Raw genomic sequence first — 72,089 nt, 5'->3', positions numbered from 1 at the left:
CAGCGTATCAGACCTGTTGGTAGAAATACATGAACTGAAGCCAGCCACATCAGAGTCAAAGGAAATGGGAAGAGAATTTGACCTGATGGTAAATAGTTCCTGTTTTCACCCTCAATTTCCAAATAATCCTTGTTGCAATATTTCCGATAATTTCTCCAGTGAATCTTCCCCTGAAGTGGACTTGATTTGAGGAAATGATATTATATCTACAAGGCACAGATCCATTTCTCTTCATATCCTGTGAACTTTTTCCCCAGGGGCAGAACCTCCTGAGTTGTTGTTTTTTTAATGCTCATCCAAGGATATGTTTTTATTGATTTTAGAGAGGGGGGAGGGAGGGAAGAGAGAGAGAGGGAGAGAGACAAAGAGAAAGAGAGAGAGAGAGAGATGTGAGAGAGAAACACTAATTGGTTCCCTCCCGTACTCGCCCTGACTGGGGATTGAACCCACAACCTTTTGGTGTACAGGAAAAATGCTCCAACCAACTGAGCCACCTGGCAAGGTCCTCCTGAGGTTTTTTAAGAGAGCCGGGCAGAAGGCAGGGCAAGGATTGCAAGTGGGGGGATGGAATGAAGTAAAGAAAAATAAGCAACTTTAGTTGATATGATTTAAATTTCCTTGCAAAGACAGAAAAAGAAATAACTACTGCTATTTTTTCCCTTCATGTTAGTAACAAAACTTCCAACTACTGCACTCTGCCATGAGGTCCTAATCAAACCAGAGGGAGAAAGAATGTTTTCATTTCTCTCTTCAAGGAATCTTGTCTAAGACTCCAGGTTTTCCCTGGGATGAGCCAATTGGGTACTGTCATAATAACACAAATGCTACTTGGTGTCTCTTGTTTTGTTCTATCATTTTATTTTTGCCTTGCTCAAAAAAAAAAAAAAAAAAAGATGCTAGATGGAGCCCAGTTCTAAGCATGACCCTTTGGAAGAAAAGAATAAGAAACCATAAAAATTTACTTTTGAAGCATGAGATGTAGAATTCATCAAGAGACCTCACTTAGACTTCATCTAGCCATGTTTAGTATTAATGCCCATCTTATCGTGAGATTCAGAACTCACACTATCTGGGGACACTGGCTTAAACTCAGTAAGGACATTGGTCTGTGCCTGAGCTCCTCCAAACTGCTCAGAGGGATTATTCTCCTGAGAGTCAGACCACAGTCTCCACCCAGGGAGTAATGATGTCATGTTTGCAGAGCACTTTGCACCTCCTCAGCAGAGGAGTGTGCAAACCCAAGACATTCCTCTCATACTACATGATACATAGCCATCATTACTTTTTGGTTTCACATATTAAAACTGTCCTTCTAGCTAGGCAAGCTCCATGGAGCCACTAGAAAGGAAAGAGATCTTCCATAAATGACCTTCGTAGATTTTTCTGTGGAATATTTTGAATAGTCTTTGTGCCAGCTAACGCTCTCTCCCTCACCTCTTTGTTCTTTCTTTTTTAAAATATGTTTTTATTTTTATTTTTTTTAGAGATACAGGAATGGAGAGGAAGAGAGAATGAGAGCGAGAGCAAGAGCGAGAGCGAGAGGGAGAGCGAGAGAGAGAGAGAGAGAGAGAGAGAGAGAGAGAGAGAGAGAGAGAGATGGATTGATCAACTGCCTCTTGCACGCCCTGGACCAGGGATTGAGCCCGCAACCTGGGCATGTGCCCTGACTGAGAATTAAACCTGCAACCTCTCAGTGCACAAGATGACACCCAACCAACTGAGCCACACTGGCCAAGCCCTCATTGTTCCTTCCTGGAGTGACTGCCAAAGGGGAGGAAGAGAGAAATGAAGGATTATAAAGAGAAAACTAAACAATGATCCATCCTCTTTGCAGTCACGTATTCCCAGAGGGTGCCTTTCCCATGTTTACCAAAAGAACCTGATTAAAATATCTGTCCATATATTCCAATTCAATTTTATATATAGGGCAGGCCATCATCACTTTTCCCCTCAAAGTGCTTACATCTTATAGTGGGGGGTGAGGGGAGAATAAATTTTGATTTCAAAGGATATTGGTAAAGTTAGGGTGTTGCAGATAAGAAGGTAAAAGGCAAGTATTAGATTTAGTAGAAGTCTCAGGTATGTCTCATTTCTCAAACTCCCTCATCTTAATCCCAATCCTTCCCCACCTCTTCATCTCTATCTATGTAAAACCTCTAATCTGTGATTCCAAATGGCCTTCCATTACCTTCTTCCAAAAGCAAATCCTAAATCCTAAATAATTTAGGAACAAGGTCTGATTTGGGTCGTTAAGCATCAATCGTCCTTCACTTTGGGGTCAATAACCATGAACAATCATTCAACTCTAGAAGGAAACCTCACCCAAAGGGTGAAGCCTTTTATTTCCCTCACATGCAAGAACCGCCCATTCATAAAAACAATCAGACATAGAAAACTACTGTGATAAACATACTTTCTGAGAGAGTTCGATTTTTCCTGGCGTAGGGAAAATAATCCTTAAGATCCCAAAACAGAATTCCAGTTTCTACCAGGCGTTAAGTCTGTTGCCACCATGGTTTAGCAGCAAAAGCACAACCCGCACACTTTGTTATCCTATCAGATGATCAGCTAACATCACTATCCCTTTATATTAAAAAACACACTCTGTCCCCCACACAACTGATTCAAGGGCTCCTTTAAGGTTTCAGTGGGAGACCCAGCTCCTGCTAAAAGTGCTTCTCCCATTACAGTGAAACCCCCTTAACTCTTTGATCTGTCTATCCATTTATTCCAGACTTCTGACTCTAGAAATCATTAAGTGGTCTTTCCTCTTTCATATGGCAAACTCTGTCATGCCTCATAATTGAGTGGGCACTCGCTAAATGAATGCTATAGTGCTCTGAGGAATAATACACTTCCTATTGGCAGCAAATCCAAGAGAAAACTTCGAAGAAAGGACTGTCAATGACCACTTAACAAGCCTGATTTTGGCTCCTATAGAAAAAGCAAACAAAGCAGTAGCAGCTCACTCTCCAGCAGCAACCATTTAGCTATCTAGTTGTTGCCCTCCAGTCACCTGGCAGGCGGCTGGGCCCACTGAAGGTACTCCAGCAGCCCGTGTTGGTAGATCGATTTGTAAAGTCATGAGATTGGTGATCTGTAATCCATCACGGATAGGCAGAGGCCAGCTGGGTTCCTGACAGTCTGGCTGTGCAGAGCCTCTGACCACCCACAGTCCTTGGCTCTCTGACAGCTGAGCAATCTAGCTGGACTTGGGATGCCGGGCCAGGAGCGGGATCCACAGCGTGAGGAAGGGGAGAGCATTCTGTGACGCTGGCAGGGGCTTTGTTCTTGCTTCTTCTGCAGCAGCCACCACAACCGCCCTGTCTCACTAAGGGTGACGTCCATTTCACCTTCACCACACAGCTTTCCTTCTGCACTGCCCTGGCCCAGAGCTTCAGGCATGACACTAAGCGGGTCACAGTTAGAAGGTAGGTCACCTGGGAAGCTTAAAGATGCTCACCCCAAGCCCCATTTGCAGACATTGTCATTGACTTGATCAGAGAAGCATTCCAGTGTTGACAGTCTTAAAAGCTCTCCTAGGAATTTTAATTTGCAGGCAGAGTGCAGAACCATTGCCTTCCAGTTTTCTAATCCTGGGCCCATACCTGTAACTCCTTTGCTTACCTTTATAGGGTGCCTGCTGATAATAACAAACAATAATAAATGTCATTATGATTAACAATAGGAGCTAACAATTCCTGAGCATTTATTACATGCACTTCTGATCATTTTTCAGGTGAAAAACCTGAGGCATAGAGAGAGGTTAAATAACGTGCCTAAAATATCAGTTAGTAAGTAAGGGAACCAGGCTTTGAATCCAGGAGGACAGGCTCCAGCACCTTCTCTCTCTTTTCTTTGTTTAATTTTGTGTTTCTATTACAGGTTACATTTAATATTGTTTTGTATTAGCGTCAGTGTATGGCATAGTGGTTTTTAGACAACCATATACTTTACAAAGTGTTCCCCCAATATTTCCAGTACCCACCTGTCACCATAGATAGTTACCACAATATCACTTATGCTGTACTTTACATCCCCGGGATTATTTTGTAACTACTCATTTGTACTTCTTATCCCCTTCTCATTTTTCACCCAGTCCCCCCAACCCCTCTCCTCTCTGGCAGCCATCGGTCTGTTCTCTGTATCTATGAGTCTGCTTTAATTTTGTTTGTTCATTTATTTTGTTCTTTAGACTCCACACATAAGTGAAATCATATGGTACTTGTCTTTTTCTGACCGACTTATTTCACTTATCATAATACCCTCTAGGTCCAGTCATGCTGTTAAAAATGGTAAGATTTCATTCTCTTTTTAGGAGTCATATTCATATATATCCACTCATCTACTGGTGAGCCCCTGGGTTGTTTCCATATCTTGGCTCTTGTAAATAACATTGCACTGAACATGAGGGCAGCACCTTCTCTCCTAACCACTAACTTACACTGGCTCTCTGCGTTCATTCAGTGCATGAAGGCTTGCAGGTACCACCTGGGTGCCTTCCAGATCCTGTACAAACATAATGACCTTCTCAGATAGTCATCCTTGTAAATACACACATCTGATCTCACTGTCTCTTGATCAAAAACTTTCGGTGGCTCAGTAACTGTTTGTTGGATAAAAATCCAAACCATATTCAAATACCTTACACACTTGTCCTCCCACCTTACGCCAACCTACCCTCCAACAACTCTGAATTACTTGCACCTCCTTCACCCCACCATAGGACCCTAAAGGCAGGCTTGAGCATTATTAGGACTCTCCTCCCCACTCCAGATATGGCTGTTATCAGCATTGCAGCACCTCATTAATGTGTTTCTACGCATATTCATTCAGAAACTCAGCCCTTCAAGGAGTGTGAGCAGTAGCCTAATATAAATGTAAACCATACAGTAAGTAAGAAAGCATTAGATACATCAACTATCTACTCCCACAAAACTAAACATTTGAAAATGGAAAGTTCATAGTTAAATGATACCTACCGCATCACTCATAACTTGCAAATTCAAGTTCTTGTGCCCAAAAATGCACCTATACTTAGCTAGCCCAGTAGGGGCCACAAAGCCTCCATTTCCATAGAAGCTCCTATTATAAGAGTGTTTTAAACGCTATAGCTTTCCATTCCAAAACCTCTGTAAATCACATTTATGACAAATGAGAACAATCAAATTTTGGGCCATGATCAGAGTTTCTGGAAAGTAAAAGAGAATTGGTCCGGTGCTTTCATTCCTCATAGAAAAGCCAAACACAAGGCAACACTTTGCAAAACTAAAGGACGCCAGTGAGTTCACAAGGCAACCAGAATGTGGGTGTCATCTATGGGTCTACTTCCGTTTAAATGTAAACTACTTGTGGTTTGCTGCACATCTCCCAGGTCTGTGAATGGACCCACCACCCTGATGCTGTCATTATTCAGAAAGAGACCATCTTTTTACTGGGCCATCTGAGTTCCAAACAATGTACCCCTACCCAGACAGAAAGCTCACACAGTACAAAAATCATCTGACTTCTCATAAGTCCAGACCAGGATGTCTCAATTGTGGCAGCACTGACACTTTGGACCAAATAACTCTTCGTTGTGGGGACTGCCCTGTGCACTGTGGGATGTTCAGCAGCAGCCCTGGCCTCTACTCCCTAAATGCCAGGAATACCTCTCCCCAAGGCACAGACACTAACAATGTCTCAAGACGTTGCTACATGTTCCCTGGGGACAGAACTGCTCCAGCTGGGAACCACTGGACTAACCTCATACTCAACCCATTTTGAGGTTTTACTCCAGCCGTAAACTCTTTACCATATTTGACCATATTTTTCTTTCTTAAACTGCTCAAAAACAGTCTGCAAAATAGTTTTGGACTTGGGGGTTTCAAAAAACATATTCTGATTAGATCAGACCCTCAATAAGGGTTCATTCGTAGTAAATCCTCATTGAGCGTTTGAGTTGGGGTAGAAGTAGGAGTGAGTGTTGACCCTGTCAGGATGCAGAAGAAAGCAATTGTTTAAGACAGTCCTTACTAAAACCTACATGCCTTTTCTGAATACTCTCCACGAGGGGTCAGGCATGTTATTCCCACTGGATAGCCCCATGTGTTTTGCTCAATGCCTACAGTAAGCATACTATATCCCTCAAGAGGGCACCTGTGTCAATTAGGTAGCAGATAACAGAAAACTCAAACCAAACTGGCTTAAGCAACAAAAGGAAGTTACTGGCTCAGGTAACTGAGAAGCTCTGCAGAATAGCAGCTTTCAGGAGAAGCTAACCTGGGCTCAGTTTGGATGTCATTTCTCTGATTCTCTCGGCCTCCTCTTCTCCATGAGTGAGTCAGTCTTCAAATTGGCTTCCTTCCTGGGGGTACAATGGCTACAACACTTCTGGCCTAATATCCATACACCACATGGCTTAGAAGTGCCTTTCTAATCAAGCCAAAGCCCTGAGCTTCACTGTAACTGGACTGACTTGTATAATGTGCTAAGGGCTGAAATATCCAATCAGTGTACCCAGAAGCCCACAGGCAGACTGGTTGAGGCCCTTGAGTCAATCACAGTGGCTGAGGGGGGAAGTTATACTGATGGGTTCAGAAGAGTGGTTCTCAAAGTGTATTCCCTGACCAATGACATCAACATCACCTGGGAACTTGTTAGAAATACAAATTCTTGGGCCCCCTTCTGGACCTGGTGAATCAAACTCTTGGGGTAGGGCCCAACAATCTGTGTTTTCACAAGCCTTCCAGGTGATTCCTATGAAAGCTGAAGTGTGTGATCCAATGGTTAGAGCATCAGGCCCTCCATATGGAATCCAAAGTGGGAAAAATCCCACTCATTTCACTGGGTTGCCACACAATTAGAAAATGATGCCATGGAGGCCTGGGACGTTGCCAGCAACTACCTCAGAAGGGGACATCTTCAGAAGGGGACAGTTCATTTCACTTCTTAGCTCCTATGGCGAGGCTGTGGCATAGAAAACACATTAATCAGTGCTTCAAACTAACAAATTGGCTTGAAGATTACTTCTGCTGCCCATGTTTATTAGTTTATAGAACTTAAGAAGAAAAAAGCCCAACATTAACCTTAGCATTTTTTATGGAGAAATTGGACAATATACACATATTTGAGAGAAGAAAGCTACATGGAAGTTAAAAGTGCATTAAAGAAGAATTCTCTAAGAAAGTTTCTTAAACATGGCTAATCCTAAGACTCATCTGTGGTAAGGTCACACACACAGCTTCTTGGGCACTGCCCTAGACCTACGGAATCAGGATCTCCGAGGGAGAACCTGGGAATCTGTGCTCTCAGCAGACGTGACCAGAGATTCTTATGGAGTGTGCATGTTTGGAAAACACTGTTCTAAGAGATATACCCATAGGACTGGGGAGAAAGGCTCATGAAGGAGTTACATGAACGTTTCTGGTTGCCAATAATAGCTTCTTCCCCTCCTTTCTTTTAGGTGTTCCCTTACCACCAGGGTCTCTATCTGTCCTTCTTCCAGCCTATTCTACACTGCTTCCCAAAGAAATCACCCTTCATACCACTGACAGAGTAGAACTTTATAAAACACACTGGAGGTCTGGCCTCTGGTCGAAATCCATCACAATAGCGGTTTCCTCGGGGGCGATGGCTAGGAGATGCCTATGTGGAGAAGCACCTCGGTGGATGCCTTACTGTGAATATTCTACTTCTTGGGCTCTACTGGTGGGCACATGGACGTATTTTTTTTTTTTAATTTACAAAAGTAAATTAACAAATAATTAAATAAGTAAAGAGAGCCATAACTGGACCAATTATAATAATGTCAATACAATTCTGTGACTTGAGGACAAAGTTAAATACATTTTTAGAAGGAAAGAAATAAAATATGTTACTATCTCTGGGTATTGAAAGTATGCTTTTAAAATTTTATGTTTCTCTGTATTTTATAATAGTTTTTTTTTTTATAATTAAGAAAAAATGATCACAAGTCCCCACCATGACCCATGGGATGAAGTCCAAAGTGTTAGCGTGACATTCAGATATCCATATCATCTAGTCCTTGCCTGTCTTCTGCCTTACTTCCCACCATTGAACAATCCTGAATACCTTGCATTTTCTTGAATATTTGATGCTCTTTTGCTTCCCTTCCATCTTCACCCCCTACATCAGTCAGGTTAATGCTAGGTCATGCTAAGGTAACAAAAACTCAGTAGATGAAAAAAAAAAAAAAAAGGCTTATTTCTCACTCACTCTGTGTTAAGGATCAGTGAGTTTTTTTTTTCTCTGAGACAAAGATGGTAAATATGTTAGAATTTGTGAGCAACATACGGTTCCTGTTGCATAGTCTCTCTCTCTCTCTCTCTCTCTCTCTCTCTCTCTCTCTCTCTCTCTCTCGGTACAACTTAATACACACACACACACACACACACACACACACACAGAGTAGCCAGATTATTATGATCTCTGAACACATAATAATCTGGCCACTCAGTGTATATCCCATATAATAAAAGGCTGATATGCAAACTGTCCCCTCAACCAGGAGTTCGACCATCAGGCAGGCCAGCCAACCGCCCATGTCCCCTCCCCCCGGCCAGGCTGGCCAGACCCCACCCATGCACGAATTCATGCACTGGGCCTCCAATATATATATACGCATACACACTGAGTGGCCAGATTATTATGCATTCAGGGATCATAATAATCTGGCCACTCAGTGTATATGTACCATATATAAACTATTCTTATTGATAGATCATTCAAAATAGGCCAGTGACCACTTGCTAATCTCTCCTTTCTGTGATCATTGCCAGAGACAGGCAGAAAGTGGAGAACTACTCTAGTCATTTAGATATCAGGCTAATGGAGCAGCCACCTCCATAGAACATTTCTTGTCATCATGTAGACAAAAAGAGTGACTCATGCAAGTAGTTAAATGCTCCAGTCTGCAAGTGGCACCCTGTAACTTCTGCTCATAAATAATTGGTCAAAATTAATCTTTCAGTCCCACCCAGCCATGAGGAGGCCAGGAAGTACAATCCTATCATGTGTCCAGCAGTAAGAGGAATTGAAATTGCTTGGTAAAAATGACGAATCTACTCAGCTTGAAGACAAGTGCTCTAGAAAGCCTTTTCTGATACCCTTGCCCCCAGCCAGATTAGATGCTTTCCCCTGTAATCTTATAGCACTTGGAGCATCCTTGTGCTGTGCATAGGGTAGTGTAATTGCCACTTCTCTGCCTCCCCCACCAGATCCTGACTGAACTTCCTGGGGTTAGCATCTCCATATGCCCACTGCCTAGCACAGTGCCTGCCTGCCCTCCAGGGATGCTCAATGTATGTTCCTCCAACAAATAAATAAATGTGGCAGACTGTGGGAAGAATGGGATTGCCTATGTACTTATCTGGAGGCTTCTGAATCTCTCTAACTCTAGTTAGTTCGACCACACTAGACTCCACTCAAAAAGATACATTTATCTTTTTGGTCATTCAGTTATTTTCTGTATTAATCAAATGCATTCCTTCTTATAAACTATTCTTCTATAAACCAGCACTTTACAGAGAGCTGATACTTTGAGGCCACAGAGAACTTGGATACTTTGTGGGTTTCTTTTCACTTTATAGGTCCAAGGCAGGCACATAGATGCACAATGATTTTCCCAGTTACACAGCCAATCAGAGTCAGAGCCAAAAGTTATGCTTCCCTTTGATTCAACAAAAAAAGCTATGGGACTGAGCATAGAGCAGCAGCTAAATTCTCCAACAGTTTATATCCCTTGGAGAGATAGAAAGCATAATATACGTTTGTCAAAGATGCCTTGTTATACCATATCAATGTTTAACTTGTCATGCACATTTGTCTCTGAGTAAAATATTAAAAACAAGCCACATGACTGTGTATTAACACTGTGTCTATTCATATTAAGGCCACAGTTCATTATCAGATGGTCTTTCAGAACCCCGAGAATACTGAAGGTGCTATGCACCTAAGGTTTTACCATCACACTGTAATGCCCAGTAAGTGAACAGCACCTCCATGCATTTTCACTACTAAATGGCATAAAACAAGTTTGAAGTCAGTTTCACATGCAGCATGTGTGTGGCTGCTGTGGGTCTGGCTCAAACATGTAAGCGTGGGGTGGGCAAAACAGCATTCAAAAGGAGCTGCCGTGCCAGACTCCACCAATACATACACAGACTTAAGCCCTTTCGTGGGCATTAGTCACTATCTGGATAACCTCTGGTCCTACCAAAGTGTATCCTTCTGGAGTTTTCCTACCCTCTTTGTCTCCTGGACACAGTAAGTTGCTAATAAGCATCCCGCCTGACAACTAGCCTTGACAAGTGCCGGGGAGAACCAGAACAAGGAGAAGAGGTAGTGCCTACCACTTCATCTCAACAACAGAATACAGCCAGAGCACGGTCCTATGGAAATCGGCCGAGTGTGAGCATTCGTGATAAAAAACAACTTTTTAAAAAGCATAAACCCTTTATTTAAGAAGGCAACATAGCTCGGTGTGCCCGCTGTGTCTTGTTATGTCTAACAGATCACAGCAAGGGAAACTGTGTAAGAAAACTCAAGTGCCCCAAAAGCATCTTATGTGGGCTCAGTACTGCCAGGCACAAAACAAGAATCGATCCTTTATAGAAGTCATGCCTTTACTCCCCTTTTCCTTCCTTGGGCCATGTAATTGATGATTACAAACTACATCAAGAAGGATACACGTGTGTGTTTCCCCTCCCCCAAACAAGAAAAAGTTAAGCTTTTAATTACAGGCCCTCAAACGATCATTTTGTGCAATTAGCAATTAACTCTAACGTTGATGAGAGAATGCAGAGCCGCCGTGACAATTTCCCTGGGTTATTTTGGTCCGGTTCTATACAGAGGACAAGCCACAAGGTGCATGCTCTCACCGACACTCGCACACACTTAAAGACACATTTAATTTATTATTATTATTATTATTATTTTTTTTTTTTAGCAAAAATGGCATCTCCGCGTGCAATTGAGACAGACACCCCGAACCCCACATCAGGGCAGCCCAAACGTTTGGACCCCCTTCTCTTTACCACTTTCACTCACGTGGGAAGCAGAGGCCAGAGGAAGATGCTACCTACCAGCCTCACATTACCAGTCTCTCTCTGGGGCGCGGGAGAGGGTGGCAGAGAGATGACTGCTGCCCCTGGAAGCTGCAAGCCGCCTTAGTGGAAAGGCGGTGGCAATAGCAGCTATAGTTGCATCAGCGTCAACTGCTGCTGCGGCCCCAGCTGCTGCCGCCGCGGCTGCATTTACTGCTGGCGGCTGCTGGGAGGGTACAGTAAGGAACGACTGTAGGGAGCGCACAGCTGCTGCGGCGGCAGGTTCCCTGGATCAGGAAATTAGGACAGGCATCTAGGATTGGAGGCGCGGGCGGCCGGAGAACCAACCAGCAGCCGCTCCGGGCCCCCGTGAGCTCTGGGGGACGTGCGGAGCAGCCGGCCCCAGGAGCAGTCCTGGTGGCGGCCACGGCCAAGGCTACTGCTACGGCCACGCACGCCCGCCCGCATGCTCACACTCGCACACACACTCACACCCCCCCGGGCACAGGCACCTTAGGAGACCAGCGCATCCATGAGAAAGGAGGGCTGAACACCTCTCTCCCCCCGCCCCGCCGCCCCGCTGACCACTCCCCTCCTGACCCCTCCTCGCTCCTCACCCCTATAGCTCCAGCAGTGGGTGCTCGGCTGCGGGCTCCTCTCTCTCCGGTCTTCTCCTCGGTTCTCGACTCCCCACCCCCTCTCTCTCCCTCCCCTTCTCTCCTGCACCCTCCCCTCCTCTGCCCTCCCCTCTCCTGCAGCGCCTGCATTATTTTCTGCCCACAGGCTCGGCTTGCACTGCTGCTGCAGCCCTGGGAGGGAGGTGGGTGGGTGGGTGGGAGGGAGGGTGGGTGGGCTGGCAGGTGGGGAGGAAATTGTGCAAGTTGTAGGAGAGGGGGTGTCCTCTACTCCCCGGCTCCCTTTCCCCCCACCCCCTTCTAACTCCTTCCCCTCCTCCTTTCCCCTCCTCTCTCCCTGCCCCCAACTCCTTCCTCCTTTCCGAAAGGCTGGTAACTTGTTGTGCGGAGCAAACGGCGGCAGCGGCGGCGGCACCATCCAGGCGGGCACCATGGGCACGTCCGCGCTCTGGGCGCTCGCGCTGCTGCTCGCGCTGTGCTGGGCGCCCGGGGACAGCGACGCCACCGGAGCAGGTAAGGGAGGATGCACCCCTCCACGGGCCGCCCGGACCCAGCCGCGCCCAGGGTCCCCCAAGGCTCGGGTCTCCTCCTGCCCACCCCCCCTCCTCGGAGGCACCTCTCCACTCTCCTCGCCTTTCCCCCCCTCCCCACCCTGGTGGCGCCTCTGAGCTGTCAGCGTAGCAGCCGCGGAGAAGCCGGGCTTGGGGGAGAGTGGGGTTTGGGGTGTCCTGAAGCCTTGCCTGAACTAGTCTTCATTCCCTTACACTCCCTCCCAACGGCCTCGCCTCCTTTTCCAGCCCCGCTTGGCGGGGGCGAGGGAAGTGTGGGCTCCGGAGCCACCGGAACAATGGTTCTGTCTCCCCTGCCAGGCGGAGCGTTCAGCGGGGAGGCAGCGGGCCCGGGGACGTGCGCGGCCGCCCCGGCGCGCTCCTTGGACTTCAGGGAGGGGGCGGGGGAGGGGGGGGCGTCTCTGGGGACCCGGCACCCGGCCGAGGGGCCCGGGTGTCAGCCGGGGCTGTGAGTCCCCCGTGGCGCTGAGCCGGCGCACGGTCGGTGAGCTGCAGCCCGTGGTCGCCCCGGAGCTGCTGTTAAGTGTGCAAACCTGCGCGCCGGGACTGGGGACTCCCCCGGCGCCGGGCTGTCTCTCCGGAGTGCAGGTGAGAGGACGAGTGAGGCTTGCAGTTGGACGCCTCTCTAGGTGTTGCTCCCCGATCCCCTGGCCCACCCCTCCCGTGGCGGCGTTTGCACACCTCGTGGGTCCTCCGTGTAGCTGAACGGGGGAGGGGAGGGGAACAAAGACTTAATCAGGTTAGTTTGCTGATCCTTATTGCGCGGCGAGATTTCCTCCAGAGGAACTGAGTCCTAATCTAGTGACTGTAATTAGCCTTCATCGTAAACAATAGATCAAAGGCAATAGCGGGAGAGCCGGGGTGTGGGGCTGGGGCTGGTTGGGAGGGCAGCGGTGCCTGCTGTCGGGTCCCGGGGTCTGCCTCACGGGGCCTGGGAGCCCGGACTCAGCCACTCTCCCGACTGGGGACGCACAACTTTCCCAGGCAAGAGACGGGAAGGCCCTCTAAGGGGACACGACCAGAGCCCTGAAGTGATCTGGACGGGACCCCAGGGGGCTTGCTCGCCAGCTCTGGGGGGGGGGGGGGGGGGGGGGGGTAGGACATAACGCTGCCCTGTCCTCAGTACCCATCTCAGAGTCCCTGGCCCGGGTTGCCTGGGGGCTTAGGAGACCCGCCTGCCTGCAGTCACGTGTCTCCTGAAGTGAGAGCGAACTTTCAAATGTGTGGTCAGACAGCCTCTCCCGGGCAATACCTGGTGGTTTTAAAGTCTCCGAATGCCCCCTGCCCTTTGGTTCCGTTTGTCCCCGAGCTTGTGTGAAGCTGGGACGGACTTGTCTGCGCGCTGCGATTGGCTGGCCGCAGGGTCACGTTTAGGTTGGTCACATGGCTCTGCGGACTCGCCGTGGAGCAGCCCGAGAAGTGTTATCTTTAAGGGAATGTAGAAACCCCACGGGCTGAGACCCGCTGTTCTCGCGAATGCTTTCCCCGGCCTGGCCTCCTCGGAAAGTGAGCATGGCCTCTGAGGTGTATCAAACCCGAGAGCCTGAAAAGCCCTGCTCACAAGTTTGCAGATTCCAACATTAATCATTAATGGATGAGCAGCACTAACTTATTAAACCATTTTTCAGAATAGTGCCATGACTTGCATTATACTTTTCACACCACTTCCAAGACTAAAAAAATATACTAGAGCTTACTGATAACTGTCCAGGAAGGTAGGAGAAAGGATTCATTTTTACTCCATGTTCTCTTTGCTGCATGGACTTCTCTTATAATTTAACACATTGGAGGTTAACTTGATCCTATAAAATGATAGGAATGCACTTACATTGTTGAAAACAGTTACTGGAAGCCATATGCTCACCTGTATTAGGTAGGTGAGGACCCTTTGCTCCCCTAGGTCACATATGAAACATGTGACATGAAACATGTGACATGTGACATGCCATGAACAGTGGAGAAGCCCATGCAAGACTTAAATTCTTCAAAGGAAAGGAGGCACATCCTTCTGACCTGGTGGGAATTGGGAGTCTGCTGATGTAGGTACTGACCCCAAGCCAACCCCGACTGGTCCTGTTTGAAGTTCAAAGTCCCAGGGCATGTAGGCTGACATCTGGCCCTGGTCTTCTACACTTACCTCCCTGCTGCACCCCCCCACCCCACACACACACACACACACATGGTGCTGGTCTACAATACTCTAGGGTAGGGAAGGTGTGCTCTAAGACCCTGGCAAGGAACTTAAAGCAGGCTAATGAGAGGAATTAAAATTCAGTGTAGTATACCTGACTGCAAAATCCCCGGAGTTCTAGGACATTTTCCTCCAGCCTATGGAGTCAAGACTAGGCTCTGGGTACCATAGATTTGTTCAGGCCAAAGCCCAGAAGAACAAAGGTTCTGTGAGAGCTATTCAGATACGGCTAGCAACTAGCAAAAGACTATACAGCACTTTTCTTATTGTGGGGGGTGGGTTGGTGAAATGGCAGTAGTCATGGACCTAGAGGGCAAGCGGGAAATAAACCTGGTTCATCTGGTAGCACCAAGGCAAGGTGTGGGAATGGTCATAATTCTCATCTGGGCCAAAGCATGAGGACCTGAGCAGGGCTCTTTAAGGGAGGGTCGTCAGGCAAGCCCGTATTGGTAGAGACAGCTTCTTGAGCAGCTTTGTTCCCTAAATCGCCCCAAATTGGCCACTTCATGTGACATTCCATCATGCACCTGTTCTGTGTCATTTTGATTCTTTGGTTTTATTGCCTGAGTCACAAGGTACCTAAAGCCAAGTTCAGCAGAGCTGCCAAAAGTCAAGACTTTGGGACAACAAAACTGCATGTTAGTTATGGCTGCCTCCATGGTCGAAGGAAGTGAAGGTCTGTTAGAAGTGTTTCTGCCTTTTATACAATTGGATGACCACAGACTCGATTTCACTTGAGTGGTTTTTATCATTCTGGAAAATCTGAAAAGTAGTTACGAGCCCTTCTGTTTCAGGAGGAGCATCCAATTGTTAAGATGTAACAAGAACTCCTAGAGTAGAGCAGGGCCGTAAGATCAAGGGAACAGATAGCTCCCAGCCATATGGCTCTGGGTTTTGATCCAAAGACCAGAAGACTTGGAGCACAGCATAAATATATAGATACTCATGAACTATCTAGACCATTTTCTATTTCTCATAGAATGTGAATAAAACGCTGTCCTTTTCAATAGAGGGAGTAGTGATCAAGTCCAGGCAGTCACCTATATGATTTTGAGTCATCATTAAATTTACTCTGGATGCTGACCTTTCTTTGGGAAGCTGCCTTCACATACTAGCCTGTAAGATATTAAATGTGCCCGGTTGGTGCGGCTCAGTGAATCGAGTGTCATCCGCTGTACTGAGAGGTTGCTGGTTCGATTCCCGGTCAGGGTACATGGCTGGGTTGTGGGCTCGATCCCCAGTAGGGGGTGTGTAGAAGGCAACCAATCGCAGTTTCTCTCCCAATGATGTTTCTATCTCTCCCCATCTCCCTTTCTCTCTCCCTAAAATCAGTAAAAACATATTTTTTTAAAAAGAAATTGAGTGCCTCAGAGGGCTATGAGAAGGTCTACGATGATGCTTATGATAAATGTACCTGCCTTAGGAGAGCTTCTTGGTGGGCTGATGCAGCTGCTCTCCAGATGGTTAGCTGATCGCCTCAAAATTGCTTAAGTTGTTCCCTTCTACTTCAAGTTAATCTGAAAAGAGTACTTAGGCCACAGCACAGTGACTATTTTCAAGGCAACGAGTCCAAGAATCCCTTCTGCAGAGGGGATGGATTAGATGTACCTATTAAGCAGAGGTAAGTGGTCCAGAGGCAATGTCTTTGCCCAGCTAAAGAGTTTTTAGCTAGGAAACCTGAGGATAGCTTTTCCTAGGACTTCAAGGCAGAGTATGACTTAGCTCTAGGAAAATCTGGTTTTGTAAGTGAAAATCATCTCGATTTCACTCTGTGCATTTTTCAGTTTGAATCAGCATCTCTTTGCTAAGCTCTTCTGTGGGTTTGCAATAAAAAATCTGGATATTGTTAATGCCACCTAGTTAGATCTGCTAGGTGCACTGCAGGATCTAACGAGATGGCAGGTGAAACCTTAAAGTTAGCACACTTTCCCCTTCATGTAAGTTCCCTAGGAAAGCCTGGGCCTGATGGCTATTTTGGACTCTAAATTAAGCAAGAGGATGCCTGCTAGGTGCTGGGGGACAAAGTACAGATTCTACTTTAAAAAAGAAAATGGCTTCATGTCTGTTTAGGAATCCTTTGCCCACTTTGTATTTCAGAGGTGCTACATGGGTGGGTAGAGTGGCATGGGGAGTGGGGGGAGGGCAGGGAGGTTATTCATGGCCTTATATTTAAGAGATACCGTTGGGGGCAGACACTAAAGATTGGACCACTGGCTAGAATGGTTCATCTTGCCACCAACTTGGGTCATCCATGTTGGCCTTGCCGGCTAGTAGCTTTTATGTACCTAGATGTGATATGGGGGATGGAGTGAGTCTTGCAAGCTGCCAAGCAAAGGGGGTGATAAAACCTTGGCCAAAGACAACTTTTGCAAGTTACTTCATGAGTTTTAACTTAATACTTCCCCCAAATACTATGAGTAAATAGGGTTCCTATTTTATAAACTGCCTCTAATCTTTAATTTTCCTAAGAAGCCTTCCCAAGATATGAGTTATTAACTGATCTGTAGGTTTACTAAGTACGTGCTGGGGTAGTGCTGACCTTCTTTGTACATCTGCTTGAGCCCACTTTACCTCTAATCTACTGAGCACCTATCATATGGCACCAGGCATGGAGACACTGTGACCAGGTATTTTGTCCCTTCCTTTCTGGCATTTAATCTAGTGGGGAAGTTAGCCTAAGAAATCAATGATTCAAACACAGTGTGAAAGAGAAGCACTGGATAGAAGTGAGCAGACCCAGTGCTTAAGTCTTAATCATAAAAGAGGCTGCCGGCACCTCAAAGTTGCTGGAGTTCCCACATGCTACCTGGGTTACACCTTACGAAGTTCCCCCCAAATCACCAAGACCGTAGACTCCAATGTGACAAAGCCAGAAACTCTTTCACCACTGCAGATGATCTTACAGAGGTGATGCAATTCAAGACCAACAGATTGTTGCCAACATTACCAAAGAGCGCTCAAACACGTCAGAAGTAAAATCTGGGCCCCACATATCCAATTTCTAACTTTATCAGTCAGCCACTGCTAACTTGCCCTGTGTTTCAAACCTTCCTCCTCACATGGAAATGAGGCCGACATACCCACACTGGCACCCTCATTCTGACAGACAAGTTTGAAAGAAGTCTACTTTTAAATGAGAAAGTGTCACAAAGATGAGGGGAAGGAACCCTCAAAGGCATAGGGAACAGTGGCCTTTATAACCTAGATTCTTTCAAAGTACTCGAGCTAGTGAAACAGCTGGTCACACTTGGTTTCGAGTTCACAAAAGTTGGGAAGAATGCTTGGGGAAAGTCTATAGTTCAAAGCAGCTTTATTAATGAATTAACAAATCAACTAGAGCATCCATGAATACTCACTAGTGCTGAAAGAGTCATTAGCTGTAGACACCAGGGCCCGGATTACAAAGGTAAATTCCAGGCCCCATGTTAGGGGATGTCCATTTGGAGAGATGCAAACCGGTGGGTAAGAGTATCTTAGACCATGACAGCTGTATCATGGGCACAGGAGACCATGGAAACACAGCCAAACCATACCTAACTGATCAAGATCGGAACTGAGGGCCTCATTCAAGGGGTGACATCTGGGCCCACTCCTGGTAGATAGACAGACAGGGGTAACATGAGCAAATCAAGACAAAGCAGCAGTGAGGGTGCGGGCCTGGGGAAGTGAGTGGGGCAACTTGGTGTAGCCAGAGCAGATGGCAGGTGGTAATTAATAGGAAAGAGTTGGGAGGAATAGGTCATAAACTAGACTCAATTCCAGAGTCAGTGGGAAGCCTGGAAGTGATACCATCCTTGGCACTAGGTTGCTTGAATCACCATCTTGATTTGGATACAGAATGTGGCAGCCTAGAGGCAGACGGACAGGAGACAAATTTAGATCAAGCGAGAGATGAGGGCTTAGACAGGCCAGGACTTGATGCCAAAATGTCAGGGGAGAAGAATCTGGCCTCGTTTTTGGACTACTGATTTAGAGGAAGTGATGGGGCTGATCAAAGATGGGACACATGAGAGAGGAAGGCAGATTTTAGAACCACATTTTACAGTGCATGCGGATTAAGGCATCTGGATAAATTTTCCCTACCTGATGGGCACAAAGGCTTTATGTCAGGCTGTCACCCAATGTATTTTGAAAGACAGGCATTTATCACCAATATCCATCCAGTGATGGGCAGGAGGGCTTATGGGGATGAGTACTGTATATCCCAACCCTGAAAATGAAATAGTCACTTCCCTGGTAGGTAGAATCTGAGCCTTCTAACCTTCCTGCAGTGGTTTCAATGTGTGGTCAGGGACCAGCAGTGTCAGCAGCATCTGGGAATTCTTTACAAATGTAAATGTGGGCCCCACTCTATACCCACTGGATCAGAATTGCTAGGGGGTGGGGCCCAGCATTGTGTCTTATAAGCCCTCCAGGGGATTCTGATGCAAAGGAGAGCTTGAGAACCACCCACCAAAAACCAGTAGCTTCCAAAGAGTATCAGAGGGCCTTTGCGCTATTTGACCAATATGTCCTCAGAAGGAACACCAAGCACTGTCGTCCTCCTAGGGAAGGACCCATTGAGGATACTCTGGCAGCATTTTTAAAAATATTAAAATGGAGACAGGAGAAAGGGCTCTATCTCCACAATAAAGCTATGTGGGATAGTGTTGTTATGACAGGTAAAAAACTACCAAATTCTTGATTAAGTTGATTGGACTGGCCAACTTATAAATCAACAGGACACTCTAGAAAGTCCTGAGTGGGGTGCTCTTCGTTGCATACATGCTCAGTAACACAGAATGCCCAGGTTCAAATTCTAGTTCTTCCCAGAGTGATCTTGGGCAAGTGCTTTACTTCCTTCTCTGAACAGGTTTCCTGATATTTGTATACAAGGGGATCAGTAGCTCTAACCATGTAGCATTGAGAAGTAAATGAGTTATTTGTCCATGATTCTTAAGATCATTTCAATCTGATGTAAATGGGAAAAACTGTTTGGCAATTGAATTGTAAGATTCACTCATTGCAGTGAATCAGAAGGATTAACCTAAGTCAGTGGTCGGCAAACTCAATTAGTCAACAGAGCCAAATATCAACAGTACAACGATTGAAATTTCTTTTGAGAGCCAAATTTGTTAAACTTAAACTTCTTCTAATGCCACTTCTTCAAAATAGACTCGCCCAGGCCGTGGTATTTTGTAGAAGAGCCACACTCCAGGGGTGCATGTGGCTTGCGAGCCGCAGTTTGCCAACCACGGACCTAAGTAGTTAACAATTTTTAGTTGGCCTCCACCTGGGTTTCAGAGGCTGCCTTGAAGGCCAGAACACGAACTTGGTGCTTGATATCTCGGGGACTTCTCGATGAGTTCCTCTTACTAACCTTCCCTGTGGGAAACGTTGCTGACTAGGATATCTGCTCGTCTAAAAACAAGCTTTCGCCTATGAATAGAAAGATTGGCATTCAAGTGCCAAGCAGAAGTGAGTCCTACTAAAAATAAATGCCCTTGGCAGCCTCAGAAGTGCCAAAACAAATGGACTGAAGAAATTCCAGGAGATGATAACAGCCGCATGCTCAAGCTGAGAGGAGGGGTGTGAGTGACTTGAATGCTTGGCCCTGCTAGTCCCAGCAGTGTGGCCATGTGAGCCCCTCTGGGTAGCTGAAGTTCAGTCTGAGCCTGATACTCAGAAACATCTCCATATTCCAGGCTTTGCTAGTGGACCCACCTGCCAAGGTGTCGCTCCGAGCCCTCCAGGGACATTTGTAGCCACTGTGGGGCTTGGTGTTTATTATAAGGTCTATGCCATTTTTTACGGAAGCTTACATATTGCTCTTCCATGTAACCCGTGCAGGGACACTTAGACAATGGCAGGCAGACTTCTATTTGCATTAAAACCCTGAGTTTCTTGGAGCCAGTGAGCTGCCAACATGTCTGGGTAGTTAACTATTTAGATACTCAAGGCTCCTGGGACATGGGCCCCTTGAAGTAAGTTTGCATAGTCTGATTCCATCTGTGTGAGTGACAGTGCGAGTGAGTAATCCTTCGACACTTCATTCAGTACAAATTTAAGTAGCCATGTGTGTGACTGGGTGCGTATGACGTGCCGCCCCCTGATCCAAAGGGGTAGGCATAGTCAAAGTGTCAGAGCCAGAAGGAAACCTAGATCCAGTCCAACAGTTGGAATTCTTAAAGCAATAGAGCCCTTTTCAAATTCTTCTATGTAACTCCAAGTCAAAAGAAAGCCATTCTGCTTCAAACCAACTTCTGTCCCACCCTGTAAGAGTGCCTAGCACCTCTACTTCACAGGTTATTTTTGCAGGCATCGTTGGCTCTCGCCGAGCCTGAGAATTAAAAGAACCTCGGATGTACGTGATTTCAAGTTCATCCTGTTCCCTTTATGAAAGTATAATACTGAACTTGAGACTTAACTGTCCTGGATGGAAACAGACTACAGGTCCACAAGCCTGTAATCCCCAAAGCCTTGCAAACCAAGAGCGTCTTAACTCGCGTGGTGCTTTTGGCTCTCCTCTGGGCAGCAGCGTTCCCAGGTGAACCCGGAGGTAGAAGGCAGAATCCTTCTGACACTCAGACGGAAAGCCCTCCCGGTGTTGCAGTCGGGTGGCCGCGGTCTCAGCACTGGAGTTCGTGTCTGAGCTCTGCCGCTCTGCACGAGGCAGGGAATTAACAGAACCGGGGAGCACCTTCTGCCCAGTAACAATCTCTGGAAACAAAGGACTTGGGAAACGGAGAGACATGGCCATGAAGCTTAAGGCCTTTATGCGCCTCGCTCTCTAAAGGGTCCTTTATAAAGCCTGACAGCCTTACCCAGCCCATCTCACTCCTTTTGTAAACAAGCAGGGACATTTAGGAGCAGGCTGTACTCCTAACCCCATGTGTCCCTCCTTCTTAATGGAGGGCTGTGCGTGTGTCATGGTAAAACAGCTTTATGACAGCCAGGCAGAAGCCTGGGGGAAGTGGAAACAGCTCAGATAAGAAAAGGTAGGAATTACACTCCTTTTCATCTTGGGCTATTGGAATAAACACTTATAAAATGCTCATGTCTGCCCTGAGCCTTCTCAGTATCAACACGGGAAGCAGCATGGCTGGAATGGTTAATGTCTCCTGTTACTGTTGATAGCTTGTACGTTACAGCTACATTCAGAGACCCTCTCGAAGGGAACATTGGACTAAATATCAGGCTTAGGGTGTTCTGTGTTTGTATTTAATCCCAAGGCAGTTTGAGTGTCTATAAAATATGTAGCTTCCAGGTGACTCATTTGTAAGGAGATTTCCAGGTACCTAACCCTGACGTGGAAAACCATCATGTGACACCTACTTTTAAGTCCATGTCCAAGTCTGACCATATGATTACTTTTTTGACAGTGTAGATATCAATGTCAGTGTTTTTGTCTCATTTTGACCTTGGGTGACTAAAACCTTTAAAAAATTCAGAGCCTTTCAGTCTGCACAGTATCCTAACTATAACCCAGTTGTTCTTTCCAAGTACATTTATATCTATGTACTCTATCAGTTGTTTTTTTTCCTACTTTTTAAATGCAGTACTCAACGTAGATTCTTATTACTTCCACAGCCCTCAAACATAGTGGGGATATAGAACTACAGCCAGTGGCCCCTGGAGCAGGTACCCCAGCCCTGAGCATATTGAGAATATATTGAGACTAGACTGATGATGGGGGAGAGTTGGGAGGCAGCCAGGTATTTCTATAAAAACTAGCAGGTGATGCTTCCTGACAGCAACCTCTACTCTCCCCTGTTTTCCCCTTCTAAATTCCTGGTATCTTATACTCAACGAAATATTTGTGGGGTGAATGAATAGTCTGAAATGTATGTAGGAAATGCAATAGAATCACACTGCTTTTTACCTGGGTCTTAGCTTAACTAGACTCTTGGGAGCAGGTTTTAAACAAATACATTTAGTACCTAAGAAAATAACCACACCGGTATGGTGAACTTGACTTGGACCAAATTTTAATCTCCCTGGGAATTTGCCACAAAGCATAGAATCCTCCCAGACAGTGGGGGGTAGCTGACAGTAGGGAGGCCAACTAGAGTATTGTGTGCATAACACAAGAGTTCCAGTCTGTGCTTGTCACTGTAGCATCTGTTCTGACGCCAGCATGTCACAGCTGCAGATGCTGAAAGGTGGCAGGAAATCGGAAGGCCTCCCTAAGTAATCTGCATGAACTATACATGGCTCTACTGGGTTTCTCGAATATTTGCAGGATATTTGCATTAAGCAACCGGATCTTTGCCTGTTATCTCAAAGACATCATATCCTCCAGAAGGACGGGCCTGCTAATGATGGGAAACACCTGGATGTTAGCTGTCTGTGCCAGGCAAAAAAAAAAAATACCTAAGAGCCCTACTTACTTACAAGAATTAGTTCATATCATTGTGTGAGTTAAATGTTTATACATTGAACCTAAGAAAACTGAGGTTTGGAGAAATGGGACCCAAGTCTGTGGCTCTACCTTACCTTACTTGCTTTTCTCCCATCACTAAATTAAAAAAGATTTTCATTTGTCTCTTAACTATACCTTCTCGATGCTTTGTATCCTATCTTGGAGTTATTATGTAATCATGTGTTTTTTGCAATCAGACCTCAAGGTCTAAGATGAGGAACCATGGTATTAAACCTCTATGTCTCCCCTTTCCCTGCTGCTCCTTCTAAATCTCCTTCACTTTGCTTGTAATAGGAGCATCATTCATGAATAACAGTATGAAATGTGGACCAGAAATGCCATTGGAGGATTAGGAGTTGGCTGTGTGGTTATAGCCCCACAAGTGACTTTTAAACAAATGAGAGGAGTGAGTCCAGAGCACATGGAAATGCCCCATGTTCTCTGGGCAATCTAGATCCCTTCTATCTTGAGCAGGCTGCATTGGCCCAAGATCACTATTCCAGCCACCAGGCCCACATTTCAGGAACCAGAAAGGAATAAAGGGAAGGAAAATAGAGGATATTTCCTAGAAGTTGTGTATGCCAATCCTGCTTAACCAGAATTGATTCTCATGGTGATTCCTCATTGCGAGGGAGGCTGGGAAGTCTAGTCTTATCTAAAAGGTGTGTGCCCAGCTAAGAACTCAGTTACTATCTGTCACGGCCCCAAGACCCATCCAAGTCTGCCTCCTAGAATGTGTTAGCCTGCTGAGTCTGCAGCTGTCCTTCCCAGAGGACCCCTGTCCATAGGTTTTGGGTAACTGGAATCTCTAACTTATCACCCCTATATCCCAGGCTTAGCTAAGTGTTCCCTCCTGATTTTAGGAAGAAAAGCCAAATGTGAACCTTCCCAATTCCAGTGCACAAATGGCCGCTGCATCACACTGTTGTGGAAATGTGACGGGGACGAAGACTGTGCTGATGGCAGTGACGAAAAGAACTGTGGTGAGTCAAGAGTTTGACAGTCTCACTTGCCACCTCACTGGGAGTTACGCATTTCATTGAAAAGTGGTGATGTTATCTTAGTTTCTACAAATGTTTCGAGATTCTGAAAATAGAATCCACTCCTAAGATTTCCTTTGAACCAGAGTCCAAAGATTCTGTACTCCCTGGTCTAGAGGAATATAATTGAATGTTTGACATGGGGTTATCAACCTGGGTACAGAATGTTGAAGATAAAGTGGAGTCCCTTTCAAACGACAGGACCTGGTTTATCTGAGATCAGGCAAACATTTGGTGTAGGAAGCTAGGAGAAGGGAGGGGAGGACCAGAAGTGAAGATAGACAGAAGACTGCTTAGAACAGACTTTCTTTGTTCAATTTTCAAATAGCTTTGATTCCTCCCCCCTCCCCCACCCCAAAAGAAAGTCACAGATAGTAAAAAGATCCCGTAAAGTTTCATGGGGTCAACTAACTCCTGGCACAGAAACTACAAGCCAGCACAGATCAAAGATTAGATAAGAATTATTCTTTAACTTTCTGTCTATAATAGATGCTAATTCTAAAGCATAGACAGGGTGGAAGACATCTCTCCCAAGACAACGGGGATATACCATCGTGCCCTTTGATCAGCATCTATGAAAAGATCATTGTGAGGAATGCTTGTTTATGCAATCTCATGTCAAGCCAGAATAGCTGAGAACTACATGTTCAAATGTAGGTCCCTGACCCCTTTGTTCTATGCTGTAAAAATCCTGAAATAATGTTGTGTGTGAATGCCGGTGATAGCATTGTCATCGGCCTTTTAAAAGATGTTATATAGAGATCTTTACTATACAAACTAGAAATTACAGAAGAAAACTAGCTTAATGTAAATTTCATCAACTGCTATCTTGTTATTACCATTGCCAACTTCTTTACGCATCATTACTAACATGTTAGAGTGTAAACATTGTAGCCGGCTGTCCTGTGCTTGAGCTCTCAGCAATACCATGGATGTTTTCATGCCAATCTATGGACTAGTAGCTTATGTGGAAGCACAGGAAGTCCATTCTACAGTCTCAGGGAAGAAACTTCTCTCCAATCTCAAGACGAAAAATTAGTTCTGTGCAACACTTCTCCATCATTTGCATTCTAGCACTAAGATTTTCATCTACTCTATAAGACACTCAGTCCTATGCTATTTCTGGGTTTACTTAGGTACTATAATTCCCTCTCTAATGATCCCACTCGTAGGAACTCACTCTTGTCAGCTGTTCTCTTGGTGTAAGTAGTAATTCTTCCTCTAGTCTAAACTTACATATTTGGCAAAACCCACTGTTTTTCTTAGAAAATAATTATTCTCTTCATGGCTGAGAAGTCTTCTTTTACCATCTGATTAATTCTGTAATGGGAAGTCAACTAAAAGCTGACAATTTGCTGAAAAATTGAAAGGGACCGCTTCAAGTCAGCATTTTAAACTTGTTCCCACTCTCAGAGTTTCGAGTGTCCTAAAGGAGAGGGCCACTCTGGTTCAGCCTCTGATATTGTAAAGGGGGAAACAATGATTAGAGTCAATTCCTAGTAGAAACTAACCTGGGTCACCTTAGGGTCATCGCTGGCTTTTCCTAAAACAGTCTTTGCATAAATAACTCCCAGCCGCATGGCAGGAGGGTTTGGAAGAGGTAAAGAGAAGGATGTGTATCAAGATCACATAAGATGGAAAAAATTAAATATTTCGTCACCAGAATTTGTTTCCACCTCCCAGTTATGAAAGTAGAAAAGGAAAGTGGGAGCATTGCTCAGGGGATCTCTGAATATGCTTCTTTTGAGATGTTCCAAAGGGGAAAGCTACACAATTACTGGAAACTTATAAAGCCACTTTCTATTTTTCTGGTCCAACCTCTTGATATTGAGCTTGGTTACAGTTTCAGTGGAGCTCTTTCTTTCAAGCATGTCAACTAGCATATTTAGTCAACTTCAGCTTGAATTCCACAAGCCATGTGTTCCTGTTGGTCCCAGTAACTCATTCTTGTGTGTTAGGCTGAGCTGATTAATCAGTGACTTCAGTACCCTAAGGATGTAACTCGTAGCTCTCCTTCCCTGTGGCACATCAAACTGTCTATCCAGCTCAAGGCTCAGTTCAAGTAGCCTCCTTACCCTCCCATCTATGCTCAGAATGGAGAGAGATTAACTCTAGCAATCTGCCTGTCGCTATTTATCTTTTTCTCACCACTGTGTAGTACAGCCAGTCTTTCCTATTCCTGTAATATTTTCTGCTTCTTAAAGACAGGTGGTTTCTTTACAACCAACCATCCCCTACTCCCTCTTTTACAACTTCTAAAGAATATCAATAATCCAACAACTGGCTTTGTAGACTCCCCACCCACCCACCCCACCCCCACCTCAGGAGAACATGAGCCTAGGATATCACTTAAACATTAACACTGGGGTTTTGGTATTTTCAGTGATTTTAGAAATAGGTGTGAATCTAAGAGCTAATGTGGCCTTTCTTGTTTCCTTGGCTACACAATTCAAGGAGATAAATAACCCTTTTCGAATCATCATAATTCCTCATTTTGAGTTATAGAAATTGACTCTAATCACTGTCTCCCCCTTTATAATATCAGAAGCTAAACCAGAATGGCCCTCTCATAGGATACTCTAAACTCTGAGTGTTGTACCTAGTTTAAACCCTGTCTTGAAGCGGTCCCTTTCAAATTTTCAGCAAATCGTCAGCTTTTAGTTGACTTACCATTACATAATATTTGTTAGAGAACAATGTTTTAAACTAGAAATTCCGATGGAAGGTATAGACACATGGGTAAGGAAGAATATAGTCTGAGAAGGATGAGCCTAGAATATCCTATGTGGCTACTTTTTAAGACTCTTCTTACCCTCTGACTTCCTCGTGGGTAGGGTGACCAAGCTGCCTGGTTTACTTGGGATAGTCTGGGTTTATGCTTATCTTCTTGGTACAATGAACAGTGTCCCCTTTCTACTGAGATTGTTCCAATTTGGACAATAAAATGCATGGTCACCCTAATTACAGGAGAAAAGGCCTGCCTTAGTAAGAATTAATAGCAGAATGGATACCTTGCAGGTTATTTTAACCCTGGCTGTCAAGTTATGGGTATTGGCAACTTCAATCACTTCAAGCTGGATTCTGAACACCTCTCCTGGACTTGGATTCCAGCTCTATTTATTTCTTACTGGGCGGGTTCCTCTCCCCAATAGACCTGTAGGGGTGACAACATTCAGTACTGGAGCTTCATCTATCTCTACACCATGTGTTGTCAAGGTATGTCCCTAGAGCAATTATACTATGATCCAGTCATAGGATGGACTGTTTGGCTATTCAATTTACAAAGGACTTGAAAGAGTTGGAAGAAATGCATGAAGAGAATGAAACTATTACTTAATCTCAACATTATAAAATAGACAAGAGCTGTAAGGAATCCCTGGATTATAAGATAATTGGAAACCTTTGTCTTATCTTGACTTCAGTATCCTCCAAGTTTCTTAAGTGAGCGCCTTTGTCCTCTGGGGAGGGTGCGGTTTTTCTATAGTTCTCCTGGATATTGGCAGTTGGGTGCTAACTGACTCAGCTTTGTTTTACAAGTAAAATACATCAAAATGCAGTTTTACCCCCATGGGATTATAGGGCTCTTGGGTAAGGGACTTCAACTTTAACCCTGCAAATAAACTTTTGTAGAGAAGAAGACGTGTGCTGAGTCTGACTTTGTGTGCAACAATGGCCAGTGTGTCCCCAGCCGATGGCAGTGTGATGGGGATCCCGACTGTGAAGATGGCTCTGATGACAGCCCAGAACAGTGCCGTGAGTGTAGCTTGCTTTAGACTTGAACTTTTCTAAGCCGTCTGTGTCTCATATCTCTAAATATTGCTTAACCCAATACTTGGTGTTAATTTCCTTTGACTCCCTTGAAGTGTAGGCCAATTGACTCCAAACTCAGTCAAGTCATGAACAGTTGATCAGTATCCTCTAAAGAATGTTCTCCCTAGTCTAACAAGACTGACGTTCTCTTGGGTAGCTTCACTATTGAACATTTAAGACTGAAGCCAGCAGACTTCATTAAGAACTCCTTGACTAGGTGCACAGATTTCAAATGTTTGATAATGATGAATATGAGCAGATGGTATTCTGGTCCTGGAAGCTAAGTCAAGATGTAAGGATCCCCCGTAGGCCAAATATAAGCTTTTAGATACACAGTTTCTCATTTTATGGGGGGGAAAAATCTGTTACTGAAGAGGTAGAGTGACTAGAAGTAGGGTGATATCGTTATTTTGAACAACATGTAATCTAAAACTATTAAAGTAGGGAACTTATAGCTTGTTCTTAAATAAGAGAAATTTCATAGTTAAGCAAATGTATATCTGAGTTCTTAGGCTGATATTCAGGAAAAAGCCTATGAGGTGACAGAGGAGGAGGATTTGCAATTATTTGAATGTCAAGATGAAGAAAGTCTAGGAGTTCATTTTCAGGCAATAGAGACCTATTGAAGCACCAAATGTGGAGGACCAATGAACAAAGTTTCAGTTGGGAAAATGGTTACAAAAGAAAATCAAGCAGAAAGGAAAATAAATGTGTGATATCAATTTTCTAGGCAGGAAGCAAGGGGAGTAATAAGAATCTTGGTTAAGGCATGTAAGCTATTACATGTAAAGACAGGTTCCATAGATTCAGCCCCACGTTTTAGTAGAGGATGACCCAGTAAAGTCAAAACATATGGGATGTCACTACTTTGCAAGATGTAAATCTAAAGGAGGTTGTGAAGGAGGCCTGTAAAGGAACCTAGAAGAAAGGCCTCATGAGTCTTAGACCATCTGGCCTTTAATAAAATTGGGATTAGATATGTGGGTGTACCACTTGATAGCCAACAGATAAACAATGGTCAAGGAGCAGGCCAGCCAATAAACCCAACTAGGCCAAGTACAACAAAAGCCAGAACTGGGCGCTCCACGGAACCTTGAAGGAGTAACACGGTCAAGGCTCTCAGGTGTACTGCCAGGTAGCATAGGTTGGCATGGCTTCTAAGCAATGGAGCTGGCAAAGGATCTACCCAGGCTTCAACTAGTAAGTCGAATTTCACCAGCATGCCAGGCCACTGAGTCATAGGTGTACCACTTCCAAGCAGCACAGGAGCAGCGACTTTGCCCTGATGAGTCTGGAGGCTCTTTTGAGACTGTATATCATCAACAGATATGAGAACATGCCGCACAAATGAAATCAGCTGTGGCGCCCATTCTACTCAGTGTATCCCAGAGTCCTGGAGATGTGATGGTGAAAATGATTGTGACAGTGGAGAAGATGAAGAAAACTGTGGTAAGAAGACCAGTGTTGAGTGGCTTATCCCAAAGACCCTTTTGCTCAAAGAAGGGTGGGCAGGGGAAGCTAACGTAAGCGTGAAGATGCAGTTGCGTTGACTCGCTTTTCAGTGACTTTACTATCTGCTCAACTACTTGTCCTTCCTAACTACCCCAAAACGTCTGAAAGAAGTTCACATGGTCATTGGCCATGGCTTTGCTTTGGTGTTTCTTCTACACAAATAGAAATACAAAGGTAAGTCATTCTAGGCACTTACATTTAGAAGTAGCTCAGTCATGCACCAAGCGTGTGGGCTTTTGTCTCTGTGAGGACAGTAATGCATGGGCCTTCCTTACTTTGGCGCCATCCCAGAAGGGGAATAGGGCCAGCAAACGCATTCCTAGGTCTAAATTGGATCTCCTTGTTGAAATAAATTACTTGAGGATCATACCAGCATTTTTTAGCTCCAAAACCAGACTCTATTTTGACCCTTCCAGAGGTTAAACTGGCATAGCCGTGTTCGTGAACATCATGTTAGCAGATACCCAAAGAAAAACTACCCAACTAGGGGTAACTTTGTCTTCTGTCAGTTTCTACCTGTAAAAGCCAACTCTGTTTCCTTCCCTTTCATGCTTCTGTTCTTGGAAAGTGTGTAATAAATGCTACACCTTAAAGGTGAGGCCCTGGGAAAATCTCAAGGTTGAACAAACATTGTTTTGAACGCTCTTTCAAGCTACCGCCCTTTTTATGGGGCCTCTATAACCACAGCTGCCCAGGAGCACGGGCCTCCTAATGCAGTAGTGTGCCGGTGAGCTGAGGACGCTTGCCGCTGAAACACGTCCTCTGTGTAGAAATTACCTTTGGAGGTCAATACCACTGCACCTAGTCCAATGAGTTTTGGTGTTTAACCCTGGAATTGAGCTTTATGTATTGGTAAGCCCTGGAGCTGCCAAGCGTTTCCCTCTTAAATCTAGACTTTGCTTCCCAAGAGAGTCGTGGTCTCTACCATAATTACCACCAAATTGTGACTTAATCCATTTGGCCCGAATTTGAATCAAAGTACAAACTGGCTTATCTTTGACTCTGACTAGCTTATTATTATTAGCATACCTGGCTGCTAGACTGTCATGCGAGCCCTCGAACTGACTTTCTAAAACTCTTAAGTATTTAAGACCTGTTAGTCCTGATCCTCATTTGAAGAATATAAAGAGGAGTCATGCATGATGGGATAACATAATGGCTCCTTTCGGGTGATCGTGTGATAATGCTTATCATGAGTGTACATTTGTCTGAGTACCTGATGCATGATCGTCTCAGCTATGATGTGGTCTGGCATGATAAGCACTCTGTCCATTTAAAGATAACTCAGTCTCTGCCTTCCAGAAAGAAATTCCTTGTTTAAGTTATTGATCACTTCCTATAAGAGTCTACTGTGGCTCTCATCTCAAATTAATTTCTGGTCTTCAACTCTTTTCTTGGTCCTTTATTTCTGTCCTTATTCAAGTGTCCCTGCATCATTTATGTGGTGAGACTGTTCCTGGTATTCCAGGAACTTGGATATTGATATAATTGCACGTTAGCTTTTAAGTTAAGCTAGAAAGCTAGGATTCATGATCAAAGATCTGCAGGTTAGATTTCCGGACCAAAGTCCTGAAAGGTCCAGTCCGATGCACTTTCAATGGGGCCTCCTCTCTTTCAATAGGCAACGTAACATGCAGCGCTGACGAGTTCACTTGCTCCAGCGGCCGCTGCATCTCCAGGAATTTTGTGTGCAACGGCCAGGATGACTGTAACGATGGCAGTGATGAGCTCAACTGTGCCCCGCCGTCCTGTGGTGCCCACGAGTTCCAGTGCAGCGCCTCCTCCTGCATCCCCCTCAGCTGGGTGTGTGACGACGATGCCGACTGCTCGGACCAGTCTGATGAGTCCCTGGAGCAGTGTGGCCGCCAGCCAGTGATGCACACCAAGTGCCCAGCCAGCGAGATCCAGTGTGGCTCTGGCGAGTGCATCCACAAGAAGTGGCGATGTGACGGAGATTCGGACTGCAGGGATGGCAGCGATGAGGTCAACTGTCGTACGTAGCGTTCTCATCAGCGTGGCATGTTCGGTTCTCTCCCATGGATCCACTGGGGACAACTTGGCTGGCTTCATCCCATGGTGTTTCCTCCCTTTGTAGCTTCTCGAACCTGCCGACCAGACCAATTCGAATGTGAGGATGGTAGCTGCATCCATGGCAGCAGGCAGTGTAATGGCATCCGAGACTGTGTCGACGGTTCTGATGAAGTCAACTGCAAAAATGGTAAGGGCCTCTTCTTGTGGCTTTGTCAAGGGACTACCCTGATTGGACCCACTCATGGAATCTCTCTTCTGTGTTTCTCTTTGTAGTCAATCAGTGCTTGGGCCCTGGAAAGTTCAAGTGCAGAAGCGGGGAATGCATAGACATCACTAAAGTATGTAACCAGGAACAGGACTGCAGGGACTGGAGTGACGAGCCCCTGAAAGAATGTCGTAAGTGAAGGGGTTGCTTGGGGACAGAGCTGGGATCGCTCATTCAATCTAGCATGGCTAATGCATAATGTCTGGCTAAACTACTTTTAATGAACTAAGTTCAATTGTTGGACTTAAGAGTGAATTTTTATGACTCAAGAGCCCATGCAGTGACAAACTAGTTCATAATTTACCTCCTTAAAGATAACTGACCAGAAAGAAACTTGATCAAATCCTGCTTAACCAACTGGCCAAGGAGATGGGCTGAAAAAATCATAAGTTTGACCAGATTAAGTAGATAAGTTATTGCAGATAGCCTGGATTTTTAATGTTAATAGGACAAATGTCAATTTGGAATAAGTTGTCAAGTAATTCGACGACATTTTTATTTCAGATGTAAATGAATGCTTGGTTAACAATGGTGGATGTTCCCATATCTGCAGAGACTTGGTTATAGGCTACGAATGTGACTGTGCAGCTGGGTTTGAGCTGATAGATAGGAAAACCTGTGGAGGTGAGTCAAAGAAGAGAACCTAAACCCTGGGGGGGAGGGGGCGGGGGGGGGGGAAGGACAGTGTATCTCTGTAGGTTATCCAGGAACAGCAAGACTAATTCTAATTTCCCTCCTAGATATTGACGAATGCCAAAATCCGGGAATCTGCAGTCAAATTTGTATCAACTTAAAAGGCGGTTACAAGTGTGAATGTAGTCGTGGCTATCAGATGGATCTTGCCACTGGCGTGTGCAAGGCTGTAGGTAAATGGACTGGGACTGGTGTTGCTCTGGCATCTTTAAGAATATGTGTATCTTTTAGGAAAGGTACAGCCTATGATGACAATAGCCAAATTGAAGATGGAATTAAAATAGATACTTGAGAGCAATGCTACTAAAATCACAGCGCATTCTCTATCATAGGTTAAACAGAGATCATTTCCCCAGATTCCTGCCTTGGTCTATTCCTTTTGCACATGATACCATGAATACCTGCCAGTTTTGCTTACTTTCTGCTTCCAATACTTGAGTGCAATTCAAATAAATAACTTATTCACCAGCAGCCCTGTTGTTGAATGCTGAGACCTCAGAACTGCCTTCTTAAGTAGCGGGAAACACTTGCAGGTCTCTGGGGCACGGCCTCGGGCATGAGTACTCCTGAGGTGTTCAGCAATGGCTTCACTTTTTTTTTTTTTTCAATCCTCGCCCAAGGATATTTTTTCCATTGATTTCTTAGAGAGAGTAGAAGGGAGAAAAGGAGGAGGAGAGAGGGAGGGTGAGAGAAACATCAATGTGAGAGACACATCTATTGGTTGCCTCCTCCACAGACCCATGGGGCAGGGATGGAACCTGTGACCCAGGTACATGCCCTTGACCAGGAATCAGACCTGAGACCCTTTGGTGCATGGACTGATGCTCTCACCACTGAACACACTGGCCGGGGCGGTGGCTTCACTTTTTAAGTGCTGTTCTGTTGGGAGGAGTTAACTTAGAAGGACCTTACCTTCTTGCAGCAAAACTAAATACACTGGACTCGTGTCTTGCAGGGAAAGAGCCAAGTCTGATCTTCACCAATCGCAGAGACATCAGGAAGATTGGCTTAGAGAGGAAAGAATATATCCAACTAGTGGAGCAGCTAAGGAACACGGTGGCTCTCGATGCTGACATTGCTGCCCAGAAACTATTCTGGGCTGATCTGAGCCAAAAGGCCATCTTCAGGTAACTTTCAGTTCCATTCTTGGTGTCTTGTTTGGTCTAAATTGCTTGGCCTTTGGGAAGGTTTGAAGGAATTTCTCTTGTCTCGATCTAGCATCTAATTAGCTGGAAACAGTAAAGCTAAACACCCATTCTTTAACTTTTCCATGACTATCAGTTCCTCGTTACAAATGAATAGTCACCTATGAAATAAAAAGTGTCTACAGCTAAAAGACTATCACAGCTGACATCTTAATTTCTCCTATTTTCTCCCCTTTACAGTTAATTGAGAACCGTTTATGGTTGCTACAAATAGAAATGGTAGTGCAGCTTTTCCTTAAGGGGAACTAGAGAAACTCAGATGGCGGCTACTGAAACAAATAGCTCCACTTAGAAGCTAGTGGGTCTGGCATATAGAACACACACAGCAACTAGATAGCCTACTGTTAATGCAGTATCAGTGAGCAGCCTGGCTCAATCATGGGAGCGGTGAGCGGTGTTACTAGAGTTCTCTCCAAACAAGGCTGTGGACCATTTTGTAAGCAGAAAGTCTCTTCTCCAGGCTCCGATGGCGTCAACCTCTGAAATTTCTTGTGACCTACTCTGTTTCAGCGCCTCCCTTGATGACAAGGTTGGTAGACATGTTAAAATGATCGACAATGTCTATAATCCTGCAGCCATTGCTGTTGATTGGGTGTACAAGACCCTCTACTGGACTGACGCGGCTTCTAAGACTATTTCAGTAGCTACCCTGGACGGAACCAAGAGGAAGCTCCTGTTTAACTCGGACTTGCGAGAGCCTGCCTCCATAGCCGTGGACCCCCTGTCTGGGTTTGTATTCTGTGTTTTGCATCCCGTAGCCTTTTGGGTGCTGTCTGCACAGGCCAGGAGCCCTCCTCGTGCCTGAAGTAGAACTGAAATATCAAGACCTATCAGCTGCCCTCGAGAAGGAATTGTCTGGCTCAACATGTAATGGTATCACCTATGTGACAGGCCCTCCCATGGCAGTCTGACTGCTGGTCGAAGTTAAGGAAACAGCGTTTCTGATTTGATGAGCAACAGAGGGTGGATTTGAACCCTTGTACCCACCCAGCTTCTACACAAGGGACTTGTTATTGTTGTCGGAATGCTTTGTCAGGTTAGCTCTGGATGATCAAACCTACGTCTTAGCAGGAGTTGTGAGGATTTTGGTAACTACATTACCTCAAGGCTTGTCCAAAAGTCCAGTTGAAATAGACAGACCTCACTAGAAACATTTCACAGAGAGGTTTCCTAAAATGCCACTAAATAACAAAACAGCTAAGGAAGCTAAGCCTACAGCAGTGGTCGGCAAACTGCGGCTCGTGAGCCACATGCAGCTCTTTAGCCCCTTGAGTGTGGCTCTTCCACAAAATACCACGGCCTGGGCGAGTCTATTTTGAAGAAGTGGCGTTAGAAGAAGTTTAAGTTTAAAAAATTTGGCTCTCAAAAGAAATTTCAATGGTTGTACTGCTGATACTTGGCTCTGTTGACTAACAACTTTGCCGACCACTGGCCTACAGTAATCAGAAATGGGCCCTGTGTAACCTCACCAGCACACAATCAGCTACCCCTGCTATCAAACTTAACAGATACTCTTCTTCACTCCTCAGAAAGAATCAGCCTTTTAAAAATGGAACATAGCTCTTCCAGTTTGGCTCAGTGGTGAGGGCATTGGCCTGCGGACTGAAGAGTCCCAGGTTCGATTCCAATTTATGTGTCTCTCTCACAACGATGGTTTTCTTTGTCTCTCCCCCTCCCTTCCAGCCTCTCTAAAAATCAATGGGGAAAAAATATCCTCCTCAGGTGAGGATTCACAAAAAAATAAAAAATAGAAATAAAAACAGAATACGTAATCTGTGACTTTTGGCTGACTTAAATACATTAATATAGTGAATGAGCTTGTAGGTTCTTAGTGTTAATTTTGTTTACACAGAACATAATTTGTAGCCTGAAATGTTACTATTTGTCATAATCAATCCCTAGAATTTTCTGTTCACTCTTTGAACGTTTGTCCTAAGCTACAACTTTATTCGTTCGAAAACCACTGAGGCTTATTTCTGGTTTAATTTTTCCCAGATTTGTTTATTGGTCAGACTGGGGTGAGCCAGCTAAAATAGAAAAAGCGGGAATGAATGGATTTGATAGACGGCCGCTGGTGGCAGTGGATATCCAATGGCCTAACGGAATTACACTTGGTACGTATGTTCTTCCTACGTTGACCACCAATTCAACAGCCTTCACCCGGCTTTCACTGATCTCCTTCGTTAATTCTGGACTACAGCAGACAGCGCTAGAGCAGTGACTTTGGATGGAAATAACTGAGCAATACCAATGGAATGGGGAATTTAAATTACATGCATAATTACTAGCTTTTCTGTCCATTGGGGCCTAATATCTGACACACATTCAGTGAGTCGTGAGTCTTGGGAACTCTCACCCTAAATACTCCTGGCCCAGATGCCTTAGCATTTCCTGAATTGCCAGCTTATAACAGTTTTTCTGGCTCATAAGGAGAGAACAACAAAATGCTAGCCTCTTTTAAAACTTCTATCATGTGAGTAACATTCCTTAAGTCAGTTACTTTGAGAACCTTAGGTACCCCTTGAGTTTCCCGAAATGGCATGCCATTTCACAAGATTTGCGGGATCCCATTAAGAATCCCTGCTGGAGCAGGAATCATAAAAGTTGAATATCGGATTCCTCAGAGATTTTAAATGGAAGCCAGAGCAATACTGACTTACCATGCAACGAAATTCTTTTCCTGCCTAGACCTCATAAAGAGCCGGCTCTATTGGCTTGATTCCAAGTTGCACATGTTATCCAGTGTGGACTTGAACGGCCAAGATCGGAGGATAGTGCTCAAGTCTCTGGAGTTCCTCGCCCATCCTCTCGCGCTAACGATATTTGAGGTAAGACGCCTGCCTCATGTCCAAGTGTATACCTTTGAGTTACTATAACGCCTTGGGGAGAAGAAACAGGCATGGAGGGCGGGGGGAGAGCAGAGGGCATGACTTGCAAAGCTGCTGTCACTTAAAACCTGGGGCAAGTTAGATATTGATTCTTTGTAGCACTTTAAGAAACCTGAACTTGCTCTCTTACAGTTTTACATCCAGTATCCCAAACCAGCCTTAAATACACTTAGTCCATTAATTTGCCAGTAAATAATAATGACCTTAGTTAGACAGTGGTTGTGTTAATCCTACATATATGTGCTAACGTGGGGGTTCTGTTTTAGGATCGTGTCTACTGGATAGACGGGGAAAATGAAGCCGTCTATGGTGCCAATAAATTCACTGGGTCGGAGCTGGCCACTCTAGTTAACAACCTTAATGATGCCCAAGACATCATTGTCTATCATGAACTCGTCCAGCCATCAGGTAACGGGGGAAGCAGGAGCCTTCATGGCCACTTTAAGGGCAGGAGCATGACACAGTACCTGCTGGGTATCAGTAGCTTGTTAGCAATTCAACTTGCTCTAAAATGGAGCTTTTCCCTTCTATACCAAACACTTCAAACCTGGAGTTTGGGGTATTTTATTTCTGACTTCCTAGTAAAAGAGCTTCAGGACTTGAGCTCTCCTATTCCCTCCCAACCTTCCATGTTCAGTCTTTTATTTCTATCTTTTCCACATCCCCTTGGCCTGCATCCCCTCTTGCTAAGACTATGGCACTAGCCTCTAAAGGAGCCACAAACTTTCCCTTCCTCCACCCCCCATGACGCATCTTGTATAGGATTGTGTAGATGCTCAGACACATCTGGTCATATTGTCTCCTCAAAAGACTTGATTGGTTCTATCTAAATGAAACTTTTAATATCAAGCTAAAGAGTTTTTGTGCCGCACAGGAAACTACCAACAAAATGAAAAGACAACCTACTGAATAGGAGAAAATATTTGCAAATGATACATCTAATAAAGGGTTAATATCCAAAATATATAAAGAACTCATACAATGTAACACCAAAAAATACACAACAACAACCCAACTGAAAAATGGGCAGAGGGGCCTGACCAGTTTGGCTCAGTGGATAAAGCGTGGGCCTGCGGACCAAAGGGTCCTGGGTTCAATTCCAGTCAAGGGCATGTACGTTGGTTCAGGCTCCTCCCCAACCCAGGCCCTGGCTGGGGCACATGCAGGAGGCAACCAATCGATGTGTTTCTCTCACATTGATGTTTCTCTCTGTCTTTCCCTCTCTCTTCTATTCTCCCTAAAAATCAATGGAAAAATATCCTTGGGTGAAGATTTAAAAAAAAACACCCCACCACAACAACAACAAAATGGGCAGAGGACCTGAATTGATATTTCTCCCAAGATAACATACAAATGGCAAACAGACATAGGAAAAGATGCTCAATGTCACTAATCATCAGGGAAATGCAAATAAAAATCATAATGAGTTATCACCTCACACCTGTCAGATGGCTATCATCAATAAATCAACAAACAAGTGTTGGTGACGATTTACTCTAAAGGGAACCCTCATGCACTGTTGGTGGGATTGTAAATTAGTACAGCCATATGGAAAACAATATGGAGATTCCTCAAAAACATTAAAAACAGAACTTTCATATGATCCAGAATTCAACTTCTGACTATTTACCTGAAGAAAACAAAAATTCTAATTCAAAAAGATATATGCACCCCTATGTACATTGCAGCATTACTAGTAATAGCCAAAATATGGAAACAACCTAGATGTCCATCAGTGAATGGACATCAATGGAATATTATTGAGCAATAATAAGAATGAAATTTTGCTGTTTGCAACAATATGGATGGACCTAGAGGGTATTATGCTAAATGAAGTAAGTCAGACAGAGAAAGACAAATACCATATTATTTCACTTATATATATGTGGAATCTAAAAAACAAAATAAATTAATAAATAGAAACAGACCCACAGATACAGAAGAGAACAAATTTAGTTGCCAAAGGGGAGGGGCTATAAAGTGGGAATAATTTTTAAAAAATCTATTAGGTGACAGGTACAGTTCTAGGCCCTGGAGATATAAGGTTGAAAAAGACTGAGCTTTAGAATCCATAGAATAAAATGCTCCCAGTTTCTCAAGTGGCCCTAATGCACATTCATTTAAAAAAAGAGAGAGAACATAGGAGTAAATCTTCATGTCCTTGAGTTAATCATTTCTAATATATGATACCAAAAGCACAAGTGACAGAAGAAATAGATAAATAGAACTTCATCAGAATTTTTAAAAATTTTGTGATTCCAAGTATACTATCAAAAAAAGTGAAAAGGCAACCCAAGAATGGGAGAAAATATTTGCAAATCATAAAGCCAATAAGAATCTATTACCCAGAATACATAAAGGACTCTTACAACTCAAAAATAAAAAAGCAAATATCCGAGATAGCATGGAGGGACCTGGAGAGTATTATACTAGGCAAAATAAGCCAGTCAGAAAAAGACAAGTATCACATGATCTCTCTTAAATATGGAATCTAATGAACAAAATAAAATGATAAATAAAATAGATCCAGATACATGGAAGCATGGAACAGACTGACAAATCTCAGAGGGGAAGGGGAAGCTGGCAGGAGGGGAGATTAATAAAAAACCTTACATGCGTATATACATAATCCATGGACAAACAATAGTGCAGAGAAGGGGTAAATGGGGGAAAAGGGGAAAATAATATAAAAAATTAAAAATGGATAAATTATTTGAATAGATGTTTCTCCAAAGAAGCTCTACATGTCCAGTAAGTACATGAAAAGATGTTCAAAATCTTTAGTCATTAGGAAAATACAATGTCTAAGCTATAATGCGGTACACTTCATAACTCTTAATATTGCTAAATGAAAGAAGAGAGTTTGAAAAGAACAGATACTGTGTAACTACATTTATATGACACCTTAGAGAAGGGAAAACTATCCTATAATATAATAAAAGGTTAATATGCAAATCGACCGAATGGCAGAACGACCGGTCGCTATGATGCACACTGACCACCAGGGGGCAGATGCTCAATGCAGGAGCTGCCCTCTGGTGGTCAGTGCACTCCCACATGGGGAGCACCACTTAGCCAGAAGCCAGGCTCCTGCCTGGCATGGACATCCCCCAAGGGCTCCCAGACTGCGCAAGGGCATAAACTGGGCTGAGGGACCCCCTCTCCCCCTGAGTGCACTAATTTCATGCACTGGGCCCCTAGTACAGATAATAAACAGATTAGTGGTTACCAGGAGCTTGAGAAAGGAAGGCTGATTAGATGAACTGTGTGTGTATGTTGTGTGTGTATGTGTGGAGGGATGTTATATGCATAAAAATGAATGAATGAAACTCTTAAACTTCCATATAGTTGAGTGCCTTCCACTTTGTAGGAACAAGGCATGATAAAGCCAGGAGAGCATGCTTATCTCCTTCCTCTGAGCCTTCACTATGAGCTTTGGACCAGTAATTAGTGCCACTCCTGGTCACTCACCTCCATTCTCCACCTACTCCCTCACCATCCATCTGTTCGAGGCATAACTCTTGTTCTACTCCCAAGAAGTTTCTTTGGATCTCTGGTGTCCTTAGGGCATTCTGTCTGTGCTCTTATATTTAGTCTTCATTGGTATTGGTTTAACTTGAAGGTTAGACAGAGTAGACAAGTTTAAACTCCTTGGGGCCAACGATTCATGTCTTTAGCACTTAGAACAGGACTTTATGTATATAACAGGCCCTGGCGTACTTCTTTTAAAGGATTTCTGTGTCTGAACAGGTAAAAATTGGTGTGAAGAAGACATGGAGAATGGAGGATGTGAATACCTATGTCTGCCAGCACCGCAGATTAATGATCACTCCCCAAAATACACTTGTTCCTGTCCCAACGGGTACAACCTACGGGCAAATGGCCGGGAGTGCCAAAGTAAGACTTTTTACTTTTCATCCACTAGCCAGACATACAACAGGCCACAGAATAAGACACTGGCTATGAAAACTAGCCTGGGTTTTAAGAATTCTGTTTTAACTAACTCTAGGAATAGCTTTGAGAACCTGCCTGGTACTGTTGCCTACCAGGTATTCATGGCATTACTTCAGAGTTGACTTTTAACTAATTTCAACATCAGATGAGTCTGTATAAGTGACACTTTCGTCAAAGTATTCACAGGCCTCTTACTGATTAATCCCATGACAATACTGAGCTAGGCAACGTGCAGATAACAGAACAAAGCTTTAACATTTCCTCTGAAGAGAGAGGCCAGAAATTATGCACAAAGAAGGTTATGGTTACAGGAAACCTCATAGCCCCAGTGCATGACACAAAAACTCACACTTAAACTTACATTTTTAGTCTTCTGTTCTTAGCTTTTGGTTGAGTGGCAAATTCAACTCACATGTTGTGAGCAAGGAGCTCATATTGTGAGGTTTTTATTAGTTTAATCCTGAGTCCCTGCAGGGACTAGCTCCGTATACTGAGAAAGTAGTTGCAAGACAATCTGGGGTAAGACTAGTATGCCTGGTCATCTGTTTCCAAGAGCAGTTCTTTTTTTTTTCTTTTTTAAAATATATTTTTATTGATTTCAGAGAGGAAGGGAGAGGGGAGAGAGAGAGAGAGAAATGTTAATGATAAAAGAGAATCATTGATTGGCTGCCTCCTGCATGCCTCCTACTGGGGTATCAAACCCAAAACCCAGGCATGTGCCCTGACTGGGAATCGAACAATGATCTCCTGGTTCAACCACTGAGCCTCCGCTGCCACGCTCACGGGCATTTTTTGTAACTTTCAGGAGCCTGGACATTGCTTAGAGGGGTCATGAAGTGTGGCTGTGTGTCTTTTTGAATTGTCCAATTTCAAATGCTTGCTCTTCTGCCTAAAGTCTCATGTGTCTGGTTTTGTCTGAAGACTGCTGTTTCTCCCAGTTTTGATGCATCCACCATGCCAACTTAATTCAGCAGTGATTTGTCTGTTTCCCATGGTATTAAAATAGCCTAGCCAGGGCTCATCTGGACTAAACAACTAGCCACTCTGGAACCTTGGCATTAACCAGGTTCTTGGTTTCTATAATTCAGGTACTGCAACTACTATGACTTACAGTGAGACAAAAGATACCAACACAACAGAAATTTCACCAACTAGTGGACTAGTTCCTGGAGGTATTGGGTTCAGTATTGCAAACTGTTAATCTCAACTAACAGCCACACTTTGTATCTATTACTTAAATAATTAATACAGCCTTTAACTACTAGCTCTGCCCCGATTGGTAACCTACTTTTAAACTGCAAAGACTAAGAAGCTTCAAGTCTTAGCCTGACCTGACTTATTAAGGTTTGTGTTAGAGAAATGTTAATGAAATGGCTATAACAGCATGTGACTCTCAAATACTTCTAGATCAGTTGTTGCTGGTATACAATCATAGTAGATACTGAGCATCCGTGATGGATGCAAGGGTGTGAGGCTCTCCACTAGATGGGTGCATTTCCAAGTCTAAGTTCAGATTCTTCTAAACTGATTCTTTTTATCCCCCTATAGGGATCAACGTGACCACAGCAGTATCGGAGGTCAGTGTTCCCCCAAAAGGGACTTCTGCTGCCTGGGCCATCCTTCCCCTCTGTAAGTCAATTCTTTATATATGTGAAGCCCATGAACTTCTCAGATACCAGATGGGCATTTATAGTTCATCTAGAGACATACTTCCCATGGCCCCTTGTACATCTCATGATACTGAATTACATTTTACTCTCTCCCCAACATGGCACACTGAGTTGAGAGTCCATGCCTTTCTCTTTAGTGGTATCCTTCCCACAGTGACAGGCAGTGATAAATGTTCAGCTATTACATGAAGGGTGCTTATAGCTTTCTACTTCAGAATGGTTAGTCTGGCTTACCCCCTTTCACAATTAAGCCCCTTTAAGTAAAGAAAACTGTTCTGATTCTCTTTGAAATATATATAGTATTTCATACAGAGGAGATACAATGCTTAAATGCCTTCTTGAAGAATTATAGGACTTATAGGGAGTAAATTAAAAATAGTGAAGAATTTTCAAACCCAGGGAGATGAACCTCTAAAGCTACTATTGAGTATGTGAATGCTAAGGCACTATGCTATAATGGCCTCTTTATCCTAAATTACTGGATTGCAAGCTTAGATAACACACTAGGAGGACCCCTTGAAGAGCTCTCCAGAAGCTTCTGCAATTTTAATTCATTCTGCCTGGGAAGGGGCCCTGGACACTTCGTTTCCCCAGTCTATGGAATAACACTTAACCATTCGTCTGAACGTGTTTCAAGCTCCTGCTCATTTAGATTCTAACTTCTGGTTATCTCAGCTTCATAGAACATGAAACTTTTAGGAATGTCGCTTATGGATTCATGAACATTTTATTTCTGTGTTTTGAGACTAGACCTTGCTTAGTTGCCTTCTAACTTTTTTCAGTGCTCTTAGCAATGGCAGCAGTAGGTGGCTACTTGATGTGGCGGAACTGGCAACACAAGAACATGAAAAGCATGAACTTTGACAATCCTGTGTACTTGAAGACCACTGAAGAGGACCTGTCTATAGACATTGGTAGACACAGTGCTTCGGTTGGACACACGTACCCAGCAGTAAGTCAGCTTTGTGTCCTTTTAGGCCATGGCTTGCAGTAAGACTTTTTGGTAAGGAGACTTCAAACTCAAGCTATGACTGTCTGGGCTAGGAAGAGCCAGCAGGATCATGGAACCTCCAAATACCAGAGATTAGACAGTCTAGCCTGTTAGAACATAAGTCAGTCAGTTGATAAGCACCTGCCCCATACAGGATGACAAGAAAGTCAACTTCAGGTCATCACTATACTATTGGAGGTATTTTTGGTTATAGAAACTACATGTAAATATTTGCATGAACCAAGTAGCTCCTTTTTGAACTGTTAAATAAGTAAATTAGCATATAATATGTAGGAGAGTTAGCTTAAAGTCAGTGTATTGAGCAAGATTCTTTGGGCCAAAATTACCAAATGCTTGGAAGTGTCCTATCCCACCTAGTAGAGCTAGCTAGTTTTTCACTCAGTCACTTGTTCTTTAGTTGAAACCCAAATGGAGTATTTGGCCTTCATTTAGGGACCAGCCTGAACAAAACAAGTGCTGAGCACTCCCTCTCCAACATTCTGGTAAAACAAAGAATGGTAGCCAATTCATGGCACACGTGTGTCTTTTCATATTTTTCTCCAGGACTTAAGATCATTAAGTAGAAGATGCAGAATTAGTCACACTGTTTCCCCTCTCTACCAAGTAGATACAGCTCAATTCAAGTTAAACTGCATTAGTGACACAACTCAATACTATTTTGGGTCTGACTTCCCTCCCATGCACCTTTGATTTCTGAATGGCCAACTCAAAAGCAAGGCCCATTTTAGTGATTAGAAGGGCTACCAATGAGTGATCAAGCTCACTCCATATTTTTTTCTTTTCCGCAGATATCAATTGTAAGCACAGATGATGATCTAGCTTGATTTCTGAGACAAGTCTCAACCTTTGAGATCTAAACCAATAATTCCCCAATTTGGAATGGTAACCGAGCCAGCAGCGGAAGTCTCTTTCTTCCTCCAGCCTGGGAGAACATCAAGATATCTGCGTGGATCAAGCTTGTGTACTTGACCGTTTTTATATGACTTTCATAAATATTCCTGTCCACCCTCTGCTTCAGCTTTGGATGTGGTTCCCTATAACCCTTGAATTTCTAGACAGTATTGCCACCTCTGGCCAAATATGCACTTTCCCTAGAAAGCCATATTCCAGCAATGAAACTTGTGCTATAGTGTATACCACCTGTACATACACTGTATAGGCCACCTGTAAATATCCCAGAGAACAATCACTATTCTTAAGCACTTTGAAAATATTTCTATGTAAATTATTGTACACTTTTTCAATGGTTGGGACAATGGCAATAGGATAAAACGGGTTACTAAGATGAAATTGCCAAAAAATTTGTAAACTAATTTTGTACCTGTGAATGAAATCTTTGACCTCAATGGAGGTTTGCAAAGACTGAGTGTTCAAACTACTGTACATTTTTTTTCCAAGTGCTAAAAAAATTAAACTAAGCAGCTTAACCATGGTTTATGCCTATTCCTCTAGGAGAAACTATAAACAGTCTAAATAGTATCAAATGTTCTAACTAAATACATGAGCTATAGTTCTTGATGTTGTATAATTAAATCTATAATATTGCTAATTTTTTTTAAATAAGCATCACGAAAAGGACAAGGTACTACTAAATATTTCCTCTGCAATAATTTATTTAAAAAAAAAAAAAAAAAGCTAGGGTACCATGTACCTGGAATTCCTCTTGCTTAGAGGAAACTTTCTTTTCTCATTAATTTGTTTCCTGATCTAGAAACATACGCTAAGATTTCTATCAATTCAGCTTCTTCATATTAAATTCATTTTCCATCTTCTATAATTACATATATGTAGTTCAAGAACCAGTGTCTTGTAAGGCATGGGAAAGGACTTTCTTCCTTTATGAGTCTAGCCAGTCTACCATGAAGAGAGCTAATAAAAATAACAAGTAGCACCATTCTTGAACAATCTAAAGTAGCGGCTCTCAGAGAGGTTAAGGTTAGCATATGTATTACCTGGGAACTTGTTAAAAATGCTAGGTCAGAAGCTCTGGAGGTGGGGTCCAGGAATATGTGTTTCCACAAGCCCTTCAGGTGATGATGTAAACTAATGTTTGAAAATCACTGTTCTAATGTTATTTCCTGAAGAATCTGTAATATCTCCTAATTTTTCAGTCCAGCTGGCATAGGATGGATTCCTTCCAGGGACAACTTCTAAAACATTTAGTACGAAAAGCAGATTTTAGGTAGAAGAAGTAGCACAGGGAATTAGTTAAGTTTTCTATCAGATTGGCCAAGACTTTCTTTCTCTAAATACCAGCAAGCAGAGGAAGATACAAGGCTTGAAGCCCTGGGAAGATGCTCTTAAGTCCAAATCGTGGTGGGGAGTCAGCTGCAGAAGGTGTAACAATTCCTCTGGGAATGAAATGACCAATGCAGTAACACAGGGATGAGTAGCAAAATGGATTGACGGTTGACTCCTATTCCACTCGCATATGGAATATAGATAAGACAGTTGACATCTTGCTTATAGTTTAGGCCAACATATCCATAACTCTAGATGAAGAAGTTGCTTCTATCATCTCAGTTAATAGATCCCTCTTGTGCTTTTGATTAAATGGATGAAAGTGAAAAGTAGGTTAGCATTCATCATACCTAAACTCTGAAGACTATTCATTGACTGGTACTTTGACCCTGTTGTAGTATAAAACCCATTGATTTCTTTTTTTTTTAATTAGAGCAATACAAAATTATCTCATAGGAAGATTAATGATACCAGTGTTACAAGTATTATATAGTATTAGTCAACTATAAGGCCCAAAGTCATCATTTTTAAGAACAAAGTATTATTCTCCATTATCTTCTCTTGGGTTCTAGTCCCTAGTGTGTTCCTTCAGGTGCTAAGTTCCATTTTCCAACCTTCAAAGAGTCAAAAACATCTCATTCTTTTATCTTTCCTTCCTCAGTAAGTAGCCAAGGACAGAAACTTTAACTTAAGAGGAACAAACTCATTTGAAGAAATGAAATAACTAGATATTTCTATTGAACTAAGAAGAGTTATATATTCCCAGTCAATTCAGCATGGAATAGACATTGATGAGGGACCAGCGTCTTGGGCTTCCATATCCAAACAAGAACCTCAAGAATCCTCTGTGAGATGTATTGGAGTCAGTTTGCTGTGTCTCTAGAATTTATTGTAGAAGATGATAATTCAGAGGTAAAACATGAAGCTTTTCAAACACTAAAGGAGGATGCTTGGAGTTAAATCAGCTTGTCACACAAAATCACTGAAAGTGGGTCCTCCAGACACTTTAGAATTTCTATTAAGATTGATGAAAGGAATAAACAATTTTGTGGCCCCTGGTAGAGAAATTCAGTCAAGTCCCTGAATGCAAAATTGTAAGTGGCCTTTGCAAGCTATTTGGAGAGAAATAATCCCAGCTATTCAACCTGCTCCCGGAAAACATTCTTATAGCTGCTTTAAAGCTTTGGCATGACTTTCAAGCTTTTGTGTTCTATTCTTGATAGGAACACATGGACATAGTAGTAGTAGTAGTAGTAGTAGTAGTAGTAGTAGTAGTAGTAGTAGTTCTAGAAGAAGAAGGAGGAGGAGAAGGAGGAGAAGGAGACAGGCTTTAAATAGAAAAAACCATATGACATTTTCAGGACTAACTCTTCAGTTCACACTTAGAAATGGGAGACTTTAAAGTGTAATGTTTAACTAACTTCACCCCCAACCAAAAAATTCTGGTGGGATGTGCCCCTGTATCAGGTAGTCTAAATGGAGTGGTTTCCTAGAATTCTTACCTAGGGAAGCAGCTTATTATTTTGTATCCAATGGAACTAGAATCCTTGTCTTGCTTTTTAATGATGGGGAAACTCACAGGACAAACAAAAATCATATACACTGAATTTGAGCCCTTCAGTTACATAATCAAGTGTTCGGCCTTACTCTTTGGGAAAACTGAGAATGGTATGTCCCCATTTTAGGCATATCATGGATCTCACGGTAGAAGTTTAGGAATACATAAAAGCAGTAAAAGTCTTCAAAGGGGTCTTCTTTCCAAATACAGGGGGAATGTATATGAAGATTAAACAAGGGCTTATTTTTTGGACTCATTTCTCTCCAATCAAGCACAGAAGCTTTTCAGCTTCATGTGAAGGGTCATCGACCTTCTCTGCACATTCCTCATGCCCGTGTACCTTCACACAAGAAAAGCTGAATGTGAGTTAGCAGTGAGGGCCTGTCTGAAATTTGGGGGTCCAGAGATAAGCTACTAAGAAACAGATTAAGTCATGGTCCATCTCTCTATTATCTCCTGAATCTGTTTCACATTTTTGAGGCTGGCTCATCAGAGAAACAGGAACAAACTGGCACCACTGGCTGATGGTCCCCCGTCAATCTCTTTCCATCTACGCTCACTGAGGCTGAGGGGAGGGGTGCCAGCTCTGCAGGTGACTCTGTGACACAGCATAGACTGCTTTTTTCTTCACTGTGCTCAAGGGAAAAGTGAGGAGATGGGCAGCACTGACTTCTGCACCAGTGTTACAGGTGGTACCTCGGGGAAGCTACTGATTTTCTCTCTAAATAGAGATGATGGGACTACCTTCTGCAACATGGTCAGGATTAAGTGAGAACGCACACGAAGTGCTCAGCACAGCATCTGGCATTTGGTAGGTGCAGGGCAAAGATCACTGCTAAATATCACTTTCAGTGATATGCCTCTCTTTGCATGTATTGTGACATAGTCTAGAAACTGAGACGCGCCTTTACTGGTGAGAGATACAGGTAATGAATCAATACGGAGGGTAACCTGCATCACACCTTCTCCCCAGTGTTTTCCACTATGCCTGTCCGACGAGATTGAAGTCTGAAATGGAAGTGTGATATCACTTTTGTATAGTTAGAAGGTCTTAAAGGACTGCGTGGTTTAAACCCCAGAAACGGTTGGGATGGCTCTGCCTCAGCCTTTTGAGGTTACAGCCTGAGACATGGAAGCAAATATTTGCAGTCTCCCTCCGCTTTTTACCACGTGCTTAATAACAGGCTAAATAAATGCTCTCGTGTTGATCTTCACAACACCCTGAGTAGGTAAGTATTCTTTCGATGTGAAAACTGAGGCTACAAATAACATGTGATTTCATACCCTGTGTGCTTGTTGTCGTCTCCTCTCAGAGAAAGGGGCAGTACTGTGTCCAAGGGGAAGTTGGATGTCACCTTGTCTGTTTGCCGAGTCCCCGTGGCTGCTGACCTCGGGATGCTGCAGCGCTTCCTCGGGTGTCTCTGGGCCCTTACGGCTGGCTTCCACTGCGGCGGTGTGCAAGCGTACCAGGCTAGCGTTCTTCATCAGGTTGGTTACCTGTCATGCCTATAAGAGACCACAAGTTCCAAAATTCTTTTCCTTTGCCATCTATGTGAAGCAGAAGTAGAATATTAGATTGCAAAGTAGAAAAGAAAGCCCTAGCCAGTTTGGCTCAGTGGATAGAGCGTCGGCCTGTGGACCAAAGGGCCCCGGGTTTTTTCCTCTCACATCGAGGTTTCTCTCTGTCTTTCCCTCCCTCTTCCACTCTCCCTAAAAATCAATGGAAAAAAAATATCCTCGGGCGAGGATTAACAAAGTAGAAAAGAAAGAGTCCCTAAAGGAGTTTGTAGGCATGCAACATCATTCCTGTGTATAAAATATTGGGGGGAACAAGCTGTAAGAGAGCAAACCTTAAATGTTAGGACTTTCAAAAGAGAGACTTGCCCAAGAAGACAGGAAAGTTGTGACTTGTGTCAGTAAGTGATGGTGCTGTAGCTCCAGGACTTGATTTTAGATATTATGGAATCTAGCCCCAGAGACCTCGGTATTTCTCCATTTACACAGGGAGAAAAGAATTCTTTGAACATAATGACTGGCTTTGGAGAAACTATCGTGCCCTTTTAAAAATTGCACTTGATACTAAAAGGTGCCGTACGTGCAACCCAATGGTCACGCTCAGGAGCTTCGGAACTCCAGAGGTACCTGTCGGAACGCACCCAGGCCTGGGGACCTGTGGATAAATGTTCTTCTTTCGTTAATGAACTGTACATTTAACTTAAATAAAAGTTTATTTTTGATACGCTTATGGCAAGCTTTTTCTAAAACGCTTTCGCTCAGATCTTTCTCCTTTTCTCAACTGAATCACTGCAAATGGCTCCGTCATCCCTTTCTGGGAAAGGACTAAAACCGCCCAATTGAAAGAATGAGAGATGTCCCCTTGTCATACTTAGCAGTACCATTAGTGCCTTACCATAGGCAGCCACTGTGCACGCCTCTCAAACCCTCCCTTCCCGCTCCTGCCATGAAAGAAACGAAAAGCAAAGCTGCTATGACCAAGAGACATTAGGCCAGAGCTCCGTCCCCTGGATGGAGAACAAGTGGCGCCTGGCGAAAGGGAGGATGCCCCAGGGCAGCAGGACAAGACAGGCCTTGAGAAGTAGGTACAATCATTTCCATCTTCTCATCAGCTCTGAAGTAGTCTGTGTTGAAATTTATTTACAACAAGGCTAAATTTTTGAGACCTTTAGGGATAGTCCATGTGAAACTTTTTCCAGTAGATTGCTCCCAATTATTTGAATTATATTGGGTGTTAAACCTTCAAATTGGCTCAGGGAACCCAAAAAAGTAGTGAAAGGAAATTAAGGAAATTGAGGGCAAGAGACACTGCCAAAAAAAAAAAAAAAAATCTTTAAAATCTCAATAGTTAGTCCTTAATGAATTCAAGGATTTATTTAATGATTAAATGTTGAGTGAATACCAACTTTGCAGTGAATTGGATATAACTTTGGATGTTTCCTCTCTTACTTAACTAGCTGTGGCCATAGGTAAGTTGCTTACCATCCAAATTTCTGTCCGCCTCTGAAAATTACAACACCTAACTCAATAGGAGTCTCATAAGAGAGAAAGGCAACACACATAAAGTGTTTTTACTCAAAGGATAGCTGCTATTTCCCTCTCTAGTGCCCAAAAGAAAAAAATCATGATTCATTACAAAAAAAAAAATGTAGTTAAAATTCTTTATGTGTGCCCTGGCTGGGTGGCTCAGGAGCATCATCCCATACACCAAAAGGTTGCAGGCTCAATTCCAGGTCAGGGCACATACCTAGGTTGTGAGTTCGATCCCCAGAAGGGAGCATATGGGAGGCAATCAATCAATGTTTCTCTCTCTCTCTCTCTCTTGTCCCCTCTCTCTAAAATCAATAAAATATATCCTCAGGTGAGGATTAAAAATAAATTCTTTCCTTCTGTCCATTTGGAGATCTGATTAGGGTCTGCACTCATTAAATCCCATTTGTAAGTGTTCCTTCTTGGGTCTCCCCTTAAAATGCTAGCACTTGATATATTTTTTTTACTCCAAGAAATCACGAGTAATCATTCTGCATCTTTAAGCTCTGCAGAGAGCCTCGTGTGTGTGACCCTCCGCTGATTAAAGAGCACAGGTGTCTGGTTTAAGTTCCCCAATTATATAGAGAGGTCTGTTTAATCAGTGGGGGAGAAGCCCCTAATCTTGGGAGCACCCCAGCAGGTGAGGTTAACACTCTCTTTGAATTTATTGTGCTCAGCAAATGTGATGGGCCCAGAATTTAGGAAATTTGAAGAATGCTCAATTTCGGTTCTGAACATTTAATGAATCCTGGAGCCTCTAGTTCAGAGGCATTTTTGACTACTGGTTCATTAAGGACAGAGTATGCTTTAAACCCATAGTCATTTATCTTTCCTTAAATCTGCCTACTTACATGTGAAATTTACCAAGGATTAGTTCTTTAAAACTAAAAACAAATTTGCCTTTTACCTGACCCCAAGCAAATAGCTTGATTTCCTGAGAAGAGCCTAGAAATGCTGGAGGATGATTTTAGGTAACAACTGGCATTGCTTCTCCAGCCTCAAGGGACTTAAAGTGGCAGTTTCTAAAAGGTTCTAGGACAGCTTTATAATTGGCAGATCCTAGTGTGAACATCAGTTGGGGGAAATGCAAAAAGTTCTTGAGCTTTTGACAACATTGAGGAAGGATGTATATGGATCAGCCCCTTTATTTTTATTTTTTTTAAAATATATTTCATTGATTTTTTTAAGAGAGGAAGGGAGAGGGACAGAGAGCTAGAAACATCAATGAAAGAGAAACATCGACCAGCTGCCTCCTGCACACCCCTCCACTGGGGATGTGCCTGCAACCAATGTACATGCCCTTTGACCGGAATCGAACCTGGGACCCTTCAGTCCACAGACCGACGCTCTATCCACTGAGCCAAACCGGTTTCGGCTGGATCAGCCCCTTTAAAGGTACCTCCCCTACACACACACACACACACACACACACACACACACACACACACACTTTGTCCTTATTTCATTCACTTGTTCAACAGCTCCTATGTGCCAAGCTTGGTTCTGGATTCTGGATTCTAGGAAACCAGTGGAGAACAAGACAGGCCAAAGCTCCATCCTTCATGGGCTCATTCTAGCTGCAAGTCAGCCACAGCACAGACATTTAACAAACAGGTCAGGCAGTGATAAGAGATCCAGAGAAAAACAAATCAGGCAACAAACTTTAGACAGTAGTCTAGGTAGTCCTCCAAGGAGGTGACCTGAGCAAAGAACCCGGAGGAAGTGTGGGAGTGAGCCCACTGAGGACATAGCAACGGCAGAATCCTGAGGCAGGAGTGGCTTCATTCAACAACAACAAAGCAAGGTGGCCATGTAGCTGGAGGTGGCCAAGGCAAAGAGAGAGAAGTGAAGGGAGCAGCAAAGACCAAGCAATGTAGACTTCAAGGGCTATGGTTAGATTTTAGGATTTTCTGTCTTTCTTTCTTCTTTCTTTTAATGTTTACTTTAAAAAATAAATTTAAAAGAAGGCCCCAGGCCTTCACCACCCTATTGTCTGTGTCCATGGGTTATGCATATATGCATACAAGTTCTTTGGTTGATCTCTTCCCACCCACCCACCCTTTTTAAAGTGGTGGAACAACTTGAGAGGGTTTGGGGACAGCAGAGTGACATCTCATTTTAAAAGGATCACTCTGGCTGATCTGTTGAGAATACATTGCAGGGAGGCAAAGGCAAAAGCAGGGAGCTACATTAGGAGACTACAGAAGTAGGGCAGGTAGATGGCCAGGGCTTGGGCTGGGCTGGTGAGGACGGAAGAAAGCTCTACTCTACCTCCAGCCTGTTGTGTGAAGGGGCTGTGTGCACAGGCTGTCTCCCTGAAGCGGAGAAAGTGTCATGACAGACGGTCCCCACATCTGGGAAAATCTAGCTGGTTCCTCTCTCGGCTGCGCTCTTTGCCTGTGGGATATCTATTTGGCTGTGTCCTGACTGGGCAGGGATGACAGGCACCAGCCCGGCATTGGTGGGAAGACTCAACAAGGCTACATGGAAGCGGGAAGGAGAGCCAGATTCCTCCTCCCTAACAAAGGAAGTCTGAATCCAGAAGAAAAGAGGAGCATGGAACATAAATCCGGTCCACAGACGTGGAGTGTTTCACCCATTCAAAGGGAGTCCTTGCCTGCCTTCCAGCCACACCTCTCGGCAGGGTCATTTTGGCAGAGTTCTGTGCTAGCTCTTGAGTAATGGCCTCTAAAAGCATGCTTTCTGTGGGTGGCACTTTAAAAAAAAAATAATAATGGCTTTAGACAGAATTCAGCATTTTCCATCTATCCACCCTCTGTATATTTCCCCTGTTACCTGCGTGGTCCTCTAATGGCATTGGAGCATCATCAGAACTACTTTACTCAGGACATTTTAGGATCCTGGTATTTCTGAGCTAAAACAAACCCCAAGGTCACTGAGTACTTGTCTGATAGAGTTAATCACAGGCCCCAGTGGAGGAAGCAAAAACTGTCGGCCTGAAGTTACCCAGCAAGCACACCCCATTCATCAGGCGATGCCTTAAGTTACCCACAAGCTAGCAATTACTCTCAGAAAAAGGTCAGAAATTCAACAACAGCTTTAGTGCAAAAATAAAATTAAAATAATAAAATAAAATAATTTTAAAAAACAAAACAAAACAGAAAATGACACTGTTTTGAAAAACAAGAGCCTCCTAGGACCCACAACTTCAGGAAAGGATTTCTTTTATTATCTTTACAGCATTAAGAATGAGGTAAGTCTCTGAAGGGCATCCATGCGGGTCATTGAAGAGAAGCCAAATATTGACAAACAGCTTTGAAACAGGAAACAGCCTCTTCCCAGATGTCCGCCCAGTACCTGCTTCCATTCAGGAAAGAAAAGCAACCTCCTCCGTCTCGGGATCCTGTAACCCCCAGAGAGGACAAGGCCGAGAATAGACAGGAGGTACGTGCTGCCATCCCTGGCTGCTCCCTCCCCTGCAGCAGGCACTGTGCTCCCAGCACTCGGTGAGCCTGGCCACTATGAGACAGAGAAGATTCCGATGGGGCCAATTCTCCGAAAGTGGCACATCAGTCTGTACCGATCCAGGAATTTGGGTTGGGAAAAAGATTATTTAAAAACAAAACTAGCTGTTGGCAGGAGGGCTGGGAACGTCCAGAGAAATTAAATTTCTATCCTGCCACAAGAGGAGGAAAATCTATGGATTTGCCAGAGGAGGTCCGAGGCTGACTTTGGGGAGTTGGCTATAGATTGACTGAATCCTCTGCGTTCTGCAAGGAGAGGGCTCAGGCTGGGGGCCGAGGGGTGAGGAGTGGATGTGAGGCAGCAGAGGGGAGAAGAAGGTGGAGCAACCTGATGTGCAAGGACTTTCTGGGCTGTGCGTGGAGCTCGAGGCTGACAAAAGCAGGAGTATCCAATATGTAGCTTTGGACTGTTTCCATTTTCTTCACGGCAAACCCTTTCACCCATCCAGTCCTTCAGTAAAGTGTATGGTACTCACAACACCTTGTGTGAGTAGCTTTAGATGAAAAATCATAGAAAGAAGCCCAGCCCTAGCCGGTTTGGCTCAGTGGATAGAGCGTCAGCCTGTGGATTGAAGGGTCTGGGTTTCGATTCCGGTCAAGGGCACATGCCCAGCTTGCAGGCTCAACAGCCAATCAATGATTCTCTCTCATCACTGATGCTTCTATCTCTTTCTCCCTCTCCCTTCCTCTCTAAAATCAATAAAAATATATTATAAAAAGAAGGAGGAGGAGGAGGAGGAGGAGGAGGAGGAGGAGGAGGAGGAGCCCAGTCCTAGATCTGGGTTCACATGGCAGCAGAACAGGGCCTTACTTAAGAGTAATCCATTAACTGAACTGAACTAACTCAGTAGCTGCAAGAGCTTAGACCCAGAGAGCATGAGCACCCCAGGGACTCAGAGCTCTTTAGCTGGGTCGGCAGACCTTCTACAGGCTGTGGAATTGGAAATCCAAGCCCATATTATCTGGAGCTTGAGGGGCAGAGTGACTCCACAAGATGTCACAAATCATTCAATTTATTAGGTAGAATCTGGTGGCTTTTTGATGGTAGGAACCCAGCATTTTGCTAGTTAGTCGGTATACAGAATTTATCATTGCGATGGACTCTAGGAGCTGGGAGTATTTCAAACTGTGGTATCGTTAAAAATCAAAGGCAAACAGAGACCAGCCTTGACGCTTCCAGTTTAGTCATTAATTTAGCTTAATTACCAGTCACTGAAGGCTGCTTTCTCACTGTATAAATACAGCACAACCCTGAACCTCACTCCATGTTTTGGTTTGAGCACTCCCAGTTTGCAAACAGTGCGTTCGGTGTACGCACAGTAAGTTTTTTTCAATGACTACTTCAGTGAGTCATCGGTTTTACGTTGGCTATTTCTGAACCTTTGACAGAATCATGTTTTCAAAGTGCAAATGTAATTACATCACTGCCCCCATCTTAGATGACTTCTTCCTGTCACAGAATGAAAGCTCGGGTCCGTAGGCTCAGGCTCAAGACCACCATCACCTGATCACCTGATATCACAGACTTTTGGTTAACAATGAAAATCCCTGTGCGCGAGGTTGTGTGACAACAGCACCGCCCATACGGACAAGGCCAAGTCATTCCCTAATCTGTTGAATTTTCCATTGATGTCAACTGTGCCACCCTCCCAACCGCACTTTATTATATGAGAAAGGTGTGCTGGCTTTACTAATACACAGGCATTGAGCTGCAGTACAGAAGGAAATGTGGAAAGGTATTCTCATAAAACTCACAGTTTGGGAAGTATTTTCACTCGTGAGCTGAGAAGGACTTGTACTATACGCTGGTTTCAGTTTGAAAACAAATCCACGGTGTTATTTGTGCAGTTTGAGCTACTAAGCTTTTTGGTTGGCACAGGCCTCTCCTTCCAGAGAGCTGATGCAATAAACTCATTCAGAGTGGCTGCTGCAATCGGATGATCAAGTTGCAATATTGTTCTTAAAAAGTAAGAAACAATGTAGAAGGGATTATGAAGAATTCTATGCCCAGGATAGGAAAGTGCGCTTATTCAAAATGACAGATCTTCAGTTGTGGGGAGCCAGCAACTTTACTGAGTTGTGTTAGAAGCGAGTCCTAAAGATTTGTGTCTCTTTTATGGCCCTTTAACCTGTACAGAAAAGAAAACCTCAAATGATAACTTTTGTTTTAAAAAAATTCCAGTCACTTAAAAATGCTGCAGTCTAACACTGGCGTTGGCACGTCATAAAGCAAGTGTCATACCAGGCTGCATCTATTCAGCTGAACTAGAAACCCTGGGCACCAAGGGTAGTTTTTCAGTGCCGACAGTTGCAGCCCCTCTTAGCCTCTCGATCAAGAAAAAGCATCTTCCAGCCGATAAGTGGTTTTCATTAAATGGGGTCACTTTCCCTTCTGTGTGGGGAATTCCTTCAAGCCTATGAAAGATTGAACAAGGTTTTATCTGTAGGGAGTTTGGAAGTTAGACTATAATGTTTTTCCTGGTGCTTCTATCTAGGCCCCCCCAGTCAGAACATATCCTCCTCACAGCTGCTAGAATCATCTTCCCAGAACACACTTTGCAGACATCTTTTACCATGGGAAACCAAGGAAGGTTTCAGAGCAAAGGCCAAGCTCTTGAGCCTGGCATTCTAGGCCCTCCAGATGAATTTTCTAGTGAATTCTAGAAAACGTTTAAGAAAAAAAAAATACCACTTCTATCTAATGTCTTCAAGAAAATTGAAAAGAAATCTTTTCCAACTCATTTCAAGAAACTCTGATACCAAAAACAGACAAAAACATTACAAGAAAAGAAATAAGTCAATACTCTGCCTCATGAACACTGATGCAAGAGTTCTTAACAAAATATTAGTAAATCAAACCCAACAATATATATAAAAAATAATACATCATGACTATCTGGGGTTTATTTTAAAGATGCAGGATTGGTTTAACATTTGAAAATAAATCAACATAATTTATTATATTAATAGATTATTTCAACATATGATCATCTCAATAGATGCAGAAATAGCATTTGACAAATTACAGCATCTACTTCTGATATAAAAAGAAAAACTCTCAGCAAACTAAAAATAGACGAGAGCTTCCTAGACCTCACAAAGAGCATTTCGAAATGCTCATAGTCGACATCACACTTGATAATGAAAGACTGAACGCTTTCCCCTAAATCAGGAACAAGACAGGAAGTTTTCTCCCACCAATTCTATTCAACATTGTATTGGAGATTTTAACCAGTGCAATAAGGCAATAAAAAAGAATACATCAATATTGGAAAGAAAGCAGTAAACTTTTATGTTCATCTGTGTCAAAAATTCTAGTAAATCAACTCCCCAAAACTACTAAAATTAATGTGTATCTAACTGGTTGCAGGATACTGATGCAATACACAAATATTAATTGTCATTCTAGTCACTAGCAACAATGGAAGTTGAAATTTAAGACAATAATTTTTTTTACATCGTAAAAATATGAAATACTTAGGGACAAATCTGATAAAAGCTAGGAGGACCTACATACAAGAACATAGATAGCTCAAACAATGTAACATGTGCACTTAAAAGAATTGGTATTCTGCTGCTGTGAGGTGGAGTGTTCCATGATGCCAGTAGGTCAAACTGGTTGAAGGTATTGTTCGTATTTTCCACATCCATGCAGATTTGCTGTTTACTTTTTTAAAATCAGAGATTGAAAGCTATAGCAGTTGGAGTTACTAAGCTTTTTGGTTGGCAGAGTGACTCCACATGATGTCACAAACTATTCAAAAATAAAGGTGAATTTGCCTATCGCTTCTTGCAGTTATAACTGTTTCTATCCATGTATTTGATGCTCTGATTTTAGTTAGAATAATCCTGTTTCACACTGGACAATGATGATTTGTATGCATGCCCACAAATACACAATCACACTTACCTCTGTAGACCATCATCACTTATAAGTGCAATTTTTTAAAAATCCCAAATTAAAAAAAAAAAATCCCAACTCAAATTCAATACCATAAAGGGCATAGCCAACCATGATCAAGTCATAATTCTCAAGCTATCTATATATATAAAAGCCTAAGTGACCATCACAACCGAATGGACAACCGAACAGGCTGTGTGGGGTGACTAGGCTGGCAGGGGGGTTAGTGAGGGGCAACCAAACGACTGAGCAGCAGGCTGCATGGGGTGACCAGGCCCGCAGGGGGGACAGTAAGGGGCAACCAGGCCAGCCTGGGGGGCAGTTAGGGGTTACTAGGCTGGTGGGGGGGGCAGTTGGGGGTGACCAGGACAGCAGGGGGGGGTAGTTAGGGGAGATCAGGCAGGCAGGCAGGTGAGCAGTTAGGAGCCAGTGGTCCCAGATTGTGAGAGGGATGTCCAACTGCCGGTTTAGGCCCAATCCCGCAGGACATCGCCGAGGGGTCTTGGATTGGAGAGGGTGCAGGCTAGGCTGAGGGGACCAACCCCCCATGCACGAATTTTGTGCATGGGGCCTCTAGTGCTAGAATAATTTAGTATCAAGTAATTGAATATGACATATCAATTGATCATATAAGACAAGTCTTATAATAAAAAAGTCCAAAAAGCATTTTGTAAAATTCATTAAACATTTTTAATTGGACATATACATGCAAAAAAAAATGAAACTAGACCACCATCTTACACCACATGTAAGAATAAATTCAAAATGGATTAAAAACTATTATAAGACTTGAAACCATGAACTCCTAGAAGAGCTCCTGGGCAGTAAGATCTTCAACACTTTTTAGCACTTTTTTCTGATTTATCTCCTCAGGCAAGGGAAGCAAAAGGAAAAATAAACAAATGGGACTATATCAAACTAAACAGCTTTTGCACAGCAAAGGAAATCATCAACAAAATGAAAAGATAACCCACTGTTGGCAAGGATGTGGAGAAAAGGGAACCCTCATGTTCTGTTGGTAGGAATACAGATTGGTAACAGCCACTATGGAAAAGAGTATAGAGATTCCTCAAAAAATTGAAAATGGAACTGCCTTATGATCCTATGATTCCACTTCTGGGTATATTTCTGAAGAAACCCAAAAACACTAATTTAAAAGAATATATGCACTCCTATGATCATTGCAGCATTATTTACAATAGCCAAGATATGGAAGCAACCCAGTTACCCATCAATAGATGAGTGGATAAAAATGTGGTGGTACAATATATACAATGGAATACTACTTGGCCATAATAAAGAACAAAATCTTAGCATTTGCGACAGCCTAGATGGACCTAGAGGGTATTATGCTAAGTGAAATAAGTCAGTCAAAGAAAGACAAATAACATATGATTTTACTTATATGTGAGATACGAAAAATAATATAAATGAACAAACAGAAACAGACTTATAGATACAGAGAACAGACTGATGGTTGCCAGAGGAGAGGGGGCTGGAGAACTAATGAAAAAGGTGAAGGGATTGAGAAGTACAGATCAGTAGTTACAAAGTAGTCACAAGGATGTAAAGTACAGCATAGGGAATATAGTCAATAATCCTATATAATAAAACCCTAACCCAGGCGTCCTCAAACTACGGCCCGCGGGCCACATGCAGGTGTTTTTGCAGTTTTGTTTTTTTACTTCAAAATAAGATATGTGCAGTGTGCATAGGAATTTGTTCATAGTATTTTTTTTAAACTATAGTCCGGCCCTCCAATGGTCTGATGGACAGTGAACTGGCCCCCTGTTTAAAAAGTTTGAGGACCCCTGCCCTAACCAAACGGCAGAATGACTGGTCGCTATGATGCGCACTGACCACCAGGGGGCAGATGCTCAACACAGGAGCTGCCCCCTGGTGGTCAGCGCACTCCCTCAGGGGGAGCACTGATCAGCCATTAGCCGGGCTCACGAATGGCGAGCACAACAGCAGTGGAGGGAGCCTCTCCTGCCTCTGCAGCAGCACTAAGGACCCTTCGGGGGATGTCCAACTGCTGGCTTAGGCAGGCAGTGGGCCTAAGCCGAAAGTTGGACATCCCCCAAAGGGTCCCAGACTGCAAGAGGGCACAGGCCAGGCTGAGGGACAAACCACCCCCCAGTGCACGAATGTTCTGCACCGGGCTCTAGTATTGTAATAATTATGTGTGGTGCCACGTGGATACTGGAAATATTGGAGGAAATACTTTGTAAAGTACATGATTGTCTAACCACTATGCTGTACACCTGAATCTAATACAAAATAATATTGAATATAAACTATAATTGAAAATAAAATAAACTTTAAAATTAATTAAAAGTCATTAAGCAGGAGAAACCAAGATGGCGGCATAGGTAAACATCTGAACTGCTGCCTCGCACAACAATTTCAAAACTACAACTAAAAGACAAAACGGACATCATCCAGAACCACAGGAAGCCTGGCTGAGTGGAAATTCTACAACTAGAAGGAAAGAGAAAAGCACACTGAGACTCAGAGGAGCTGCGGAAGTAAAGGCAGAGGTACGGAAGCCCGCACGCAGAGAGGGCTGGCAACTGAGTACGTGGCTGGCTTTTTCAAGCCGGAGGGAGACACAAGCTCCTGAGTGCTCTGAACTCCAGTTCTGGGTGAGACTCTGGGGACCCAGACTCATACGGGGAGAAACTGGACTGTCTGTCAGTGGGAGGAACTCGAGGGCAGCTTTCTCTCAGAGGTGCTTGCAGTGATTACCACGGGACACTGAGACCCAGGGGCCTCTTAGGGCAGGGCTGACAGGAAGCCATTGCTGTTTGCTCCGCCCTGAGACTCTGCCCCATCCAAGCTGAGAGTGGATGCTTTTGCATATGAATGGCCTGGTCCTTTGAATTCTAGACTTGCCTAAAAAACTGCAGCTGAGTTAGTGAGACCCAGAACATCCAAAAGAAGGCCCAAGGCCCTGCAGCAGCTTGCATTGCTTCACAGCTGGGCCTCATCTAGGCACCTCCAAAACCCAAACAAAAAGAGGAATCTGCAGATTTCTCTGTAGCTCCTGCTGGGTGGCCTCAGGCAGAGGCTAAATTAGCACATCCTTGGAGATCCAAGAGCCAGTGTACCCAGGGGTCAGAGTAGGACCATCCAGATTACAACTCCTCAGACCATAAAGGATGCACTCAAGGGGCAGATTCAGTGAGCCCCAAAGCCCCACTGAAGCAAGTCTTGTCTCATAAGGGTGACTCCAGCACAGAAGTTCTCCCATTGTAGACACAGCTGATCCTCACAGCCAACTGGCCTGGAGGTCAATTCCTTCCAGTGATACCAACAACAATCAAGGCTTAACTACAACAAGACTGTGCACACAGCCCACAAAGGGGTGCACCAAGAGTGTCCACCTCAGGTAACGGGGAGGCTGAGCCACTGGGCCCTATAGTACACCTACCACACAAAGCCACTCTATCAACTGAGGGAAGCAGCCAAAATGCAGAGACAAAGAAACAGATCACAAATGAAAAAAATGGAGGAAAGCAAATGACTGGATATAGAGTTCAAAACCACGGTTATAAGGTTTTTCAAGAATTTTCTAGAAAAGGCCGATAAATTTAGTGAGACCCTTGAGGATATGAAAAAGGACCAACGAGAAATTAAGCATACACTGGCTGAAATAAAAAATAATATGCAGAAATCCAACAACAGACTAGAGGATCACAAGAATCAAGTCAAAGATTTGAAATACAAAGAAGCAAAAAACACCCAACCGGAAAAGCAAAAAGAAAAAAGAATCCAAAAATATGAAGATAGTGTAAGGAACCTCTGGGACAACTTCAAGCGTACCAACATAAGAATTATGGGGGTGCCAGAAGAAGAGAGAGAGCAAGATACTGAAAACTTATTTGAAGAAATAATGACAGAAAACTTCCCCCACCTGGTGAAAGAAATAGACTTACAAGTCCAGGAAGCACAGAGAACCCCAAACAAAAGGAATCCAAAGAGGACCACACCAAGACACATCATAATTAAAATACCAAGAGCAAAAGACAAAGAGAGAATATTAAAAGCAGCAAGAGAAAAACAGTTAGTAGCCTACAAGGGAGCACCCATACAATTGTCAGCTGATTTCTCAACAGAAACTATGCAGGCCAGACGGGAGTGGCAAGAAATATTCAAAGTGATGAATAGCAAGAACCTACAACCAAGATTACTCTACCCAGCAAAGCTATCATTCAGAATTGAAGGGCAGATAAAGAGCTTCACAGATAACAAAAAGCTAAAGGAGTTCATCACCCCCAAATCAGTATTATATGAAATGCTGAAAGGTATTCTTTAAGAAGAGGAAGAAGAAGAAAAAGGTAAAGATAAAAATTATGAACAACAAATACAGATCTATCAACAAGTGAATCTAAAAATCAAGTGAATAAAAAAAAATCTGATGAACACAATAAACTGGTTAATATAATAGAATCAGGGGCATAGAAAGGGAGTGGACTGACAATTCTCAGGGGGTGTGGGGAGTGCGGGAAGAGACTGGACAAAAATCATACACCTATGGATGAGGACAGTGGGGGCGGGGTAAGGGCAGAGGGTGGGGTGGGAACTGGGTGGAGGGGAGCTATGGGGGGGGGGGGAAGAGGAACAACTGTAATAATTTGAACAATAAAGATTTATTAAGAAAAAAGTCATTAAGCATTATTTTAAATAAAAAATTCTGTGAAAATCAGGATTAGAAAGATACTTCTTTAAAATGATAAAAATATATGGCAATCTTGAGCCAATAGCTATTTTCATACTTAATGATGAGAGAAGCATTCCTTTTGAGATCAGGAATAAGACAAAAATGCTGTTTTTTCCAAATATGTTTGCAGCTTGCTTATTTCTATTCTTCATTTAATATGCCTCCTGGCTCCAGGGTCCTTGAGTTTTCTGTGTATGTGCCAGAGATGGCTGCTACCGAGGACTAGATAACTGATGTTGTAGGCCTTTGGCCAAGTAATCATGCAAAGCATCTGTGAGCCATACAGATTTAAAAATTAGAAGTAGAAAATAAATAGCGAAAATAATCGGATAAACTATTTCCTTACAGCTGTATCAGATGCGACAATACAACATTTTAGTTGTATTTTTAAAGAACTCTATCCCATGAATTAACTTATCACATCTCTTGTCTTACTGCTGAAATCTTTATGGAGATAGTGGGTATTCAGTGAGGAAGTTTGGGGGTTTGTTTTAATAAAAACACTATCATATTATACCTATCTCATAACCCGCATTTTTTCACTTAGCCATACATTGTGACCATGTTCCTATGTAATATGTTTGTCTAAATCATGATTTTAGAGGCTATAACTATGTCAAGATATGGCTGTGCCACAGTTTATCTAACCTTGTCCCTATTGAGGAGCATTTATTTAATATCCTAGTTTTCTACACTTGGCATTTTAAAGAATATTCATATCTCCTCCCACCCATACAACAAATAGGAAATCCATAGATTTTTCTCATAGCCTAGATGACTTTCTCCCTAATCGTGATAGAAATCTGCAAGTTTACATTGTTGAAAGAATAAACCAGAAAGACTTCAGATGAAAATAGAAAATTGGGGAGTCAATATTTTCCATCTTAGGAACCCAACCCTTTTAGTTCCTAAAATAATTCAGCCAGATTTATTCTACTGTACACGCGTATACACACACACACACACACACACACACACACACACACACACCATGACACATCACAACACTTCAGAAAAATGGGCAAAGTGAAGGTCATAAATACTTCCAGAATAAAAATGTAGGTCACAAATAAAAGATCTGACATCAGAATATCACTGGACTTCTCAATAATGCCAGATACTAGTAAAATGTAATGATGGCTTTAATATTCTAAAAAATGTATTAGTTTAACCTAGAATCCTATATGTAAGCTATTAATCAAATGTGTGAATAAAATAAACACATTATCAGACATGCAAAGTCTTAAAAAGACTTACCAGGACAAATGGATAAAGAAGATGCGGTATATACATACAATGGAATATTAGTCAGCATAAACAAGAATGAAATTTTGCCATTTGACAACGTGGATGGACCTAGAGGGTATTATGTTAGGTAAAGCTAGTCAGATAGAGAAGGACAAATAATGTCTGGTTTCACTTATATGTGGAATCTAAAAAAATAAAATAAAACAACAATAAGTGAGCAAATAAAACAAACCAGACAGACTCATAGAGAACAAATGGATGGTTGCCAGAGGGAATGTAGTACAGAGATGGGTGAGAAAGGTGAAGGGAAATAGAGGTGAAAATTTCCACTTATAAAATAAATGTCATGGGGTGTAGTGTACAGCACAGGGAATATCGTCTATAATATCATAACAACTTTGCATGATGAGCGATGACTTCCGGACATACTGGTGGTGATTCCTATGTGTACACCTGAAACTAATATAATATGGTATGTCAACTATACTTTAATAAAAATTTTTAATGAAAAAATGTTTACCAAACAAAAAGTTAAATGATTATTATTTCTAAGGAAATAAAAAGTAGTTCTACAAGAAAAAAATAATAAAAATACTATAGTTCAAAAGAAAACGTATTCTAAAAATATCAACACCAACTGTTAATATAACCTAAAATTGTGAAATGAAAGCATGTAGAGAGGGAAAATACAGAGATAGTTGGGGAAGATTTTTAAGTGATAAAAGTTTCATCTTTTATTGTGCTAAGTCAATGGATAATGTCTAGCTCAAGGAAAAACGATAGCAATGAAGTTTTATCATTTAGAAAGTGGAGTGAAAGATTAGCAATAAGAACAGTAGCAGTTAATGGTACCTGTCTCTGGATGGCTGGGATCAGGGGTGAGGAAGGAAATCACTGTTTCATTATAATCAATGTAGAACTTTTTGATTTTTAAAACTAAGCCTATATAATAGGGCTGAGGGAAGTTCCTTTATGCTTTGGTGTAAGGGAGATAGGATGATGTTCCAAGAAACAGGTTGGACTCTGAATTCCATGATTCATTGAGGAACATGTAGGCTGAGTCAGCAATGCCAGAGGCACAGCAAAAGGAACATGAGCCCTCGTTGAAATAGCTGCACAGAAAGTTTTCAAAACACATACTGGACCAGGAACTGCTTTCTTTTTGGCAACTCTTCCCTGAGCCCAACCAGGGAGAGGGCCATCTGTTAGAGATCCACACCCTGGATCAGGACACCAAATTTGGCAAAATGGGAGGCAAAATTAAAAAGGTGAAAGAGGATGCTGGGAAGAGTGATCAGAATATCGAGATGGGGGAGAGCATGGGAGAGCTATGAATTGACCATTTATTGCCTGCCTTCCATGTGTCAGGCACTGTGCTAAAGCATTTTATATACATGATAATATTTTTATTCTCACATCACAATAATATATCATCATCATAATTTCTATTATCTCCTTTGACCAAAGAGAAAACTGGAATTCAGAGATTAACTGGTTTGATCAAGACCACACCATTAGTGGAGAGGCTTGGATTAAGCCATTTTTGTCTGATGCGAGTCCTCTGTAGCACGGCAGAAGAAAAGAGAAAAAAAGAGGGAGCTTCCTTGGCTTCCTGGGCATATTAAATATTAGGTTTTGTGGTTGTTTGTTTGTTTTAATTGTGGCAAAACATACATACAACAAAATTTACCATTGTCACCATCTCTCAGTGTACAAAATAGTGGCACTGAGTACATTTTACAATGTTGTCCATCCATCACCGCTATCCATTTCCAGAACTTTTTTGTCATTCCAAATAGAAACTACACTCATTAAACAATTCCCCATTTCTCTTTCCCCAGCCCTTGGTAGCCTCTGTTTTTGCTTTCTGTCTCTATGAATTTGTCTACTCGACCTCATATTAGTGGAATCAAATATGTTGTTTTGTTTATAGCTTATTTCACTTACGTAATGTTTTCAATGTTCATCTGTGTTGTGACAAATATGAGAAATTCATTCTTTTTAAAGGCTGAATGATTTTCCATTGTATGTATACAATATATTTTGTTTATTCATTCATCGGTTGATGGACATTTGAGTTGCTTCCATCTTTTGGCTACTGTAAAACTGCTACTATGAACATTGGTGTATAAGTATTTCTTCAAGTCCCTGCTTTTAATTCTTTATGATATATACTGTTCATTTATTTTTAAGCCTTTCCTTCTCCTTTGACCTTGTTCTCTCGAAATTCCAAGTTTTCTGAGACCTCTCTTCAACCAATTCTTCCAACCCTGCTCAATGCTTCAAACCTCTTCAGCCCATGATGGTAGAACAGAGGAAAGTCTGCTTTTTCAGCAGTGCCTTCTACTCTCCAGAACTGCTTAATTAATGACCAATACACTTGCATCTTTAGTCATTAATTATTTTAATATTCAACAAATATTTTGAGCACTTACCCTGTGCCTGACATTGTTCTAAGTGCTTGGGATACTTCAATTAACATAACAAATATCTCTGCCATCATTAAGCTTCCATTCTACCTGTAGGTTTTTTTGACTCAAGTTTATCAGAGCATTTCCCAATCACCAGAATGGTTTGTATAGAACAGGAGAAGATAAGGAATGTTAATCATACAAGAATGCAATTCTCAAATATGAGGGAATTGATGGAAGACATCTGGACCCCTTCAGAAGAAGGAGAGTGGTTATTGCACATACACACAACACACAACACACACACACACACACACACACACACACACACACACACAGACACACACCATCCTAAGAATTGGTGAAAGCAGAAGAGCAGGAAGAGAAAGAAGAGGATGAAGCAAGAGTCCTAGTTCCTTCTAGCAATGGCACCTTTCCCTTTGATAAGTCTCATTCCCAGGAGAAAGCTATAAAGGTGTACAGGTCCTTTCATCACAACCTTTGAAAGTTTAGATCCCCCAAGTGGTTTTACTGGATCACTTAGCACATGGAAGGCAATACTTTCTGCTGGACTCAAAGTCCACTAAGGAAGTTTTCCTTCTCTGACAAATAGGAAAAGATGTCTTTTTGCAACTTTGCTCTATGTAAAGGCACAGCCTCGAACATTATTTTTTATATTTTTAAAAGAAGTTTCTAGCATCATTATATGTGGTATGTGCAAACTATTTATAAAGAGCCCTGTCTTTTTGGCTCTGAAGTAACATGGAAAGTATCAGTGCTGCTGCAAACTAGAGCATTAGGTTCCCCAAAGGGCATGGGTTTAGGGTTGAGTAACTAGCATCACCCAAATGCAAGTCTTGGGTGAGTGCAGCCCCAGCTGGTCTGTGGGCAACACACGGCAGGGGTTCCTTGATCTTCTCAGGGCACCAGCTAGAATTCAGTGAACTTGAGTATTTCCAGGTCAAAATCAAGATGGCAATGGTATATGAGAGAGAAAGGGAGACAGACAGAGAGAGAGAGAGAAAGATGCTGTGCAGAGGCGTAAACATTAGATGTATGTATTACCCAGCAATTAACAAATATTGACAGGTCTAATAATAGTTTATCCTCAGCTAATCCTATAATTTGGTCTATAATACTATAGCTAATCATGTAGAGGGCTGGACTTCCAGCAAGCTTGCCTCAGCATCCAACTTCCTACTCTGAGTGGGATACTGAGATACTGAATTGACATGTCTCTATTTTAAAGATGCTGACACAGCTCTGTCTGCTTTGCCTGTATTTTATTGATTCAGTTATTAATGGCAGCATCTTGTTCTTGCCATGCATTTCACATAAAATGTGGAACAAATAGCTTTTGCCTAAAACCTTAAAAAAAATCAAAGCCAAATAAATCTATGTAACCAATTACAAATGTTACCCCATTTTAAAGTAGAAATATTCTGCTACATCTATTCCCACAAATCATTTTTAAATGCACAGATCTGTAATATCTCTACATGATTTATGAAATTGCAATGAATATGCCTTTTTAAAAATTAATACTAGACTCTTCCCTATTTTAATTTTGCTTATGATTTTCCATAGCATGAGAAAGAACAAGAAAAATTCATCTTTATTTTCTACCCATTAAGCTCCAAGTTACAGCAATAAAGACTCTAATGTTCAGCAAAGTCATCTGCATAATAACTATAAAAGTGACATATTAGGATGATTTTGGCTATAAGCAATAAAAATCTTTACTGTCTAAATCATTAAAAAGAAAGTGCCCTTTCATGCCTGGCCAGTGTGGTTCAGTGGTTGAGCATAGACCTATGAACTAAGTCACGGTTAGATTCCTGTTCAGGGCACATGCCCAGATTGCAGGCTTGATCCCCAGTGTGGGGTGTGCAAGAGGCAGCCGATCAATGATTCTCTCTCATCATTCATGTTTCTATCTCTCTCTTCCTCTCCCTTCCTCTCTCTAAAATCAATAAAAATGTATTTTTTTAAATTGTCCTTTCACTTAATACAAAATCCATAAGAAGGCATTGATACTCAAATTCAGTGGCCTGGAAAAAAATCAAAAGGGAGAAATAAGTAAAACCAAAGATCATGAGGGAAAGGAAAAGAGACCTGGACAGGAAACTAACGTGGATAACAGGAGCCATAGAAGAAAAGAAGAAATAAGGGAAGAGATAGAGAAGAAACAAAATTTTTAAAAATTTCCTGAAAAATGTTTTGAGTTTCAGCTCAAAAGAGCCTAATGGATTTCAGGCAAAATTATTGAAAAAAGAAGAGCTTTTATCCATATTTTGGCTAAATTCCCAAGCTCCAGACAAAGGTAAAGAGAAAATCTTGAAAGTTTCTAAGTAGAAAGAACAGTTATTTTAAAAGAGAAGCCTATAGCTTGAAAAAAAAAATCTTTATTCTAGTGCTATTTAAAACAGAAAAATAAAAAAATTACACATTTCCACAGTAAAAGTGTAACTAAGAAAATGATAAGTTTATATGAAATGTTATATAGCCATTAAAAACCATCATTAAAATGATTCAGCGGTTATTGGAAAAGCACAGATGTAAGGTGAGACTGTACATTATAAAGTGAAACAGCAGCTTATGAAACTCTGTGCAGTATGATTAAATATGTTTTAAAATGTACATAAAAAGATGGAAAAAACAAAAGAGGACAATAGTTGAGTTAGACTAATAAGGACTATGAGACTTTTTCCTCTTTGTTTTATAAACTTTGTATAATAATAGTATATTGATCATTTCTGAGTTAATGGTTAATGTAAAGTTCAGTTTTTTAAAGGAGTTATATTTTTAATAAGTAACAAAAAAATCATGATTATAATCTTGCAGCCAGAGCAGATGATTCAGGGCTGCAGCATCAATATGCCAATATTAATTTTTAAGATTGATACTGCCTAAGGCAGGACTTTGCCTAAAACATTTTTTGGGGGGTGTTAAATTATTTTTTTGTTATATGGAATAAAGGAGGCCCCAATTCCCTCATTTTCCTGCAAATTTGAGCAGATTCAAACCAAAGTTTTAAGTAAAAATCTTAACCCTTCTTGAAGGCATTCTCTCCCCCACCTCCCAATTTAGTGGGGCCCTATCCTGATGATCCTCAAGCTTTACACTGTGGAAAAGACAAAGCAGCCCTGACAGCAGGGAGCTGGCCGGGCATTAGCAAATTGGTCTTGATGTTGCTAGGAGGCAATGTCAGACAAGGTCACTCGATTACTGTGATAAAGTGAGATAAAAATAAACCCACTCCATAATCATATCTGACAAAAACAAGGTGTGAATACCACCAACATAACCAAATATCCTTCTCTCTCAGCTTATAAGCAAGGTTGCCACTTCTTACCAATCACAGTGTTAGCTATGCTTCAGTCCCCCATATTCTACATAAAAATTTAGAGACCCAATCAAAGAATTGCCCCAAATTCCTGAGAGCACTCAATCAAGAGCAAACTCCTGCTTTCTTGACCGCTCCCCCAAAATCACCTAACATGAACTCAAATCCTGTAATACAAACCTCCTGGTATCTTTTTACTGAGACTCCCCACAGTGCCTTCCCATTGGTGCATGGTCTCCAACAGCCAGGAAACCCACCTCAGTTCGCCTGCAGGTGTGTTCCGGGTGGTCCTTAGCTTTCGAACACGGACAAATGAAATAGCATCTTTCTTCCTGGTTTTGGTCAATCCTAGGGCAAGCAACTGAAATTTAGTTGGCAACCCAGAATCGGTTCTTGCCATTGTACAAAAACTGAATTAACCGCTCCCTGCTGTCCAGCATTCCTCAAGGCTCAGTTGAGAGAAACAGCATGATGGACCTCCAGAAGCCCATGGATTCCCTCTCCTTCTCTAAGACCTCTGGAACCGATCCCTAAACTCAAGGAGACCAGTCAGGAACGCTACCTGAATCCCACTGTTTAGCATCCGTAGAACTACTGTTAATGAATTCAATTTGGGTGTCAAGTTGTGAGGGCTTTCCTAAAACCTCATCACCTGGCCACTGTCAAGACGTCAAAGATGCCATTCATCGCGTAAAGCAGTTTAACAACTCTCAGGAGAAATGTCTTTCTTGTGATAACACCAGGAACAGTTGTACTTCTGAGCAACTGATTTGTTTCCATGTGACATACAGTGAGAACTGTGTAACTGTTAAGTTTCCATTTTTCAAGTGGGTTTCTTGAAAAGTGAGCCAAATCTGTAGCAAGACTAGTCTGCTTTTTGGTGTTTGTCTCATTCCTGGCTCCCTTTTATAACTCTGCTGCTGTTTTCCTTTTGCTCCATGCCAAATGCATGTTTTTTGTGGGTTTTTTTTTTTTTTTTTTTTTTTTTGTATCTTGCTGAGTTTTATGTGTCAGCTGACCTGTGTCAGCTCCCTGAAATACTTTTATTTAAAAATCGGGTAGGCTGTAAAAAAAACAGAGAAAGGGGGATCAAGCCTGAACAGTGTGGCCCAAATGTAAAGCAGGGTAGGCATTTGAAGATGAGCCCCTTGGACGGACAGTCAGCAATTGGGCCTTGAAGGCTGGACAGGTGGAGGTCCTGGGCACATTCCAAGCTGGATGTGAAGTATGTATTTCTAAAAGCTGAACCCCACAGAGCATGTGTGGGAGGTGGGGCGAATGAGACAGTAAGCAGACTTGTCCAACTGTCTTGTCAAGTTCACGCTGGAAGGAAGCCTTGGGATGCAGAACAGGTGGGGAAGATTGTAGAGTTGGAATATGGGAGCAGGTGTTTAGGCTCGATGTAGGCTACATCTGTCCTTCCTTTGTGGGTGCCTAACAAATACAATCATTCTGGCCAGCACAGTCAAGTGAGAATTAAAAGAAAAAGACCCTATCTCCAAATATAGACACATTCTGAGGTGCTGGGGGTTAGGACTTCAACATATGAATTGGAGGAAGGGACACAATTCAGTCCATAACAGGTACCTAGAGTAGCTTCTAAAGAAGACTCAAAGCATATGGCAGCTAAAATACGAGGGTCAACATGTAAAATGCAATTTGTCTCTTGTTTACAAGTAAATAAGTAAAATGGCTACTTGTCCCTGATGAAAGGAAGCTGTGACAAGTAGCCATTCTGATCAGCTGCTGCACACCCACCTTGGCCCTTTGAAAACCAAGTAGGGTTCATCTTTTCCAGATGCCTCTAATCAATGATATCAAAAAGAATTTTGCTGACAATGACTATGGTGAAAACTGTGGACAATGTATGATTTGTTCCTAAACACAGTGAGTGATAAAGGACATACAGTGACTCAGGGTGGTGATGGTGAGTCTCTTGTCACTAAGCAGTGGAAGAACACAACTAGTGTGACTTAGACTAACCATTTCCGGTCCTACCTACACTCTCTTCCATAGACACCATACTGTCTGGCTGAGATGGTCAGTTAATTCTGTCTTCTCTAGTGACTTATCAGAGGAAGATGTTCATATATTTTACTAACATGCCACTTCAGTGTCTTTCATTGAGAAGGCATCTGTAGAGTTCTGTGAAAGTAAGGCTTCGCAGAACTTGTTTTCAATGTTCTTTGCAAAAAAGATGCTTGGCTGTTTTGCACTTGATCCCAGTTAACCTTGAGCTAGCCTGTGGCCTCTCTGCTTCTCTAATCTGAGCTGTGGGTTGGTGTTAGCAGCTGTGTGTTCTTTGTAGAGACAGAATTTATTTTCTCGTGGAAACATCATCATGTTGGCAAAAGCACCAAACTCCTTTCAAAGAGAATGATTTACTTCCAGTTGTGGTCCCACTGACAAATGAATCCTTCATTAGGAAAAAAACAGAGCCCATGACATTTTCTATGTTAACAACTAAATATCTTCTTCTCAATAATAACTCCTGGTATTATGATGTAATTACCTCAATCCTGGGATTGCTAGAATATGAGCAAATTCTTTTCCTGCCTTTATTGCAATCCCTTCATGTTGATTTTGCCTTCTGTGCTACCCCATACACCAACATTTCATGAGTAGATTGCCCTCCCTGAAGTTATACCCTTATAAGTTCAGTTGATGACAGTTGTTCTCAATTTTTAATCCAAATGGATATTTTTTTCCTAAGATAAAAACATTAAGTGGATGGAAATGGGCCTTTGATCCAGCTTAAGCTTGAAAAATAGAGAATAATTAGAAGTTATTGAATAAAATATTGAAAATAAGAACATTTTGATTGACTCATTCAAGGCAGGCAAACCCTGGAAGAAACCAAAAATGGGGCGGGCTGTTTACAAGGCATTTATAGCAACCACAACCTGAGGTTACAGCTCAAGTTCTCAAACTCCCCAAAGCTGTGAGAAAAGTAAGGCCCACAGAAACAAGGGCAGAAGCTTTGGAAATGGCCACAGTTCAGGAGAAGAAAAAAATAGATCAGCCAACAGAGTAGGACAAACGCCATTGGGAAAAGATGACATAAGCAAAGTTTTGAGCTAGAAAACTTTAAGACCATGTAGCCCAAACTGCTTTGATTTTAGATGAGGACTCAGCTTTTGAAGGTAAACTCAACATCCCCAAATCTTCAGTCCTAGACCCTTCCACACCCCCTGGCAGAAGGAACACCAG

At 42.8% G+C, this 72,089-nt stretch overlaps 1 protein-coding gene across 2 annotated transcripts; it reads left to right on the top strand.

Annotated features, from left to right (window-relative positions):
* Positions 1 to 12,073: 12,073 nt before the first annotated feature.
* VLDLR (very low density lipoprotein receptor) lies at positions 12,074 to 44,342 on the top strand. Of its 2 annotated transcripts, XM_008144976.3 has the most exons (19): positions 12,074 to 12,193; positions 23,705 to 23,824; positions 27,512 to 27,634; positions 29,018 to 29,140; positions 30,825 to 31,196; positions 31,299 to 31,421; positions 31,508 to 31,630; positions 32,004 to 32,123; positions 32,240 to 32,365; positions 33,148 to 33,319; positions 33,908 to 34,126; positions 35,393 to 35,511; positions 36,086 to 36,225; positions 36,552 to 36,693; positions 40,036 to 40,182; positions 41,328 to 41,411; positions 41,788 to 41,868; positions 42,692 to 42,861; positions 43,710 to 44,342. In XM_008144976.3, the coding sequence occupies exons 1-19, from the start codon at positions 12,112 to 12,114 to the stop codon at positions 43,743 to 43,745; spliced, it is 2,622 nt and encodes an 873-aa protein (XP_008143198.2). In that variant the 5' UTR covers positions 12,074 to 12,111; the 3' UTR covers positions 43,746 to 44,342. The 2 variants fall into 2 exon arrangements, with proteins under 2 accessions (XP_008143198.2, XP_008143199.2); XM_008144977.3 differs by lacking the exon at positions 41,328 to 41,411.
* Positions 44,343 to 72,089: the final 27,747 nt, after the last annotated feature.

This window comes from Eptesicus fuscus, chromosome 15, assembly GCF_027574615.1.
Source record: "Eptesicus fuscus isolate TK198812 chromosome 15, DD_ASM_mEF_20220401, whole genome shotgun sequence".
In the NCBI taxonomy this organism is placed as follows: Eukaryota; Metazoa; Chordata; class Mammalia; order Chiroptera; family Vespertilionidae; genus Eptesicus; species Eptesicus fuscus.
Note: the sequence above shows the minus strand (reverse complement) of the source record. Positions and strands in the feature narration are given on the sequence as shown.

What these genes read in the sequence shown, in the direction of transcription:
- VLDLR (XM_008144976.3), top strand. Translation starts at nt 12,112, where the DNA reads ATGGGCACGTCCGCGCTCTGGGCGCTCGCGCTGCTGCTCGCGCTGTGC. An exon ending in CGAGCCCCTGAAAGAATGTC is followed by an intron (nt 31,631 to 32,003) that starts GTAAGTGAAGGG and finishes TTTTTATTTCAG; the next exon opens with ATGTAAATGAATGCTTGGTT. An exon ending in TGGCGTGTGCAAGGCTGTAG is followed by an intron (nt 32,366 to 33,147) that starts GTAAATGGACTG and finishes CGTGTCTTGCAG; the next exon opens with GGAAAGAGCCAAGTCTGATC.